General features: G+C 43.0%; 1 pseudogene across 1 annotated transcript; it reads left to right on the forward strand.

The window, feature by feature from the left end:
* Positions 1 to 20304: 20304 nt before the first annotated feature.
* Positions 20305 to 49128, forward strand: LOC307063491 (U3 small nucleolar RNA-associated protein 25 homolog; annotated as a pseudogene). The gene is made up of 12 exons: positions 20305 to 20583; positions 21701 to 21740; positions 22445 to 22676; positions 24675 to 24845; positions 27213 to 27301; positions 29003 to 29413; positions 31372 to 31591; positions 38929 to 39131; positions 40321 to 40503; positions 40640 to 40752; positions 41477 to 41722; positions 47948 to 49128. The product of its transcript is annotated as a U3 small nucleolar RNA-associated protein 25 homolog (transcript).
* Positions 49129 to 63584: the final 14456 nt, after the last annotated feature.

The following is a 63584-nucleotide window of genomic DNA, read 5'->3' on the forward strand; positions in this document are numbered from 1 at the left end:
AACTGATTTGGGGCAAAGTGGGATGGAAAACTTTTAAAGGGTAAGTAACTTTTCTATATCTGGGTCGTGGTGGTGGTTACACCTTGTATACAATTACCGAAATTAATCAAACTGTACCTTTAAATTTGGTACCTTTTAATGCAAGTAAATAATAACCTCAATAAACAAAGAGGTAAAAACAGCGCAACTGGACTTAATACTCTAGAGACAGGCAGAGTGTGCAGGGATACTTAAAAACCACAGGATAGGGCTTCCCTGGTGGCGCAGTGGTTGAGAGTCCGCCTGCCGATGCAGGGGACACGGGTTCGTGCCCCAGGTCTGGGAAGATCCCACATGCCGCGGAGCGGCTAAGCCCGTGAGCCATGGCCGCTGAGCCTGCGCGTCCGGAGCCTGGGCTCCGCAACGGGAGAGGCCACAACAGCGAGAGGCCCGCGTACCGAAAAAACAAAACAAAACAAAAACCACAGCATAAACACAGAGACACTTTGTTTCTAATAGTAACTTACAATGTCAATCATAAACCACAGAATTCACCTGAATATTTAAGGTAAAATAGGAGCCATCAAAGATAGTGTTCACTGCCTCTGCTATTAGACGAGCGTCTGTGAGAGAATTGGACCTTTGTCCAATACCATGTCACACCTATACACGTCGCACTACAACTATTCAAATCCTAGTTTTCTCCTTCTGGGGACCATCTACTCCTAATTAGATTCTGGGACCTTAGGGTGGGGGAGGGAGGCAAGGGGAGGGAGGATCAAGAAAATATGCAAAACAGCAGGTGGTGCCAGCAGGTGGCCCAGCCAAGGAACCCAGAAACAAACACACAGCTGTCTTCTGTCTCATTTCAACATAAAAAGTACAGTCACTTACGTAAACAAAAGGCTGCTTGCAAATCTCATCATACATACTAAGGCACTAACCACAGTATAACCTGGCTATGACAATAAAGTCATACAATGTTTTGTCTCCTCCCACCCTATTCCAAGTGCCCCAGCTTCCCTCCCCAGAGGCAACCAGTTTCTTGGTGTTCTTCCAGAGATCTGCTCTAAAAAGCTATACTCTTGAGCACTTGATGTGACTCTTTACTCTCTCCTGCTTTCCATGGCATTGTAGTCCTATGGACAGGTCTAGACTGTTCCCAGGTTCAGACACAACTGTGCCCTAGCTCCACCCAAGTGGTCTCATCATTGGCTCACTGAGCCCGCTTCTGAAAATATTTATATTAGCCTTTGACAACAGAAAAGGGGATGCTTTGTGAAATTTTAAAATGAGAGTTCAGAATTTAAACATATTTTTCATGCCTCCAGTGAAAGTTCTCTTGGTAAAACCCACACAAAGAAGATGCATGTGTCAACTAGTGAAGGCCCTGGGAAAATCGTAATAAAGGCAAAATTTGTTCTTCCCTTTCTTCTTCTCACGCTCAGCCCTTCCTTTTCCCTCCTGCAGGGTTTTCTTTGCCCTTTGCCCTCAAGGACTCATTATTTTCAGGGGTAAAAACAATCCAGGAAATAATCTTTTATACTAGTTTGTAAAGAGAGGCTGATGAATTAATGTTACTTGGGTATTTCAATTCGGGGAGACTCCCTAGGATAACGATCTCAAGGGGTGGGAGGGCGGTGGCTGTCCCTTAACCCAAGATGGTCAGAGTGTTCAGAAAAGTGTTAGTTTTTCTTTATTAAAAACTTTTTCTTTGGAAAATTTCAAGTATATACAAAAGTAGACAAAACAGTATAATGCACTCCCATGTTCCCATCCCTCGGCTTCAATGCAAGGCCATCTTGTTTCATTTATATGCCCACCCACTACCCCTAACTCCCGCCCCTGTATTATTTTTGAAGCAAATCCCAGACATTGTATTATCTTATCTGTAAATATTTATTTCTAAATATCTAAAAGATAAGGGTTCTTTCTTTAACATAGCTACAATGGCACTATTTCACCTAAAAAAAAGATGATAATTATTTAATATCATCATGTAACCAGTCAGTATTCAGATTTCTGATTGTCTCATAAATGTCGTCTTTTTTTTTACACTGTTAGTTGAACATGTTCTGCTGTTCTCTGTTTCTCGCGAATACATTGTGGGATTTAGAACTTTGATCAGATTTCATGATAGCTGATATTTTATACTTCCATCAGGAGGCGTACACCGTCTGGTTGCCTTTCATTTTGTGATGTTACCAGTCATTGGTAGTCAATGTCTAAATTCGTTAATTCATTAGAGGTCACATTCTAATTGTATCATGAGGTGATATTCTAATTCTATCATTTCTTCTTCACTTACTTGCTGGACTATTTCTATGAAAGCAAGCTTTTCCTTCCCCTAAATTTTGCTTACCCAGTGGTACTGTTTGTCTAGGAAAAGCAGAAGAAATGCTTAATTCTCTCCCTTCATTTACTAATTTTCAACACAAGGAGTCAATTCACTGGATCTTCTAATGTTGACCAATCAAGTTTTTTTTTTAATTTTTAGTATCATTATGAACTCATGGAATTATACAAATTGATGTGTTTTAATCCCTTGCAGATATTATGGTGTACATGATTGGAAAGAGCTTATTTGACATATAGTGATGTATTTGAAAAGACAAACTATGTCCTAATACAAACCACAGAAAGTAAACAGGAGTCTATCTGAGATTCTCAACAGAGCAGGAATGGGAAGGTGGGGAAGGAGCACAATTTGAGGATACAGATCAGATGCTGGGGAAGTTTGAGTTTTGAAACTTATGTGATAATATAAGTGGTAACAAGGGCACATGTGTTCAAGATATGTTGACAGGGAGCCATAAATAATCCAAAGGTATGGCTCTCTAATTATGAAAGCTCTGACACCTCAGCTACTGATTTGGGAAGATTCTGGGGAAGGTGTGTGTGCACCCACACATCTGTCTCCTCCTAGATGCCTCAAATCAGACAGTCTCCTCCACCACATGTATGCATACACGTCTGTATACACCCCAAAGCCATCCAGCCTCTTCCTGAGAGTGCTGGTAGAAATCAGTCTCTCGCTACCAGTATAATGAAATGAGCTTGTTTATTCATTAAAAAAATGTTCTAAACACCATGTGCCAGGTGCTGTGCTAGTAGCTGAGGCTGGGGGAAAGAATAAGATCCATTCCAGCCTCTTCAAGGAGCTCTCAGCCTCATCCAGGTATGGATAAGTATGCAGACTATTACGATACACTGTGATAAATGCTAAACTGATAGATGCTGGGTGCTAAGGAAGCAGCTCAGTCAGGGTTTTGGTGCTGCTGGGGGTTGGGGGCCGGGGAGCAGGGTCATCTGCTGCCTTTGAGCGTTTGTCAGCCTGTCACGCTCATTGAACATCGGTATTGAACTTGAGATTAATCTAGATTGTAGATTTTAGGCTGTATGAGTTGTTTCAGCTGACTTCATGAACAGCATGTGTGTGTGTTCAAGACAGGGTATGAGGGATATAGGGCAACAGGAAATTAGAGAGCTGGGTAGTCATCGGATTCCACAGTGTTTATTGTGTAAGGAGCAATGAGCTTTCTAGGTGGAGCATGTTTTAGATAACGAGATTATGTCTGAAAAGAGAAAAGCTTTGTAGTGCATTTCAATGCACTCTACATAACTTGAAAATGTAAAACACTATTATATATAGTGCCTACCCTTTCTATTCATCTGTACCCAGAAGAACTATCCATTGTCAAACCCAGAGCCTGGCATAGAGTGACCTGTAATAATTATGTTTCCTCAAGCTTATCAGAGGTTGTTTTATATTAGGCCTAGCCTAAAACTGAAATATTTTATCAGATTATATTCATCTGACTGAGAACAAGGCTAAAATGCTACACTAGAGGGGATAAAGTTTTACCTCCCTCTCTCTAGTGGAATGTTGGTGTAACTACATTCTGTTTTTCACATTTTTCTGGCAGAGGCTTAGCAGGCAAACCTTCATTCATTTATCAAACATTTTCTAAACAGTTACCGTGTTCCTGTCATAATGTTAGGCATTAATGATTTAAAAAGCTCAGACCTCAGGCTTTCCCCTTGAAAGACCTCATAGTCTAATTGGGGGAGACAAAGCAATTAACAAATAATTATGTTGTCATGGGCTAGATTAGAAGGGTGTCTACAAAGGGTTTTAGGAACCCAGAAGATAAAGAAGCTCCTCTTGCTGTGGAGGAGAGAGGAAAGGTCATGGGGAGTTGCACAGAGGATGCACTGAGTCAGGGTTTCCTGGGAAAGAAGGTTCCAGGGAGAGGGAATAGCATGAGCAAGGTGGAAAGATGTGTTTGGAGAACTGTCTGTGGACCCTGTTGCTGAGGTGGGTGGCTGGGAGTAGAGAGGTTGGAGAGACAGACAGGTGAGGATTCAGCCCACTAAAGGCCTTGCATGCCTTGCTGAGGCATTGAGGCCCAATCCCATGTAAGGTGAGGAACGCTTAAAGGATTTCAAGCAAGGGGGTTATGTGAACCGATTTGGACTTCAGCGAAATCACGGTGATGTCTGTACGGGTGACAAGGACATTAAATCTTCCTTTCCGACGCCTTCCTGGAGCAGCCGATTCGCTACTGATGCTGCCCACCTCCAAAAGACTTTGGAGACTTTTTCATGTTTTTTTTGTTTTTTGTTTTGGTACGTGGGCCTCTCACTGTTGTGGCCTCTCCCGTTGCGGAGCACAGGCTCCGGACGCGCAGGCTCAGCGGCCATGGCTCACGGGCCCAGCCGCTTCGCGGCACGTGGGATCTTCCCGGACTGGGGCACGAACCCGCGTCCCCTGTATCGGCAGGCGGACTCTCAACCACTGCACCACCAGGGAAGCCCTTTTTCATGTTTTTACCAAGGGCTTCCTCCCACTTCTCAACATTTCTTGAAGCTAGTATTTCAAGTCTCTCCTGATAGAATTATTCTCAGTTGAGACTGGAGTGAATTCACTTTGTGAAATCCACGCCATCCATGCTAGTTCCTGTGTGGGGCGTGGATACAACATGAGGGGATCATAGGGGCCAAGCTAATGGGCCCTGCTCCCCATCGCTGTTAACTGCTTCTGTTCTCCCTCCGTTCCTGTGGCTCAGAGACCCTTTTATCCATCTTGACAGATACTAAATGATCGTCTGGGTCAATGCTGCCTTAATGAGAACATTTGTGCATTCTCACAAGGTAAAGTTTCCTTCCCTGTCATTTTGATGACTGATAATGCTACTGTAAATGTATTTGGTTTTTTGAAGCTCAGAGGGTATTAATATGTTGGAGCACTATGTAAACTTAAAGAAGTCATAAACAGAATTTATTACTTTGGTATATCAAAAAAAAGTAATGTCAAGATCATTCAAATCACACATTAAATTTGAGGTTTCTATTAGACATCTAAGTGAAGAGGTCCTGGAGGCAGTCAAATATGCATGCACATCTGGGATTCAGGGGAGAGTCCAGGATGCCCAAATGGGAGTGGTCAGCATATGAATGAGACTGAATGAGATCACGACGTGTAAATACAGAGAAGGAGCCTGAGAACCGAACCCTGGGGGCTTGTAAATTTCAGGGGCTGGGGGGGCGATGAAGAAGAACCAGCAAGGTGATGGAGAAGGAGAAGCCATTTGGGGAGCAGGAAAGCTGATATCTTCTCCCATTTACTGATCAATCCGTCTCAGGAAAGGCAGGTTTACAAAGGGCTTAAGACTGAGGGTATTGGACTCAGTTGGATCTGGATTCAAATCTCCGTCACAGTAAGTACAAAATGAGTTTACACTTCATATATGCCACTGGAACTAGTATAGGACCTGGAGGGTATTTGTTCAGTAATCACTGATTGCGCATTACTGTACACTGGGCATATATTGAGTGGCAAGGGAGTTTATGAGAAAGAATAAAACAGAGGCCCTGGCCTCAGGGAGCTCAGAGTCCTGAGGGAAGGAGGAGTCCTAGAAGCCGATGATTGTCCATGACATCACAACATGGTAAATTCTTGAATGAAAGTAAGAGCCATGCACCGAGAGAACAGAGGTGGAGTGATTAATCCAGCCTGCGAAGGCCTGACTTAAATGTGATGGGTTTTTTTTTTTTAGCATTCACCTTTTACATGCCATTTTGCCCATAAAATTCATGACTTTTCTGAGCACCACCAGTTAACCTACATGACAGTTTATGAGAATGCTTTTCTTTAGGAGAAAAGAAGTGGGGGAAAAGATCCTCAGGATATAGACTACGGTCCTACATTTAAAAAAATGAAGTTAAGAATTACCATCTTGAATGAAAGTGAATCTATAATTGCCTCTTAGCTCAAATTGACAGCAGCTGCTATGTTCTCCCACTTTTGACTGTTAGCAAATCACTCCCTGGTGTGGTTCTCCCATCACAGGCTTAACTGCCCAGCCTGTTACATCTTGTGTGGGAGGCTTCAGTGATCGATCTTAATCTTTTTCCTTGGGCGCTGATTTACCTTCCATTTTGGGGGCAGCTTTTCTTATTCAGATAGTGAAGCCCCAAGAATGTCAGCCTTTCCCATATTGAACAACCATACATTTCTCATGAAGAAGATTTCCAGCATCTTCTTGTGGTTTTTATTTCTCCTTGTTTTCCTCTCTGTGCATTTATTCTGACTAGAACTAAAAATTTTAGAAATAAAGTTTGCAGCTAAAGATGTCCTTCATGAGTTTACCATAAATTCTTGCACTGAAAATTCCACAAAGGCAGATTGCAAAGCTGCTTGTAAGTCAGTGTTGAAGGCGGACTACCTTCATTCTGCAGACTTAGAACTCCTCCAGCTCTGCCTGAAGAGGGGATTGTGGAGCCAGATGAATGTTTGGATCATTGTGTCCTCCAATCCTAAAGTAACTGTACTGTAGTCTCTTTGATGGCTGGGGTGGATGACAGTGAATGTATCTGGGACAAGGCAGGAAAAGAGATGAGGGCAGCATGGGTAAGTGTTGAGCACTGTCAGCTGGGATCCAAGGAGGACATTCTCTTCAACCAGCCAGGAATATACCCAGGAACCAGTGTTTGTTCTTCCCAAAACAAAAAGACCATGAAGACTCATTAAAAGAAAATAAAATTAGACAATTGTGTAGCCCTGATTCAAAAATGAAGAAAACACTAGCTTTTTCTCTTAGAAAAGATAGTTAAGGTTTATTTCCCTTGAAGGGTATATATTATTTGAAGAATAACTGCTCTTCAAAGTTGTCCCTGTACTTCAGCCTTTAACTAAAGGGACCAAGTCTCTTTTAAAGTTGGAATCCCAACGACACTGAGTACAATGGACTGAATATTTGTGTCCCCATGCCCCATTGCCAAATTCATATGTCAAAATCCTAACCCCCAATGTGATGGTAGCAGGAGCTGGGGCCTCTGGCAAGTGATTCGGTCATGAGGGTGGAGCCCTCATGAATGGGATTAGTGCCCTTATGAAAAGGACTCCAGAGAGCAACCTCGTCTCTTCCACCATGGGAGGACACAGCAAGAAGATGGCCTTCTAAGAACTTAGAAGTTGGTCTTCACCAGGCACCAAATCTTCTTGGAATTCCCAGCCTCCATAACTGTGAGAAATAAATATCTGTTGTTTATAAGCCACCCAGTCTATGGTACTTTGTTATAGCAGCCCAAATGGACTAAGACACCAAGTTTCTCCAAGAGTAGATTAGCAAGGAGTTCAGTCTTCCTTCTGGTTTGGCCAAGTCTCTCAATGATGTTGACCCAGTCCAAAGGGTCAGTCCTGGTTACATTCATCAGCAGTCACTGCTGAAGCCTGGCTGTGCTCCAGGGGGCAAGAGCAGACATTCTCCCCAGCCCTCCCTGTGCCCTCCCAACTCCCCCCAATTTGTTATACTCAGTCTCAGGCATGCCACTAGCTCCCAGTGGTATAGCTCTTTAGGGTCCGAGTTCTTCACTTGATGAGTGCATGGCCATTTCCCTTGGCACACCCATAGTGTCAAGGCAGGTGGGTTGGAAGGAGGCTTCAGCATCAGCCTCATGCCGTTCCCAGAGCCAACTCACCCCTATGATGGGCTCCAGGCCCTAGGTCACTACTGTCTTATGGTGAAGGTCATTTCAGTGGCCTTGTCACAACTGTCTGTCATTGAGCCTTGTCAGGACCCCTCTAGTTCATCTGACATGTTCTGGTGACTCTGAATCTCAAAGAGACTAGATCTACAAAGCTCAATGTGAGCCATTATTGTTGTTGAGCATCATTTGCTGTCTAAGCATAAGTTCCTATTAAATTAAACTGAATGAAATAGGAAGGTGGGGAGGAGTTGACTCTGCCACTCGCAGATGAGTGTGTGTGTGTATGTTGTGGGGGGAGGAACAGGCTATAAAGACCTGAAAGCACATTCTACTGGGGTCCAGGACTCTAATTTTCCTTCTTGTGATTTCCTAAGAGAATCTAGGGTAGGACAATACCAAGGTGTTGAAGACAGATGTGGGGTGACAGGGAAATTTTATAACCTCTAGCCGTCATCAGAGTCAACTGTCTAAAATTCTTGAACCTTCAGCCAGTTTGGGCAGAGGCCTTGCACTGCCAGTAGTAACAACATAGAGCACTTCTGTAAGTTTTTACAATCACGTGACAGGCCAGATAAAAATCATACAGTAGGTATGCCAGGAAACCCAGAGAGAGCTGCTAAGAGCCCTGGGAATCCAGAGAGAGGCAGACATGCTTCTCTGGTCTATCACAAACATCAATTTTTCACAACCCAATTAGCAATGCTGAGTATCTCCTCTATGCTACACCTTTAGGGAATGGAATGCGCTGGCTCTTCCTGTGCAAGAGTTGATCACCTCCTTGGGGAAAGCAGAAGGATGCACTCCTAGAAATAAATAATTAAGATAACAGACTCTGGACAAGGCCCCTGGGCGTGACCTTTAGCTACCCTGGTTACCACTGTATGACCAGCTACCTTCAGAAGGAAATGCTATATACCTCCCACATGGCCACTCTACATAGCAACAACCTGATTCCTGGCATTAAGGAAGAGTTTGCTCCTAGTGGTCAGGGCGTTTGGGTTGAGAAGTGAGATGGCAGCAGCTGGCACCCCTTCTGTCCGTTGCAGAGCTAGGGTAGACCATTTATCAAAAGGCTTTACTCCAGGCTTTACCATTCATCAAGAAGGCACAGACATCTCCCAGGAGAGGGTGTCTACTGTGCCGGGAGAGCCGGGTGCCTTGTTGTAGTGAAAAACCATCTGAACAAATAAAAAGACAAGGCTAAGTCAGGGTAGGTGGGAGCAGACACGGGCGGGCAGGGACATCTACCCTCGTATTGGATTAGAAGAGGTTGGCCATCTCCTGGGAGAGTGAGGTAGGTATTTCTTACAAAAAGCAAAGTCCCCCAGTTTCCTACAGGGCTATGAGCAAAAGTGCTGTTAATTATGTTAATTACAATAACAGAGCACTTCAGTTCTCAGGAGAGCTTTTCATCTTCAAAGGGACTCCAGGATGGAGCATTACCAGTTGACATGAAAGTCTCTGGAGTTTCAGAACTGAAGTCTGAAGTCCGAGGGGCCCTAGCTGTGTGGGACAGGCAATGCCCAAGGAATTCTCTTGCTTCAGGGTGGGGAGCAGGTCAAGGCAGGGTTATGTGTCCAGAAACTGGCCCTTGCCTCCCTGAAATTGGAGAGGCAGGGGGATGGAGTGTCAGCCTCAGTCCAGTCCAACCAAGCCCTGCCCCCTATATTGGGGTTGCCAGATAAGTTCAGTTAAATTTGAATTTCAGATAAGCAAAAAGTTCACGGATGCACCAAACAATTATTTGTTGCGCGCACACACACACACACACACACACACACACACACAGCCCCTGCGCAATCAGAGGCTGGGCTTCCTACCCAGAGACTCCTACCTGAGAGCTCAGTGAGTCGGGACGCGTTCCCCCAAAGCCACAGGGAACAGGTGCTCTCCAGACCTGCCCAGACCCAGTCTCTTTCCCGCCCTCCTGTAGGAATGCGAGAAAGTCCTCCTTTCAGGGACTCAGGACTGGGCTGCTGGGCAGACAGTCCAGCCTTCCCAACTCCCTTATTTGCCTTGGATTTGGGGATGAAACAACCTCAGGGATGGAATGTCTCAAGCTTCCCTTCCCTCCCCCCTTTCCTTCTCCACACACTGATATGCACCCCACCACTCTGTAGCTTAAGGGAGAAGAAGCCCGTGGCCACCCACCCACCCTCATCACCCTGAACTACTGGAATAGAAATTCCTCTGTGACAAAACCCAGGGAGGAATGGTCCCTGGGCTGAGATGAGCTTTCTGCCTAGGCGGTGGAATCCAGGCCACCAGGACGGGTCTGGGCCTGAGCTAGAAACGCCTCTGGTTTCCCAGGCTGGGCGGGAAGGGAAGGCAAGCTGGCACTTGCCACAGCGCAGAATAGCAACTGGGAGTTGGCCATGCCTGCTCTGAAACAGCGAAACTCTTGGGGCCTCCAGACATTGAAGCACTTAGAGAGAGGTTCCCCGGCCCCTAAACCTCCAGATCCAGCCCCTGGGTTCAGTCAGTCAGGGTCAAGGACAGAGCATCTTGCCTTCTTCACGCCCCCAGGACAGACACATGGTCATGCACATTCACATCCTGGGATTTTACTTCAGGCCCGTGGGCAAGATTAACATTCCAAAGCTTGGGTTCCCCTCCATGACCTAATGCAAAGGACACAGGGGCAGGCAGATCGGGCCTGGCCCGCTTCCTACTCACCATTTACCAGCTGGTAATTTATCCATTTACCTTGGGTAAGACTCTTTTAAAGATTAAATTTAAGAAAAATCCCCCAATGGACTTGAAAATAAATCCACTAAAGGAAAATGAATGTGTGCAAGATGAACTGACTGGCCAGCAATGCAGTGCGTGGGGTTCTGGCACAGAAAGCAGTGCACTGAGCCGTGATTGTGCCTTCAAATACAAGCTTCTGGAAAGAGTCCAGAAATTGGTAAATTACTCTCAGAATTGTTGAGAGGAACAACAGCTTTCCCCTGTGAATTGTAATAGTTGGCAAAACATGCTAGTGTTTCCTTCTCTCCTTATCCTTTCTGAATAAATTGAAAGTGTATGAATATATGAATAAAATGTGACACAGTTCATGGGCATCATTCAAATCATTCCCTGCCAATTATGGGAGTCTGTTGAACACTGAACAACAAATGTTTCTTGACTGACTAAACTATTGTCTGATTTGATGAAGGGAGGAAGAGAGGAAGAAAGAGGGAAAGGAAGGAAGGATTGATTTTATGGCAACTGAGTAGATCTTAGCAGAAATCCTGACTCTGATTTTAGAAGCCTCAAACACTGATATTCTATTTCCCCAAATCCCCCTTCACTGGCTCTATTGTTTTCCCACCTGCTTTCCTTCCTTTCTTTTTTTAAAATTAATTTTTATTGGAGTAGAGTTGCTTCACAATGTTGTGTTAGTTTCTGCTGTACAGCCCCCCTCCTTTCATTTCTATGTATGCAGCAGCCATGAGCAGCTCTGCTAATAATGTTTGCAAAAGAGTGAACTAGATCAGAAAAAGCCTTGTACCCTGTACCTGGTACCCCTAGGGATTTAGTCATCCAGGATCCTGGACAGCAAGATCTGGTGGGTCCTTGTTTGGATTTGAAAGACCCAGAAGAAACTGCTACTGCTAGCAACTCAACGTTTTACAGATGTCACTGTGCTGGGGAGGGACAGGTGGTGAATGGGCTGCCTCATCTCTGACTCCTAGGTCTGAATGAGATAAGAGAGGGAAAACAGTCCCAGAGAACGGCATCAGAAGTTTCCCAGGGGGGTGAAAATCAAGTGGAGCCACACACAGGCCATCTGAGCCGTCCCCACATCCTGGATCGGGGATGGGGGTGGTGTAAGGGGCTGACGAAGAGCTGTTTCTACTCTTCTACTCTTAGTCTAACTTAATCCATCTTTCTTGCAAGACATTTTGTCTATTTCCAAGTTCAGAGATTTGAACTTGAACCTGAGTGTGGCCACTTCCCGTGTCATCTGTTGTCCTCCATGAGCCTCAGTTTCCTCAAGCGTACAATACGAATACTAATAACTCACACATACATATACATTTAGCAAACATGTATGAACACCTACTGTGTGCCAGACTCTGTGGCAAGCACTGAGAACACAGTGGAAATAAGACAAAGTCCCTGTCCTCCTGGAGCTTACTTATACTCCAGGCAGAAGCCCCCAGAGGGCAGCTCCTATGCGGGGTTTTATATACAATTAAAATTTTATACGTAATCAAAAATTTTTAAAAACTTGTTGCAAACATATAAAAAATTGGAAGATTTTATATAAAAATCTAGATTTCCCAGTGGCAAAACTGGGCCTGTCTTTCTGTACAGCAACCATCAGCCAGAACTCTGGCTGCTTCCTTTACAAGGAATGCATGCTTTCCAAGTAGACACAGTCCTCAACATTCCCGGACACTCTTACCTTGTTAAAGCTTAAACAATATTTTTGTTTACTTGTTTGTTTACCTAAAACCCTTCAATGTTCCCTCACTGTAAATAGGAGAAAGTCTAGCTCTTTGATATGACATTCCATTCAAGGCCTTCCAGATCTGTTTCCTGCCTAATGCCTCCCTATAAATGCTACACACCAGTAAACTGCAGTTTCCTGACCCTCCCATGTGGTACCTCTGAACCTGTGCAGTGCTATTTTCTTTGCCTAAAACGTCCTTTGTTTCTGTTTTTCTATCCAGATAATTAATATTGACATTTAAGGGTCATCCTAAACACCTCCCTCTCCCTTTGTGCAGGCTTCCTGTGAGGAAATGCCCAGAGGGTCACATGGTCTGGAGACCCATAAAGATGCAAATGGTCCACTTGAGACCAAAAGGGAATCAAGTGTTCTTTATCTTATGGTTGGGCCCAGGGACCTTCCAATTGGTGGCAACTTGTAAAAAGCCTCAGCTTTCCCAATAAGTGGGGACAAAATATAAACATTAAATGAAATAATGTCTGTAAGTGAAATTAGACAATACTTTTTAAAAAATTGAATGGAATTATTGATGCTGGATAAGTAGCAGCTATTATTCCCGTTGTTATTATTATTCGAAGTGGAGGCCACTTCATCAAGGATGATAGGTCAGCCGCTGCCAAGTGTGTTCGGGGAAGAAGAGTCTGTTAGGGCTACAGGGTAGCAGAATAGTAAGAGATGTGATTGGACAAACAGAAGAGGGCCAGCAAGGGGCCTTCCAACTCATCTCCCTGCTTGGCCATTTTCTCCTTTCTCTTTATTTTAAACACAGCAGCCAGAGTGATCCTGCAGAACAAGTCACCCCACGTCACTTTTCTGCTCAAAGCCCCTAGTGGCCCCCTATCTCTATCAGAGTAAAAGCTGCAGCTATTAGATCTCAGATCTCACATCCCAACCGTCTCCCCTCTCTCCTCACTCTGCCAGACACTGGGCCTCATTCTGACCTCCCTGCTCATCCTTTAAAGTGTGCTCTTACCTCAGGGCCTTTGCACTTGCCAGCCTCTCTTTCTGGACCCATATTCCCTCTGCTATCCCCAGGGTTCCCTCCTTCATTTTCTTAGATCTTTACTTGGATGTCTTCTTCTTGCTGGTTAGTCTATCTAAAATTTTACTTCTCCCTCGCCCCCTCCACTTCCTGACCTGTTGCCTTATTGCTCTTAGAACTTATCACCAACTAACATGCTTTACTTGTCGTACTTGTTTATCTTGGTTATTGTCTATCTCCCCCACTAGAATATAAGCACTATAAGAGCAGAAGTTTTTATCTGTTTCTCATGCTCACTGCTGTATCCCCAGCACCTAGAACAGAGCCTGACCCATCGTAGACATGCAATAAACATTTGTTGGATGAGTGAATCAAGTTTCTTGATTCAATAAACATTGGGAAATCACAAAATGTTTTTGACCAGAAGAGTAAACCGATCAGAGCTCACAAAGGGGCTTAGGATAGATTAGGGTAGGGGATAGGATGGGGCCACAATAGTAGAAGGATACACATGGGAAGGTTTAAACAGAGGGCTTCAGTGGGAATAAAAGAAAACAGTAGGAGGCAGTAAGTTTCATGAGGGCAGGGATTTTGTCTGGCATATAAGAGGCACTGAATAAACATTTACTGAAGGATGAATGAAGGAATGATGCTTGTGTCTCATGTGGGATGGATCCAGGGCTCTGGTTTGGGTCTGTCTTAGAAAAGATATAAATCCTTTTTGATCTTGACTCGGATGCGCTCGTGGTCAGGGCTTACACGAGATCAACACTGAACTCTTATATCTGTACGTACATCTTCCCTTTCTTCCTGGATTGGGCTAACCCTCCATGGCATTTAGTCACCTTGTAGGCCTCAGTTCAACTCAGACAAATTGGGATTCAGACTGTGGGAATTGAGGAGGGGGGTCGAGCTGTAGGTGTCTAGGAGCAGCATCCAGATCGAATGACCTGTTTGAATGCTATGCAACCAAAGTTTTAAGAGATGTGGAGAAATTAGTGTGGAAGGCAGCCCATAGTGTGGAAAATCAGTGTGCCAGTCCAGAGCCACTCAAGAGAGAGGAAATCCCTGTGGACACCATCTTTACCTTTTCTGCAGAACGATAGGTAATGGAATAGGAGGCTAATCTAGGTTGAGGTTGTGTATGTGGACACTGTTAAGAGAAAGTTCCCACAGTGGAGGGGTGGAGGGATGGAGGGTAGTTGGTCAAAGAACCTCTCATTCATGCCCTCCCTTGTCTACCCTTTAGTTAGCTACCTCTCCTCAAAGGAATTACTCACTAGGCTCTGATATCCACACTTGGACCTTGCCCCTAATACAATCAACAGAAATGAGGTGCTTCACATTCTCCCTACCCCAAGAATAAATAATACAGTGACTCATTTCTGAACTCTTCAGGTTTTAATTAAACCAATGCCTGGTGACCAGAACTGTGCCAGATCCTTGCCTAAATATGGGAGGTGCAGCAGTTGAGAAAACATACATTTGCTGCTTCACTTATTTGTTGCTTTACTTATTTCATTTAATCCTTCTGTCAGTCCTGAGAAATAGGCAGTATCCTCATGCATGAGTTGAGTAAACTGAGGCCCAGCCAGCTCACACAGCTAGGAATTGAAAGAGGGGAAATCTGAGACAACTTTTGACTAATTCCAAAGCACAGGTTGTTTTTCTGAGGACGTCAGTTCTGCCTCTATAAGTTACTTGTAGAACTAGGAATTGTTAGAACTAGAAGGTGATTGTGGGATTTGTTCAGCTCCTTCAGATAAAGGGGCTCAGGCTCAGACAGAAACGGTGACAAGCTCTGCTGTCACCAAGCACCAAAGAAAGATCTGACACCCAGGTCTCTCCTGAGTCCCAGGTGCTCTTGCTTCTTTCTTTAAAAAAAAAAAATACTTATAATAATATTTTTCTTAAATTTTATATATATCTGCTTTAAAAATTAAATAGTACTGAAAGTTTTATAATCAAAATATCAGCCCTCCCCACTCCTTATTTTTGTTAACATAATATTTCATCTCCTAATATTTCCTGTTGAAATCTTTCATCCATCTTATCTCCCTGCCTGTGCTTTTGTCCTCTCTTAACCTTGTGGGTTAAAATCTTTTTTTTTTTTATTCCTTCATTGTCATTTTACTGGAATGGCCTGGGGAGGGAGACATGATAAAACACATTTGGTCAATCAGTCTTACTGAACAGAAGTCCAGTTTTTCGTCTCACTGACACCCAATGATCCTGTATCCCCAGATAACTCATTTTTCTGAAGTCAACACATTCTCCATTGCTCGTGGAGATCGCCCTGCCCCTAGCCCTGTGCCAGGAGCTCCTGACTTACAGGAGTTCCTGTCTGGCCTGTGCCTTGCTGCCCTCAAGGACTTGACTGAGGCCTGGAGAGAATGATTTACAGGAGGAAACAAAAAGCAGATAATAGCAGTGAGAAGCCCTCCCATCCACACAGCACTTGTCCAATTTCAGAGAGCTTTCATATCCACGATCTCATATCATAGCCATAGAAAATCAAAGGATAGGTAGTTTGGTGCTGACCAAAGTCAAAATCAGGACACTGCTCTGTCCCAACAGGGAAACATATTTGAAATCAGGACTATGAACCCTCACGCTCATGGTGCTTGTAACTTCTTGTTTGGCTCTTTTATCTGCAGGTCCAGTGACAACTTTCTTTGCCAGGGGAGATGGAAGTGGGCTGTTAGATTGGTGCTGAAGGGAAGAAGTTTGGAGGGAGGGCCCCAGGTGGGCAGTGTACTTCCAAGGGAGTTACTGAGCCTTCTTTTTCCTCCTCCTCCTCTTATACAGGTCCAAGTTTGGAATAAAGAAAGCTGCTTCTCTGAGAACACTTACCAGTGCTCAGCTTGGTCCAAGGATAAGAAGAGAGTCAGAAACAAGTAATTCTGAACACGTTAGTGGAGAATTCTCCTAAAGTCCAAAGCCAAAGTCTGTTTCATTGTCTGGGTTGGAAAGTGAGATAGATTCATTTATGGATTTCTGCCAGCACTCTCAGGAAGAGGCTGGATGGCTTTGGGGTGTATACAGACGTGTATGCATACATGTGGTGGAGGAGACTGTCTGATTTGAGGCATCTAGGAGGAGACAGATGTGTGGGTGCACACACACCTTCCCCAGAATCTTCCCAAATCAGTAGCTGAGGTGTCGGAGCTTTCATAATTAGAGAGTCATACCTTTGGATTATTTATGGCTCCCTGTCAACATATCTTGAACACATGTGCCCTTGTTACCACTTATATTATCACATAAATTTCAAAACTCAAACTTCCCCAGCATCTGATCTGTATCCTCAAATTGTGCTCCTTCCCCACCTTCCCATTCCTGCTCTGTTGAGAATCTCAGATAGACTCCTGTTTACTTTCTGTGGTTTGTATTAGGACATAGTTTGTCTTTTCAAATACATCACTATATGTCAAATAAGCTCTTTCCAATCATGTACACCATAATATCTGCAAGGGATTAAAACACATCAATTTGTATAATTCCATGAGTTCATAATGATACTAAAAATTAAAAAAAAAAACTTGATTGGTCAACATTAGAAGATCCAGTGAATTGACTCCTTGTGTTGAAAATTAGTAAATGAAGGGAGAGAATCAAGCATTTCTTCTGCTTTTCCTAGACAAACAGTACCATTGTGTAAGCAAAATTTAGGGGAAGGAAAAGCTTGCTTTCATAGAAATAGTCCAGCAAGTAAGTGAAGAAGAAATGATAGAATTAGAATATCACCTCATGATACAATTAGAATGTGGCCTCTAATGAATTCACGAATTTAGACATTGACTACCAATGACTGGTAACATCACAAAATGAAAGGCAACCAGACGGTGTACGCCTCCTGATGGAAGTATAAAATATCAGCTATAACGAGATCTGATCAAAGTTCTAAATCCCAGGGCTTCCCTGGTGGCGCAGTGGTTGAGAGTCCGCCTGCCGATGCAGGGGACACGGGTTCGTGCCCCGGTCTGGGAAGATCCCACATGCCGCGGAGCGGCTAGGCCCGTGAGCCATGGCTGCTGGGCCTGCGCGTCCAGAGCCTGTGCTCCGCAACGGGAGAGGCCACAGCAGTGAGAAGCCCACGTAATGCAAAAAAAAAAAAAAAAAAAAGTTCTAAATCCCACAATGTATTCGCGAGAAACACAGAGAACAGCAGAACATGTTCAACTAACAGTGTAAAAAAAAAAAAAGATGACATTTATGAGACAATCAGAAATCTGAATACTGACTGGTTACATGATGATATTAAATAATTGTTATCATCTTTTTTTTAGGTGAAATAGTGCCATTGTAGCTATGTTAAAGAAAGAACCCTTATCTTTTAGATATTTAGAAATAAATATTTACAGATAAGATAATACAATGTCTGGGATTTGCTTCAAAAATAATACAGGGGCGGGAGTTAGGGGTAGTGGGTGGGCATATAAATGAAACAAGATGGCCTTGCATTGAAGCCAAGGGATGGGAACATGGGAGTGCATTATACTGTTTTGTCTACTTTTGTATATACTTGAAATTTTCCAAAGAAAAAGTTTTTAATAAAGAAAAACTAACACTTTTCTGAACACTCTGACCATCTTGTCTTAAGGGACAGCCACTGCCCTCCCACCCCTTGAGATCGTTATCCTAGGGAGTCTCCCCGAATTGAAATACCCAAGTAACATTAATTCATCAGCCTCTCTTTACAAACTAGTATAAAAGATTATTTCCTGGATTGTTTTTACCCCTGAAAATACTGAGTCCCTAAGGGCAAAGGGCAAAGAAAACCCTGCAGGAGGGAAAAGGAAGGGGTGAGCGTGGGAAGAAGAAAGGGAAGAACAAATTTTGCCTTTATTACGATTTTCCCAGGGCCTTCACTAGTTGGCACATGCATCTTCTTTGTGTGGGTTTTACTAAGAGAACTTTCACTGGAGGCATGAAAAATATGTTTAAATTCTGAACTCTCATTTTAAAATTTCACAAAGCATCCCCTTTTCTGTTGTCAAAGGCTAATATAAATATTTTCAGAAGCGGGCTCAGTGAGCCAATGATGAGACCACTTGGGTGGAGCTAGGGCACAGTTGTGTCTGAACCTGGGAACAGTCTAGACCTGTCCATAGGACTACAATGCCATGGAAAGCAGGAGAGAGTAAAGAGTCACATCAAGTGCTCAAGAGTATAGCTTTTTAGAGCAGATCTCTGGAAGAACACCAAGAAACTGGTTGCCTCTGGGGAGGGAAGCTGGGGCACATGGAATAGGGTGGGAGGAGACGAAACATTGTGTGACTTTATTGTCATAGCCAGGTTATACTGTGGTTAGTGCCTTAGTATGTATGATGAGATTTGCAAGCAGCCTTTTGTTTACGTAAGTGACTGTACTTTTTATGCTGAAATGAGACAGAAGACAGCTGTGTGTTTGTTTCTGGGTTCCTTGGCTGGGCCACCTGCTGGCACCACCTGCTGTTTTGCATATTTTCTTGATCCTCCCTCCCCTTGCCTCCCTCCCCCACCCTAAGGTCCCAGAATCTAATTAGGAGTAGATGGTCCCCAGAAGGAGAAAACTAGGATTTGAATAGTTGTAGTGCGACGTGTATAGGTGTGACATGGTATTGGACAAAGGTCCAATTCTCTCACAGACGCTCGTCTAATAGCAGAGGCAGTGAACACTATCTTTGATGGCTCCTATTTTACCTTAAATATTCAGGTGAATTCTGTGGTTTATGATTGACATTGTAAGTTACTATTAGAAACAAAGTGTCTCTGTGTTTATGCTGTGGTTTTTGTTTTGTTTTGTTTTTTCGGTACGCGGGCCTCTCGCTGTTGTGGCCTCTCCCGTTGCGGAGCCCAGGCTCCGGACGCGCAGGCTCAGCGGCCATGGCTCACGGGCTTAGCCGCTCCGCGGCATGTGGGATCTTCCCAGACCGGGGCATGAACCCGTGTCCCTGCATCGGCAGGCGGACTCTCAACCACTGCGCCACCAGGGAAGCCCTATCCTGTGGTTTTTAAGTATCCCTGCACACTCTGCCTGTCTCTAGAGTATTAAGTCCAGTTGCGCTGTTTTTACCTCTTTGTTTATTGAGGTTATTATTTACTTGCATTAAAAGGTACCGAATTTAAAGGTACAGTTTGATTAATTTCGGTAATTGTATACAAGGTGTAACCACCACCACGACCCAGATATAGAAAAGTTACTTACCCTTTAAAAGTTTTCCATCCCACTTTGCCCCAAATCAGTTTTGAGACACTTGATTGAGTTTTACTGCTTTCTCTAACATCGACTCTCCGGGTGATTTAGGAAAGTCACTTTACCTCTCTGGATGTGTTTTTGCTTTTATAACATGAAAAATGCCAGAACAGATTTGTTACCAAGGGCCCTTGCAATCCTTTCAGAAAATGAGGGGGTAGGGTAAGGGCGGGCATCTCAGCCTTGCGTCCCCATTCTTCACATGGCACACGCATGGGGCAGATCCTAGTGGGAAAAGCCTGTGGTCGCATCAGAGAGAATTAGGTTTCCATCTCCTCTCTTGTTAGTGTGTATGTAACCTTTTGTAAGCATCAGCTTTCTCATCTCCAATATCAGGCTTATTAACAAGGCCTATTTGTTTACTGTTGTTGTGAGGATGAATTGAGATGCACCGGCAGCCTTAAATGTTAGTTGGTATTTGTATTATGGCATAATATAAAGGCACTGCATTCAACCATCTCAGTCACTACACGTTTATGCAGGCTGATTCTCACAGCCAAAACAGACGCACAAAGTACACCCACCCATTTACCCACCTGGGGAAGCCCGAAGCCTCCCTGCCTGCCTGCCTGCCTTCCTTACGGGGCTCAGAGAAAAGCTGCGCATGCGTGCACGTGCTTCCAAAGAGCCTCGCTAGGGGGCAGAATGGGAAACAGGAAGTTCTAACGCCTGTCGTACAAGCGCGACGTAAAGCGGGTCTGCTTTATGGCACCCTGCTTCCGCCGTAAAGCGCCGTTGGCAAGCCCGCGTGAGTGGGTTGACGAGACTACTTCCGGGGGCAAAACGCGATTCTTGGAGGTTTGGCTGACTTGCTGTCTTCCCCATGGGCAAACGCGGGAGCCGGAGCCGGAGCCGGAGCCGGAGCCAGAGCCAGCTGCTCAGCTCCCTAACTAAAAAGCAGAAGCAGCATCTAAGGGATTTCGGCGAGGAGCATCCCTTCTATGACACGTATGGAGAGGCAAGGCTGGGACCGGCGCTGCCGGCGTCCTTTCCCGGTGGGAGCCCGCGTGTCCCCGCGTTTGGTCCGCCGGTGCCCCGGGGGTAGTGACAGGGCAGCTCCCGCCGCGTCCCACGCTGCCCCGGCGCCGGCCTAGCTCGCCCGGGGATCCTGGCGGCTTCCCGCCTGAGATGGGGTTCTTCACCGGTCTTCCTACCCTTTGTTGAGCCTGTAGTTTTATGCTAGACGGCACGCCTCCTGTGTGGCGACTGGGCAGAGATTTTATAAGCTTGTTTTCGTTCTGTATGTTTTTAAAGAATTGCTTGGGGGCTTCCCTGGTGGCGCAGTGGTTAAGAATCCGCCTGGCAACGGAGGGGACAGGGGTTCGAGCCCTGGTCCGGGAAGATCCCACATGCCGCGGTGCAAGTAAGCCCGTGCGCCACAACTATTGAGCCTGCAGTCTAGAGCCCGCGAGCCACAACAGCTGAGCCAGGGTGGTGCAACTACTGATGCCCGCGAGCCTAGAGCCCCTGCTCCGCAACAAGAGAAGCCACCGCTCGCCGCAACTAGAGAAAGCCCGGGCGCAGCAACGAAGACCCATAGCAGGCAAAAATAAATAAATAAGTTAAAAAAAAATAAGAAAAGAATTGCTTGGGACCCTCGACATCACCTATGTATTCAGTGACCATGAGGAAACGAATGTTTGGGTAGTTGTGGGTTCCTCTATAAGTGTCCAGACTCTCAGTTATGATCTTAGTGCTCATCCCACCCCTTTGGGCTGCTTTATCAACAGTTAGCGGGATAGCCTACTTAAGAAATTTGCTAGAAAAGGTGAACCCCGACGGCTTTTATTTGCCAAAATTTCCCATCTTTTGGATGAGAGCCTGTTACTGTGTGACTGTAGTATTTGTCATGTGGTCTTGTTAGACTTTTTCATTCGTCTATTATTATCTATTTGGCATATCCTTACAAAACCTGTCCAAATGCATATGGAGTTTTTACTTGACAATAGATATAATGTATTTATAACGGTATAGTCTGCCATGTTCATTTAAAGTTGTATCATTAGACTTTTCCTAATTGCTACATACTAGTAGTTAAAGTTTAACATTGCCTGTTTCTTCTCAGGGTTTCCAGAAAGGAAGCAAAACCACAGACTTGTCAACTGGTAATGCTTTATACCTTCTTTATGATAGTAGATTCTGGACTGTTACTTTTAAGATTATATATGGTAATAAAGTTTGGCTACATTTCCACTCTTTTTGATTTTAGATGTAAGCTATATTTTAGTAATATTGCTTAGTTTTAAGTGCAGGTGTCTGTTAAAATGCCATTGTGATAACTAATATAGTATAAAGTATGAAACTGTCCTGAGAGATTAGCCTGTTAGAACCTGTTAAGGAGGCTTACCAGAGGGCTCTTGGTGAATCCTAAGAGGGAATGTCATGTTTACTTAACATAAAATAGAGTGCAAAATCATCAAAGGTCTTATTTCATTACCCCAGACTCAGAAATAAAGTACACTTTTTTGTTGTAAGTTTTCCTGTTGCTCCTTTAAAGGTGCCAAGTGTCTGACACATAGGTTAGATCGCCTTATAACCTAAAGCTCCATGTGTTTAGTTTGCTGTCTTCCCATGTGGTACATTAGCAGTTCAAAGAAGAGGAAGAGCTTCTAGAATCATAGCTAGATTAGCTGTTTTAAACAAATTTGGTGCTAGATTTGGTTGAATAGATGAGATTGCATATTTGCAGAAAAGCTAGTTTTTATTTAGAAAAGTCTGAACTTGGTTCCACTGTGGGCCTGATGATAGTCGTGGGGTAGCAACAAGAACAATATAATTTTTGTTTTTAAAATCCCCATTTTCCTTTTAGTCAGAGGGTTTAGATACTTCAAGTTCTGAAAGTGAAGCATAGAGTGAACCAGAACAAGTTTCTGGTTACAACAGACTACTTGCCACGTTAAAGGATGTTTCCAAGGAAGATGAGGAGGAGGAAGAGGAAGAAGACAGTGTTATATATGAGGCAGAAATGAATCTTGAAGACGGCGATAGTGACATCGTTGTGGAGGAAGAGACGGCAGTAGAGTCTACTGACATGCAGAAGAGTAAGTGTCTTTGATGTGGGTTTATCATCTTTGCAGGGACCACAGACAGATTGCCCCAGGGGCAGGGTGCCTTGTACCATAGAGCTGGGTGAAAGCACATGGATTCAAAGCAGAGATTCTTAACATTGTTGGGCTCTGTGATATCTTCAAGAATCTGATGAAAACACAGGAAGGACCCTCTGGCCATAAAAATGCAGAAATGACATTTTTGCTTATGATTTCCAGGATTTCATCAATCCTACTTCAAATTCCCCTGATTGAGAGGAAAGGGAACATAATTCTGTTTTTGTAATGGTCTCAATTTATGAAAGAGATTATTGTTCCTGCCTTAGAGGAACCAAGTTTAGTGGAAGATAGACATAAAATATACAAAACTTTTCAAGCATCAAATCTGAATGGAACCGATAAATATAAGGTGTTAAAGAGGTGCAAAGTGGTCACATGCTGCCAGGGTGCATGAGGGGAGGCTTCAGAGAAGAGCTGGGATTGAAAGCTTAAAGGAACTCTGTCTCACTCGGACATCTAGGTGACTAGTTTTTTAAAAATTATTATTAATTAATTTATTTCTGGCTGCATTGTGTCTTTGTTGCGGTGCGCCGGCTTCTCACTGTGGTGGCTTCTCTTGTTGTGGAGCATGGGCTCTAGGCACGTGGGCTTCAGTAGTTGTGGCACATGGGCTCAGTAGTTGTGGCTCACGGGCTCTAGAGCACAGGCTCTGTAGTTGTGGCGCACGGGCTTAGTTGCTCTGCGGCATGTGGGATCTTCCCAGACTAGGGCTTGAAACCACGTCCCCTGCATTAGCAGGCGAGTTCTTAACCACTGTGCCACCAGGGAAGTCCCCATAGGTGACTTTTTAATTTAACTTTAAAATCAACTTGATTGCAGTATGAATTACATTCAACAAGGTGTACCCATTTTAAGTATGTAATTTGATAAGTTTTGACAAATGTGTCTGTCTATATTATCATCGCCAAAGTCAAGATACAGAACACTTCCAATACCTGCAAAAAGTTCCTTCTTGTCCTTTTACAGTCAGTTTCCCAGGCCTGGCATCAGGCAACCACTGACATGCTTTCTTTCACTATGTATTAGTGTTTCCTATTCTAGAAATTCATATGAATGGAAGCACACAATAAGTACCCTTTTGCATGTGGCTTCTTTGGCTCCTCATGTTGTTGTGACTCATCCGTGTAGTTCATATGAGTAATTCATTTCTTTTTATTACTGGAATAGTAGTCCATTGTCTGAATATATCTGGGTAACTTTTTATATTCTATTATCTTAATGCCTATTTGCCTTACTGTGTTTTTTTCTATACTTTAAGGTGTCACACACCATTCTTAGTGTTTTCATTCATCACTTGTACTCGGATAAAAAAATCGTTGCCTCAGACTTAGGGACTTTTTTGATTTTGTTGGTTTTCCAGTTTTCTTTCATGTTTTAGGTTTTTAAAAATGAAAAGTCTGGTTTTTTAAATTATAAAAGTAATATATATTTCCTGTAAAAATTTAAGAGGGTGATATAGTTAACATATATCTCCTCCACCCTGGGATGAACACCTTTAACATTTTATAGAACCTTCCAGACTACTTTTTTATGGATATATGAGTGAATATATATTTGTGTGTATGTGCATAATGGCCTCATATATTTCTGTAAGTTACTTTTTTCTTTAATGATATAACGTGTGTAACTGGGTTCACATTAGCTTAATCACATAGTATTCCATTGTAAATAATATGTGGTAATTTAATTAGTACCCCTTCGATAGAAATGACGAAATCATTTTTTCTAGTTATTTGTTATATCAACGCTGATTTGAACATCTTTACAGGTACTAGGTCAGCAGTCAAGCTCAGTTTTGAGACTTATGTCTTCTACCTGAATTTGCTTAAAAGTAAATGATAGCCTAAGGAATTAGATTTCATTTGTCAACAGAAGTGTAATTATATTTATGAGTAGTAAATAATTTCACAAAATGTTTTATCAAAACTGCAGATGCGGCCTTACCTGCTGACCCTAAGGGAAAAGATGGGCACGGGCCACCTGGCACAGCAGAGGAATCCCCAGAGGAGTTTACAGATGCAAAACATGAGTCACTCTTCAGCCTAGGAACCAACTTTCTCGAAGAGGAAAGAGGAGGCAACTGTTCTCTGAAAGCATCACAAGGTCAGAGCACAGCTCATGTTGTTTGAATTCAGCTGGTGCTTAGTATGGGTGGTTGTGGTCTAATACCTGTTAAATCTCTTGTTATTGGAATGAGCAGTAATAGAAACAGATAGTTTAGCAGCTAGATGTAGAGCTGGAAAGAAATGCTTCTCCGAGATCTTTTGTGTTTTTCAGGGTTAGGCAGTGTTGCGAGTGGGCGCGGCTGTTCATGAGGACAAACAGTTGAACAATGATAGCAGGGAAGGCCAGTTCCTCAAAGCTCACGATCCACAGCTGGGGTCAGGGGAAGACTTCTGATTTTTTTCCCCAAGCAGGGAAGGGAGAGAAAGAGGAGAAAAGTACTTTGCATTTTTCTCTCTATCCTTCACTTGCTCTTCCTTACTGGAGCAGTAATTTTACAGATTTGTGAGACCCGGCAGTGGCTAATCTGATTGGTCCTTATTACTAGGAAGCACCTCAGAAGCCAGAAAGCTCCACCCTGTCTCCCCAGTCTCTCTCTTTATTTTTGGCTGCATTGGGTCTTTGTGGCAGTGCGTGGTCTTCTCACGGTGGTGGCTTCTCTTGTTGTGGAGCGCAGGCTCTAGGCACACGGGCTTCAGCAGTTGTGACACGCAGGCTCAGCAGTTGTGACACATGGGCTCAGTAGTTGTGGCTCGCTGGCTCTAGAGCTCAGGCTCTGTAGTTGTGGCGCATGGGCTTAGTTGCTCCGCGGCACTGGCAGGTGGATTCTTTTTTTTTTTTTTTTTTTTTTGCGGTACGCGGGCCTCCCACTGTTGTGGCCTCTTCCGTTGCGGAGCACAGGCTCTGGACACCCAGGCTCAGTGGCCATGGCTCACAGGCCCAGCCGCTCCACGGCATGTGGGATCTTCCCGGACCAGGGCACGAACCCGTGTCCCCTGCATCGGCAGGCGGACTCTCAACCACTGCGCCACCAGGGAAGCCCGGCAGGCGGATTCTTAACCACTGTGCCACTGGGAAAGTCCCCATAGGCGACTTTTTAATTTAACTTTAAAATCAACTTTATTGAGGTATGAATTACATTCAACAAGGTGTACCCATTTTAAGTATATAATTCGATAAGTTTTGACAAATGTGTATATTTATATTGTCATCGCCAAAGTCAAGATACAGAACACTGGGCCATGCCTCTGTCCCCATGACTGTTACTTAGACAAGCCTGTGGTAGGCTGAGGCAGGGCTCTGCTGTCTCTCAGGTCCTGTGTCTTAGCCTGTGCCTGGGTGGGCAAGTCAGGTTGGTCTCATTCTGTGTCCTGACTGCCTTTTTTGGTCCCAGTGCCATTCTTCAACCAGCTGTGCCACTGAAGTTGAAATTTTAATCCTCATTTGGTTCTGTTAGCTATTCTAGACAAGAGGAAGAAGTAGCAGGTAGAATTTGGGCAAAAACCACGTTCTGAACTCAAAAAACGTTAAAAAAAAAAAACCCTGGAGGAAACATTAGGAGGCTTGACTATCCTAAAGTTTCTCTGGTTGTTTGGTCTGTACTGATATATTATCACCTAGAATTCTTATTTCCTATTGTTCACCTTTATCTTAGGTCTTAATATAAGGTGCACTGCATTTGAAGTTTTACTACCTGGGTCCCTGAATGGGTCATTTAACTTTGCTTCTTACATGAGTGGGGCTGGAAGAGAAGGTTGGGTGGCCAGTGCAGAGCACTGACCCTGCCATTTTGATCATTTGTTCACCTCAGTTGAGTGTTGAGCATTTATATTTGTCTTCCAGTGCAGGTTAAATCAGACATGGAACCTGCCCTCAGGGATCTTGCAGTCTAGTTAGGTGAGGTAGGACATGCACATATATGTGTTGGTGTGGATAACTGAGGGCAGGGTGGGGCGCTTGAGAGAAAGTGATGACTGTCTATAGGGGACCAGAGATGGCTTCTTTGGAGCCAGAACTGTGCCTGACACAGTAGGCTCTTGGGAAATAGTTACTTACTGTGAGTCAGGGGGTAACATTCAACGGATACTATTTGGATATATAGAAATGCGGTGAACAAGAGGATAGAATTTTCAGTTAAAGGAAGGAAAGCCACAGTGGCAGAAGAATTTGAGAGCCACGTAATTCAAAAATTACATTAGAGAGGTAGGTTAGAGGTGTATGTTGAATTTCAGTCCAAGAAGTTTCTTCAAAGGTTTTTGAGGTGGGGAATAACGTGATTAAAGAAATGCTTTAGGGAGATGAACCTGTCAGAAACTTTTAAGCTCTGGACTGGGATAAATGATGGGGAAAGTTGATGGGGAAAAAGATGAGTTAACATCATGAAAACAGGATGTCATTCACAGGGGAAGACTGGAAAATCCCTGTCATTTGCCCTAAGTGTTCTAATATTCTTTATTTCTGAATTAGATCCATTTGCACAACATGTAAACAAAGAACTGAAAGAAAAAGAAATCCAGGCTGTTGCCACAAATCCCAAAACTACCCACCAGCTAAAAGTAAGCATTGTTCCATCATCACAGTTACAAATGGAGAAAAGCAGTGGTCTTGGGTTTTAGTGGTCTCCCTGAATGTATGATACACACCCGTGGCAGATGGCTTGATAGGGAGCAAGATAGAGGAAGACTGGAAGAGCCCAGTAAGGCACAGGCATAGCTAGAAAAGGCACTGGGAAGCTGGAAGGTGGGGACCAATAAGATAAGAATGCTTTGGAGACAGGTACACCAGGGTTTAGACCAACGTCTGCAAGGGGCTATCTCATGACCTAAGGCAAGTTAATCTACCTTTTTAATCTTCACTGTTCTCATCTGTTAGAGGGGGACAGTAATGCCTGCATCAAAATAAAGTAATTTAGTTTACTGGAAGACATGTACGAAGTGTTCAGTCAGACAGTAGCTACTGCTGTTCATTTGTTTGAAATATCTGAGATAAGTTCACACCTAAATTATTCAGTATGGAGCAGTTTTTGCTTCTTTTTTCGGTGATTTTTTTTTTCACCACTGATGCTATTCATAAGAATTGGTCATCCTTGTTTCATTGAAATTTTTATTGAGATAATAATTATAGATGCAGTTGTAAGAAATAATACAAAGGTATCCCATGTGCCCTTTGCCCGGTTTCCCCCAATGGTAGCATCTTACAAAACTGTAGTACAATATCACAAGTAGGAAATTTCCACTGATACAACCTACCTGTCTTATTCAGATTTCCTCACTTTTGCTCCTGCTCCTTTGTGTTATTTAGTTCTCTACTGTTTTATCACGTGTAGGTTGCCCTGGCCACCACCACAGTCAACATACAGAGCATTTCCAGCACCATAAAGATCCCTCCTCTTCCCTGGTGCCATTTTATAACCACACCCACCTCCCTTCCCCCATTCCTAACCCTTGGTAACCACTAATCTGTTCTCCATTTCTATAATTTTGTTATTTCAAAAGCGTTATATAAATAAAATCATACAGGTTGGCTTTTTTCACGCAGCATAATTCCTTGGAGATTCATCCCAGTTGTTGGCATATATCAATAGTTAATTCTTTTTTATTGCAGAGGTCATCCTTTCTTTATTGCTAAGATCAGCAGTTTGTTACAGTGCAAAAATTCCCAAACTGGTATTCCACAAAATACTATTCTTTTTGATTCTAATATATGTCTCCAAAAAAAAAAAAATCCAAAACAACAACAAAAACCTTGTTCCACGTCCAAGTAAATTTGGAAAACTCTGGGTCAAACGAAGTGGAACGGAGTCCTTGTTACAGGACTCAGCAGAACCTTTAGTGTCCGATCTGCATGTGACTCTCCCTGAGGGGGATTAGGTTTTGTGGTGGTTACCGAAGTTATTTGACCGTTGGGCCCCCTTTTCTTTTGTCTAGAGTAAATTTTGACTTCCTACAGTGTGGTCCACAGGACAGTTTGTGACCCACTGATCTAGTGAAGAGCTCACAAGGTTTCTAAAGTCAGAAACCTTGGGCTCTAACCCTTAGCTCTGTTCGCCTCTGTTTGTCTGAATCCTATAAGCTCTGAACCTCAGCATTTCCTAAACTGCAAGAAGAGCATTATAGTGTTTAGCTTGTAAGGTTGTTGTGAGGATAAAGTGAGAGGATCTGTAAGTTGTGAAAGGCCTTGGTAAATTATAAAGCACTATATGAATGTAAGGTACTATAATTCATTTCTAACTTAGTTCTTGATCATTTCTCCCACAGTGGCCCATCCTGGGCCAGCTTGTCTTTTCATCCAGGTTTTAACAGTTGGAAACCTTTAAACCCCCAAAGGACATTGACTTAAAGTCACTTCATCTCCAGAAGCCTCTGGAATCCACCTGGATCAAGACCAACAGCCAGTTCCTCTCTGGTCCCCCAAATTCAAGTAGCCCCTTCACACCCCTCCAGAAAGAGCTCTTCTTAATTATGAATTCTTACCGGGACCTGTTCTACCCAGAAAGGACTGCCCTGAAGAAAGGGGAAGAGATTCGCCACGTGTACTGCCTGCATGTGATAAATCACGTTCTCAAAGCCAATGCCCAGGTGCTTGCCAACAACAGCAGATGCCGAAGCCAGAAACTTGGGTTGGGTGATGATGATGACTTCAGGGACCAAGGGCTAACGAGGCCCAAGGTGAGTGGCAGCAGCAGAACTTTGCCCTCAAGGAGGCTGTAAGGCTCTAACATATGGGTCCTGGCACTTAGCAGGTTCTCAGATGTTTTAATGATTGGAATAATGAATGAGTCCAAGAATGAGCATATTAGATGGGCCAGGTAATGTCACAGCAGTGCTGCAGACAGCTCAGTGGACTGTCTCTAATAGCAGATCTAACTGGAAACTGGAGTAGGAGGTACCTCCATGATAATTCTCTCCTTAAAGCTAAACCCTGATCCTACATAAGTAACACTCCACTATAAATCTCTTCTTTGTGATTGTCAGAGCTGGATGGGACCTTAAGGAGCCTTTTATTCAATCCCTACATATTACACCTGTGGACAGAGACCCAGATTCGTAGAGGACCTTGCTAAAGAGAACCAGGGAAAAAGTAGCAGAGACAGGACTAGAACCAAGGATTCTCTTCACTAAGCCACATAAATATGTAAACCTTGGAAAACAAAATCCCTGTTTTTGCATTGTATCCTTATTACTGCTTAAAGTGATGATTACATTTATGTGGCTCATAAGCCTAAGCTCCAGTGGATTGGGAGCTTACATCGTTTAATTCTGTCTACATTTTTCATGATGTGCTGGAGCTAGATACTGTGCCACCCATACCCCCTTACCCCTTAGCCTCTGTGTCTATATTGAAGAAGCCTCATCTTCTTAGATTCTTCCCATTGGGCTTAATAGGATTTTAGGATTTTGATACTGATATGGCTCTTAGAGATTTCTTAGTCCAACCCTCTTGTTTGATAGTTGGGGAAACCAAAGCCTAGACACTTACTTAGTGTGACAGCCGGGACAGTAACTTGGCCCTCTTCAAAACTGATCCATCATCCCTGCACTGTACCAAACTGAATCACTACACCCCTCTGGCTGTGCTGGTTGCCTTTCTGAGAAACTATCTCAGAATCTTGAACATCAGGATAATAAGATTATCTGTTTCCATTTAGAATTGCAAAATAGAATATGAGGTAGATTACCCATGAATCACATTCAGAATTTGGTGAATTGCCTGATCTGACTGGGGTTATATCCATTGATTGTATTGTTTACACAAGAGTAGTTAGAAGGTAATCATTTGTTAAGCATCTTCTGTTTTTTTTCCTCAACAGTTAAAATTAAGCACTTTTGGAAATGTTTGGAAAACTGAATCCTATATTTCCCATTGAAATATCATCTTATTTCAGAAATCCTTTATCATCATTTCTGAAAAATGTACTAGGAAATGTACTAGAAAAGTAATGATGCTTTAGTCCTTTCCTTACTAACTTTATTCTCTACTTAATACATCTAATTCATTTGTTCAGCATATTCCTTGGGTCTTACGGATCAAAATACTGAACTAAGTTCTGTGGGAGACAGAAATGAGTAAAATTTCTTGTCCTCAAAGAGCTTTGTGTGTTTATGCCCTTGGGTTTTTGCTAATGGACACCTCTGTTAACGGCATTGACTTACCTCAAAAAGTATTTCTGGGCTTCCCTGGTGGCGCAGTGGTTGAGAGTCCGCCTGCCGATGCAGGGGACACGGGTTCGTGCCCCTGTCCGGGAAGATCCCACATGCCGCGGAGCGGCTGGGACCGTGAGCCATGGCCGCTGAGCCTGCGCGTCCGGAGCCTGTGCTCCGCAGCGGGAGAGGCCACAACAGTGAGAGGCCCACGTACTGCAAAAAAAATTTCTACATTCTGCTTAAGAATTGCGCCCCCCACCCCAAGGAGCCATGAGATTGAAGTCCATAGGACATGGTGCTGTGGGTCGGAAAGATGCTCAGCCTTCAGTACTGAGTCAGGTCCTGTGTAAAGGGGGTGACACGGATGTGGTCCTTGGCCAGGGGCTGTGGAACGGAGGGCTCCTTAGGTCCCCAGCAGGCTCACCTCGAGCTGTCCTTCCTTCCCCGTGCCCCTCCAAGGCTGCCCATCACTCCCTCCACAGGTGCTGATAGTGGTGCCATTCCGGGAAGCTGCTTTGCGGGTGGTACAGCTCTTCATCAGTCTTCTTGAGGGCGACAGCAAGAAGAAAATAATTGTAAGCAACAAAAAGAGGTTTAATGGAGAGTATGGCTCAGATCCCAAGGAGAGACCACCCAACCTGAAGAGGCCTGAGGATTATGAAGCTGTATTTGTCGGCAACATCGATGACCACTTCAGGACTGGTAATTCCTCCTTGTCAAAACTGAGACCCTGAGGGACCTGAGGTGTGAGGTGCACATAGCTGGAAGCTAGAAGCCTGGAATTAGGCATTCTTTCAGAGGGTCACTGTCTCAGCCTCCTAGCAGAACCAGGACGCATTTGAGACCACTCGTCTGCCAGGGGAGAGTCTTGCCTTGGCTAATGGGGTACATACTTGGCTAATGGGATGGAGTGTCTGTGAAGGCATGTATGAAAGGCACCTGCATGTTTATAACAAATGTCTCAGCATGCCTATAGCTGGTAGCTCACAGTCAATGCTACAGGGCTTCTTCGGGGAGTTGGAGGTGATGGGGCTGGGTGGGTCAGCCTGGGGAAGATGAATAAACTAGAGCATCTGTACGTAATGGACTTCCCTCCTGCCTGCCATGTGGAGTGCCCACACCTGAATTATCTCCACTCTGGACTTACTGACTCCCCCCCAGCTTTGCACATTTTTGCTTGTTTGTCATTCAGCTCCCATGTACTTGGTTGCTTGTTCATTGAAAAAGTTCCTGGAAAATATTTATTAGTCACGTATGCCCATTTACCACTTATTAAGCATCTACTATGTGCCAGGCACTGTTAAGCTGGAGATATGGAATTAAAAGTTACTGTTAAGCAAGTCCAGCCTTAAGACAAATCAGACAGTATGGGATGAGATGTGTTACGGTTAGAGGATAGTGGGTGTTCTAGTTAAAGTATTTAAAGCAAATATCCTTACTCAAAATGGGCTCAGGACTGTTAGGGAAGGCCTTCTGTTGGAGGTACCATCCATACTAAGTTGAAACCTGAGTCAGATTTAGCCAGGTACAAAGTGGAGCGATGAGAGTGGAAGAAAAAGTTTCAGACAGGAAACGGCAAGTGTGGAGGCATCAGGGTGAATAAACCGGCATGACTTAGGATTCAGAGGCTTTAGCATGGCTGGAGTGTGCAGTGCAAGGGGATTAGAGCTTATGGTTAGTTTTAAACATATGCAGGCGGCCAACAAGGAGCTGATAAATCAGTCTTTTGTTTAATTGATATATAATTGACATATTAGTTTCAGGTGTACAACATAGTGATTCAATGTCTATATACCTTACAAACTTATCACAACAATAAGTAAAGTTACCGTTTGTCACCATACAAAGTTAATGCAGTATTATTGACTGTATTCCCCATGGCATACATTGGATCCCTGTGACCTGTTCACTTTATAACTGGAAGTTTTATACCTCCTGATCTCCCCCATCCATTTTGCCCACCCTCCAACCCTGCCCTCCCTGCTGGCAACCACCAGTCTGTTCTCTGTATCCGTCTGGTTTTTTGTTTTTTAGATTCCACATATAAGTGAAATCACATGCTGTTGATATTTGTCTTTGTCTGACTTATTTCACTTACTGTGATACCCTCAAGGTCTATCCTTGTTGTCGCAGGTGGCAAGATTTCATTCATTTATGGCTCAGTAATATTCCATTGTGTGTGTGTGTGTGTGTGTGTGTGTGTGTGTGTGTACACACCACATCTTTATCCATTCATCATCTGTGGACACTTAGGCTGCTTCCATATTCCATATTTTGGCTATTATAAATGTTGCATTGAACGTAGGAGTGCATATATCTTTTTGAATTAGTGGGGTTTTTTCTTTGGATAAACACCCAGAAGTTGAATTGCTCAATTGTATGGTGATTCTATTTTTAATTTTTGAAGAACATCCATACTGTTTTCCATAGTGGCCGCACCAATTTACATTTCCACTAACAATGCACACGGGTTCCCTTTTCTCCACATCTTTGCCAGCATTTGTTATTTCTTGTCTTTTGGATAAGACCTATTCTGACAGGTTTGAGGTGATATCTCATTGTGGTTTTTTTTCTCTCTGTGCTTTGGTTAATAGCAACTTATAATACATGGTGGCTGTAAGAATTTATAACTCCAAAATCACAGCCTATCATTTTATATTATTTCATTTTGATCACAGCACTTACTAGCCACCTGATACATTCTTCTTTTTTTTTTTTTTAATTGGAGTAGGTATAGTTGATTTACAATGTTGTGCTCATTTCTGCTGTACGGCAGTGACTCAGTTATACACATATATACATCCTTTTTTATATTCTTTTGCATTATGGCATATCCCAGGAGATTGGATATAGTTCCCTGTGCTATACAGTAGGACCTTGTTGTTTACCCATTCTAAAGGTAATAGTTTGCATCAACTAACCCCAGACTCTCAATCCATCCCTTTCCCCACCCCTGACCTTGGCAACCACAGGTCTGTGAGTCTGTTTCTGTTTTGTAGATAGGTTCATTTGTGCCATATTTTAGATTTCATATATACGTGATATCATATGGTATTTGTCTTTCTCTTTCTGACAGACTCCTCTTAGTATGATAATCTGTAGTTGCATCCATGTTGCTGCCAAATGGCATTATTTTGTTCATGTTTATGACTGAGTAGTATTCCATTGTATATATGTATCACATCTTTATCCATTCATCTGTCAATGGACATTTAGGTTGTTTCCACGTCTTGGCTATTGTGAATAGTGCTGCTATGAACATAGGGGTGCATGTATCTTTTTGAATTATAGTTTTGTCCAGATATATGCCCAGGAGTGGGATTGCTGGATCATATGGTAATTATATTTTTAGTTTTCCAAGGAAACTCCATACTGCTTTCCATAGTGACTGCACCAACTTACATTCCCACCAACAGTGTAGGAGGGTTCCCTTCTCTCCACACCCTCTCCAGCATTTGTTATTTGTAGACTTTTTAATGATGGCCATTCTGACCAGTGTGAGATGGTACCTCATTGTAGTTTTGATTTCTCATTGTGATTTTGATTTGCATTTTCCTGATGATGAGTGATGTTGAGCATCTCTACATTTGACTGTTGGCTATCAGTACGACTTCTTTGGAAAAATGTCTATTCAGGTCCTCTTTTTTTTTTTTTGCTGTACGTGGGCCTGTCACTGTTGTGGCCTCTCCCATTGCGGAGCGCAGGCTCCGGACGCGCAGGCTCAGCGGCCATGGCTCACGGGCCTAGCCGCTCCACGGCACGTGGGATCTTTCCGGACCAGGGCACGAACCCATATCCCCTGCATCGGCAGGCGGACTCTTAACCACTGCGCCACCAGGGAAGCCCTGTTTGGGGTTTTTTGATAATGAGTTACATGAGTTCTTTATATATTTTGGATCTTAACCCCTTACTAGATTTGCAAATATCCTCTCCCATTCAGTAGATTGCCTTTTTGTTTCATTGATGGTTTCCATCGCTGTGCACAAGCTTTTTAGTTTGATGTAGTCCCATTTGTTTATTTTTGGTTTCATTGCCCTTGCCTGTGGAGTCAGATCCAAAAAAATATTGCTAAGACTGTTGTCAGGGAAGTTACTGCCTATGTTTTCTTCTGGGAGTTCTGTGGTTTTCAGGTCTTATGTTCAAGTCTTTAATCCATTTTGAGTTGATTTTTGTAGATGGTGTAAGCTAGTGGTCCAGTTTCATTCTTTTGCATGTAGCTGTCTAGTTTTCCCATCACCATTTGTTGATGAGACTGTCTTTTCTGCATTGTATATTCTTGTCTCCTTTGTCATAGATTAATTGACCATATAAATATGGATTTCTTTCTGGGCTCTCTGTTCTGTTGATCTGTGTCTGTTTTTGTGCTATTACCGTACAATTTTGATTACTGTAGACTTGTAGTGTAGTTTAAAATCAGGGAGTGTTATACCTTCAGCTTTGTTCTTCTTTCTCATAATCAGTTTGGCTATTCAGGATCCTTTGCAACTCTGTACAAATTTTAGGATTATTCTAGTTTTATGAAAAATGTCATGGGTATTTTGATAAGGATTGCATTAAATCTGTAGATTTCTTTGGGTAGTATGGACTTTGTTTTTGAATTTTCTTTCTTTCTTTATACAGCAGGTTCTTATTAGTTATCCATTTAATACATATTAGTATATACATGTCAGTCCCAATCTCCCAATTCATCACACCCCCACCCCCACCCCCACTTTCCCCCCTTGGTGTCCAGTATGGACATTTTAACAGTACTAAGTCTTCCAATCTATGAGCATGGTGTATTTTTTCATGCTTCTGTCATCTTTAATTTCTTTCATCAATACCTTGTAGTTTTCCAAGTACAAGTTTTTTACCTTCTTGGTTAGATTTTTTTCTAGGTAGTTTATTCTTTTTGATGCTATTGTAAATGGATTGTTTTCTTAATTTCTCTTTCTAATAGTTCATTATTAATGTATATAAACACAACAGATTTTTGTTAACTTTGTATCCTGCAACATTACTAAATTTATTTATTAGTTCTGACAGTTTTTCGGTGGAGTCTTTAGGGTTTTCTCCATAAAGTATCATGTCATCTGCAAATAGTCAGTTTTACTTCCTCCTTTCCAATTTGGTTATCTTTTATTTCTTTTTCTTGCCTAGTTGCTGTGGCTAGGATTTCCAATACTATGTTGAATAAAAGTGGCAGAAGTCTGCATCCTTGTCTTGTTCCTGATTTTAGAGGAAATGCTTTCAGCTTTTCACCACTGAATATGATGTTAGCTGTGGGTTTATCGTATATGCCTTTGTTATGTTGAGATACGTTCCCTCTATACCCACTTTGTCAACCCATCCTTGCATCCCTGGAATAAATTCTACTTGATTATAGTGTATGGTCCTTTTAATGTATTGTTGGATTCAGTTTGCTAATAATTTGTCAAGGATTTTTGCATCTGTGTTTATCAGGCATAGTAGCCTGTACATTTCTTTTTTTGTGGTGTTTCAGTATCAGGGTTATGCTGGCCTCATAAAATGAGTTTGGAAGTGTTTCCGCCTCTTCAGTTTTTTGAAATATGTTTGAGAAGGATAGGTATTAAATCTTCTTTAAGTATTTCGTAGAATTTATCATGAAGCTCTCTGGTCCTGGTCTTTTGTTTTGGGGGAGCTTTTTGATTACTGATTCAATCACATTACTAGTAATTGATCTATTCACATTTTCTGTTTCTTCATGATTCAGTTTTAGAAGATTGTGTGTTTCTAGGAATTTATGTATTTCTTCTAGGTTATCTGACTTGTTGGTGTATAATTGTTTGTAGTAGTCTCTTATGATACTTTGTATTTCTATAGTGTCAGTTATAGCTTCTCTTTCATTTCTGATTTTATTTGGGCCCCTTCTCTTTTTTTCTTATTGAGTCTGACTAAAGGTTTGTTAATTTTGTTTATCTTTTCACAGAACCAGCTCTTAGTTTCATTGATCTTTTTTTTTTGTCTCCATTTCATTTATTCAGTATTTCTCATCTGACTTCTATTATTTCCTTCCTTCTTTGTTGGAAGTTTTTTCCTTTCAGCATATTTGAACATATCATGCCATCTCCTTCTGGACCACAAAGTTTCTGATGAAAAATCAGCTGATATTCTTATGGGGATTCCCTTGTCTGTAATTAGTTGTTTTTCTCTTGCTGCTTAAGATTCCCTCTTTACCTTTGACTTTTAACATATTAATTATAATGTGTCTTGGTATGAATCTCCTTGGGTTCATTTTGTTTGGGACTCTTGGTTCTTGCTGGACCTGAATGTCTGTTTCCTTCACCAGGTTAGGGACATTTTTAGCCATTATTTCTTCAGATAAGTTTTCTGCCCCTTTCTTTCTCTGTCCTCCTTCTGGGACCCCTATAATGTGGATGTTAGTGCCCCTTTCTCTCTTCTTCTGCGACCCCTTAACACCGATGATAGTACACTTGATGTTGTCCCACAGTTCCCTTAAACTGTCCTCATATTTTAAAAATATTTTTTCTCTTTGCTGTTCTGTTGGGGTGATTTCTACTACCTTGTCTGCCAGGTCACTGATCTGTTCTTTTCTACCATCTAGTCTGCTGTTGATTCCCTCTAGTGTATTTTTCAGTTCAATTATTATAATCTTCAGCTGTGTGAGTTCTGTTTAGAACTTTCTTATATTCTGTCTCTTTCTTGAGTTTCTCACTGTGTTCGTTCATTCATCTCCCAAGTTTGGTGAGCATCTTTAGGACTATGACTTTGAATTCTTTATCAGATAAATCACTTACATCTGTTTCATTAAATATTTTTTCTGGGGTTTTATCTTCTTCCTTCATTTGGAACATGTTCCTCTGCTTCCTCATTTTGCTTGACTCTCCGTGTTTGTTTCTGTGTATTATGCAAAACAGTTACTGCCCCGTCTTGAAGGAGTGGCCCTGTGTGGGAGATGAACTGTATTTTTAACTTTTTCCTAGTTCTTGGTCGTCTTATAAACTCTGTTTGTTTCACTCCCATGGAGTCTAGAAATGCAGTCCCACCCCCATCTGCCTGAGCTTGGTGCTCAAGGAGTGTCCCCTGTGTGGGCTACATGCGATTGTTGCCTCAGGTCGTGTCCCGCGAGTGGCATGAGATGGGGTAGGCGTGGCTGCTCGTTGTCCATGTTTGTCAGTGCTGCACACAGGCAGTGCAGGGCCGTGGGGTAGGGGGTACTCACCCACCACCACTGTTAGCAACTTAGAGTGAGAGTGCAAAAAAGTGGCACCCACCAGTGCCATCAAGGTAGAGGGAATTTGTAAAAATGGCATCTGCCAGCATTCTGTCCCCAGAGAGAGTCCCAGCCAACTTCTGCCCCTCTGGTAGATGCTTTAAGATTAGCAAGTGAATCTCCTTCACATATGATCTGGGCTCTTTACAGACTGCTACTTGTTGCTTAGGAAAGAGATGTGGGCAGGAAATATAAATTTTTGTGATGATAATGTTAAAGCCATAATTAGTGAATATATTTATCCAAAGCTTTATGTAGAGTGAAAGAGAACTTGTGGGTGAATCCAGGGATTTGTTGAAGAGCTCTTTGAATATGGAAAAATAGATAAGGACCAGGTCAGTAATAGAAGTAAGTGTTAAAGTGATAGAAACCACCAGTAAGGAAAAGAACATTTCAAGGAGGGTGTGCTTATGCATTCGTGACAAGAAACACTAAAGTGCCATTGAATTGGTAACTGAGAGCTGTTGGTGACCTTGGCAAGAGTCATTTCAGTGGTGTCCTGAGACTCAGAGGCAGATTGCAGTACATTAAGGAGTGAGTGGGAGATTTTAAAGTAGAGATAATTTTTTGGAAGGTTTGCCAGTGAAGGAAAAGAAGAGGGTGGGAGCTAGAAGGGACCGTAGATGCAAAGGAGGGATGATGATGATGACGATGATGATTTTAATAATTAAAGCAGTTTGAGCACAATTACATGCAAAGGGGAAGATGTGGAAGGTACAAGGGGAGGCTGCAGTTTGAGAGGGTGGAAGCTAATGGCTTGGTGGTGACTCATGAACTGATGTGTGCTTGGCTGTTTTGTGTATAGGGGTAGCAATACTGCAGAGAAGCATCCGACTTTATGCCCCCTTCTATTCGTCAGACATCCTCATTGCCTCCCCTCTGGGCTTGAGGACCATCATTGGTGGAGAAGGAGAGAAGAAGAGAGATTTTGACTTTCTGTCTTCTATTGAGCTTCTCATCATTGATCAAGCTGACATTTACCTGATGCAGAACTGGGAGCATGTCTTGGTAATGCTGGTCATTAACATTTAGAGACAAGAAGCTCAGTGGTTTGAGTCTGAAATGGTTATTAAAGTCCAGATTAAAACTCAGCTTGGAAATGGAAATATTCCACATTTTCCAATTTGAAAACGGGAAATGTTGTCCCCTCTTCTACCCACAAGTTGGTCAGTAAAGTATCCAGAAAGATAAAAATTCTTGTCAACATTTTCAAATCTCCAGAAAAGATTTCTTCCCCTTAAAAGTTGCTTCTAGTAATAGACCAGTTTAGTGTGGTTGGTTGGTTGGTTGGTTGGTTGGTTGGTTGGTTGGTTGATTGAAATCCCTCCTCACCAGGAATGTTTTTATCTAAAATAGTTCCTCCTATTTATGCTCGTTCTCTTTTGTTTGGTCTTCAGTGGAGATGGAAAACATTGCTCATGATTTCTTAATTTGTGATGTTTTACAGAGAAACGTAAGATGTTTTTGTCCCCCTACTGTAATTTGTACTATGATTTTTTTTCTCCCTCTCAACATACTCTGCAATGTTTTGGGGTTTAGGATTGTGCTTTGGAACAATCCTCATCACAGAACTATAGGTTTATTTTTATAAGGCATGTGAGAATTTACCTTTTCTACAACCCCAGGACTTGGAGTAAGTTTGGGACAGATAAAGGGGAGTACTTATTTATAAAGTAGGGAATAAACTTATAGTACTTGTGACCCTTCAATATACATTACAAGGTAAAAATATGATTAAAATAGGAAAGGCACGTCGATGGTTGAGTCATCTTTATTTTGAGCAAAAGGCACATGTAGTCACTCAGGGAATTTTCTAACGTTTTGGGAACCAAGTCATGGAAGGACAGCAGCTCTGTTTTCCATGTCATTTCCCTTCTTGTCCAAGTCTGGAACTGAGTGGCTTATAGAGTGACCAGAGTGGCATTTCAGAATTTCCTTTAAAAGAAATATTCTGTATAGGTAGCATCTTGATCCTTTTTGAAAGATCCACAAGGTGGCCAGTTTGAGCTTTTCTTCTTGTTCGCTTGACTATGGGCAAGTCACTCACCCATCTGAGCCTGTTTTCTTGTTGTAATTTGGGAGATGATAGTATCTACTTCATGGGGTTAAATAAGATGATGGGCTTATAGAAAGGTTAGCAACGCCCAACAGGTTAAGTGTTCAATAAGTATTAATGGAGTATTATTTCTGCTCAAAGCATTTGATGAACCACATGAACCTACTGCCCTTGGACTCACATGGGGTGGACTTTTCTCGAGTGCGCATGTGGAACCCCAATAATTGGTCCAGGTACTATCGTCAGACGCTGCTGTTTGGGGTCCTGCAGGATGCCCAGATCAACTCTGTGTTCAACAAGTACTGCGTCAATGTGCAAGGCCAGGTGGGTTCTCTCCTTCTTTCTCTGAATTTTCATGAAGTATTGTGTATTGTTTGGGTCATGAGGCAGAAGGAGAGGACAGCATTTGGTCAACAATGGGGATAGCTCACTTCCTAATGTTCTCACTGACTCCTGGCAGGTGGCTGTGAGGAATGTCCCGATGACAGGCTGCATCAGTCATGTCCTGGTGCAGCTCCCACATGTCTTCCAGAGGATGGAACCTGAAAACCTAGCTTCAGTGATTGATGCCAGGTACCCTCCCCTGTCCCATTGGATCCCTGGGGGGTCACAGAGAGGGATTTTACTTGGGCGTTCAAATTTAGAATTGTATTCCGTGTTGGCTTTCTTAGTTACCATTTATGAAATGAAATGAGATAATTGAATCCAATCATGCCATTGACAGAGGAGGACACTGAAGGCCAGAGAAATGGTGTGTTGTCCTAGTTCCAATAGTGTCAGGGTTAGTAAATCAAGGGTACTTTCCCCTCGACTGTGGCATTTTAAAATTACATTAATTTTTTAATGCCTCATGTCAACAACTTAATTCTAAGCCCTTCAGGGCAACAACTGTTTTTCTAATTCTCTCTGTAATTTCCCCCTGTCTTCTCATTGTGTTTAGTCAGGGGACCCATGGTAGCAGAATGGTGCTTAACACATGGTAGGTGTTCAGTAATTATTTGTTGACTGACTGATTGACAACTGAATGAATGAATGATACAGTTACGTACTTCCTAGAATAATTCTCTGGGATATACAAGCATCACATCTATTCTTTATGATGAATAGTGTTGGCACTTACTTTTTGATGTGCTTAACAAGTTTTATCCCTATATAATCTCTTTGCAATGAGGTAGGCCAAATTGGCCTCTTAGGGGAGGTAGAAGGAGATTGTGACTTGCCCAGGGTCATGCAGTTGGCAGTGACACTATGGCTCACCTCTAGACCACTGACTCTGCCCTTTGCCTTTCCAAATCAGGTTTAACTTTTTCGTCAACAAGATTTTGCCTCAGTATCGTGATGCAGTCATGTCTCACACGCTTATCTATGTCCCCTCCTACTTTGACTTTGTGCGTCTCCGAAATTACTTCAAGAAGGAGGAACTGAACTTCACTCATATCTGCGAGTACACCCAGAAGTCTGGTGTCTCCAGGGCCAGACACTTCTTCCTTCAAGGAGAGAAGCAGTTCCTGCTCCTCACAGAGCACTTCCATTTCTACAAAAGGTAAAGTAGGGCCAGGTTTCAAGTGTCCTCTCTGGAGGGTCTGCTTCCAAGTGCATGGTGGGCTTTGCTGTGTTATAAGGTCCTCCCTTGCTTCACCTCCTGCAGACAAGCCAGAGTTTGGGGGGCTGGACAGACTTTTCTTGATTGGTTGGTTGGATTTCTTTCAAAATGGGCATTGTTGGAAAAGGTGGTAGAAACGAATGAGTGACTACAGCATAACCTGTATATAGATCTGGAGTGGGTCCATACTTAGGGTACCTCCTGTAGCTGTGGGTATACCCCTCAAGAAGGATATTACAGAGTTGAGCAGCTCTCAACTGAATACAGGAAAGGGAGGAACCTGTCGTAGAAGCACAGATGAAACACTGGGGACTGTGTGGTCTGTGGAGATGGAAGTTGAGTACAGGGTCAGTGTTCAGAAAGCTCTCATTTGTCCTGAGGCAGTGCACACACACTTCTGCACCAAGGAGAACCAGGACTAAGGGGCTCCTTGAAGTTTAGGAGAAGCAAAAGGTGAGGGGCTTAGAGGTGAGTATTTAAGGGCTTCAGGGTTTGCTTCTTGCTGGCATCATCATTTGCTTTGTTCCAGTGAGTTGTTGTTTTCATTCATGTTGGAAATGGTATTTTGGGGGAGTTTGCACTCAGCAGGTCTAAAGAGCCCTTAGTTTTCCAAAAGCTTGATACATCAAAGCAAGTCCTTTAAATGAAGTGGATGGATTGGAAAACTTCCCAGCGTGATTGTCTGTAGCAAGTGTGAACTAAGCTGGGATGAAGACTGCTCTCAAGTAGCAGCTTTTCAAGGAGAGGGCATGATGTCAAAGGAGCCCTTTCTCTTAAGTAGGCAGGACAGTCTTCTGTCTTACACTGTTCATTTATTGACCAAACTGTTTTGTCCCCAAAGTCACTATAAAGACAAACCGAACACGTGCCATTAGCTTTGTACCCTGGACCAGGTTAGTGGGTGTTTAAGTTGAATGGAGATAATCTGCAACTGCCAATTATCTCAAGGTTCCCAGCTATAGATTTTTTTTGCTTGAGAGGTCACCAAGGTGATGATGGGTATTTTGATCTGCAGTGTCTTTGTGATTTGATTTTTTCATTTGACCTTGGGAAAAGTACATGTATTTTACACTTTAGTATCCAGCTTTAAAATTCTGTATTTATATTCTCTATGGAAGTAGGCCGTGTTAGACATATTACAGTTCATTTGTGAGCTAGCAAAAAACTTTCAACCTGAGGATTTGTTTTCTTTGGGGAGATGAAACCAGTAGAATCTTAGGATGGGATGGGCATTTGGTCATGATGGCCCTCCTGAGGGGAGGACAGTTCACAGTTCTTTCTCTGAGCATTATCAGTGGGTTAGCACAGGAAGGATTCTTAAGCAGGGGGCAATCAGAAACTCTGGAGGTAGGATTTCTGGAGGTGGGAAACGCTAGTGGGGTGTTTCTGAGTGCTCCCTGCCTCAGGGAGAACCCCAGTTATAGAAGTAACAGACCTCGTCTTTATAGACTGTATGCAGGAGCCAGCCTTGCAAGTCAGTTGTGGTTGCCTCATTTATCTTTAACAGTTGTCAGGTAACATAGACATCGGGAATGTCCTTAGTTTTAGGTCCTGTCACAGTGTTACGCCATATTTGTAGGGGTCACCGAAGACCCAAAGCACATACAGGAGAGGAGGAAGGCAGGGGAAGAGGTGCAGAAGGTCATGGGAATTGTTACTAACTGCCCCTCTGGAGAGGTTCTGGTCACGTGCTCTTATTTCCAGGAGATGCCTAGTCTCTACTGTGCACGAATTGGTACTAAGAGAGATTTTCTTGGGTTTTAAATATAATACCTATTGGAATTGGTTTTGTTGTTTTATTTTGCTTTAAAAATACTCTCATTATAAGAGTATTACACAATTATTGTAGAGAACCTAGAAAATCTAGGTTAAAAAAATGGGATCACCTATCATCTTACTGATATAAATACCCATTTTGGTGTATTTCTTTCCTGTCTCTTTGATGTAAAAAACATGTGCACGTGCACACACACACAGACACAGGCATTTTAAAAAGGACACCAACATTGGGATCACAGTGTACGCATTTGGATTTTTTTTCTTTTATCTTGAATGTTTCATGTGCTTATTGAAAAAAAGCTTAAATAAGTTAGCATTTTGGTATATACTTGTATGTTATGGATGTATTTTTAAGTTAATATATATATATAGTTCTACTATATCCTGCCCCCGCTCCAACTTTTTATTTGGGAAGATTTCATTTCAAAAGACATTGTAAGACTATCCCAGTGAACATCTCTAACTCCTTCCACTTAGGCTTCACCAGCTGTTAGCATTTTGCCACATTCTCATGCACCCACATTCTCTGTCTCTCCTTCTCTCTTTCCACTCACATCTCTTATTTTTTCTTCTTGAACCATTTGAGAGTAGATTATGGGAGGCTTCATGACACTTAACTCCTAAATCTTTCAGCCTGTAGAGCTTAAAAACAACATTCTTTTATCTAACCACAACACCATTAACATACCACTTGACATTACTGCAGTAATACCATCTAATATTTAGTCTGTATGCAAATTTTCCTAGTTGTTCCCAAAATGACTATTACAGCTGTTTCTCACCACCCCCCCCACCCCAATCCAGGATTTAGTTAAGAATCCTACATTGCACTTGTGTGACATGTTTCTTTAGTCTATTTTAGCAGTTCTCAAGCAGGAGCAGTTTTGCTCCCCAAGGGACATTTGGAAATATCTGGAGACATTTTTGGTTGGTACAGTTGGAGGGTTATTCTAGTGGTCTAGTGGTTCAAGCGGGTCAAGGCCTGGGTGCTGCTAGACGTCCTACAGTGCACAGGACAGCCCTTACAACAAAGAATTACCTGGCTTAAAATGGCAGTAGTGCCAGGGTTAAGAAACGCTGATCTAGAATAATTCTCTTCCTTTGTTTCTTGCTGTGATACTGATATTTTTTGAAGAGTCCAGTCCAGTTTCCTGTAGAATGTCCCACATCTGGATTTGGCTGTTTTCTTATTATTTAGATCAGTGTTCCCAAACTTTGCTACATATTAGAATCCCCTTGGGGAGCTTTTAAAAATCTGAATGCCCTGGTCATACCCCAGTATCAATTAAATCATGGTGTTTGGGGATGGGGACCAATTACAGGTATTTTTAAAAAACAAATAGGTGATTGAGTGAGCATCAGAGTTCGGGGACCAAAGATTTAAACATTATTTTAGTAAGAATTCTACATAGAGGATATTGTGTACTTCCCCCTGCATCTCCTCAAGAGGCCCAGGGTGTCAGTTTGTCCCATTTTTGGTGATACTAAATGTAATCACTTGGTCAAGGTGTAGGTCTGCTAAATCTTTACATTGTAAAAATACCTTTTCTGTGTAATTATAAGTAACCTTTAAGGTGTGTATAGCATCCTTTTTAATGGTTGCATAGTGTTACATTGTATGGGTATATAATTAACCCAGTTTCCTTTTAATGGGCATATTGATTTGTTGTTTTCTGTTATTATATACAATAATGCCAAGAGCATCCATATGCATAGTTGATGGCATAGTTGCCTAGGCATTTCCTTAGGATAAATTTGGAAAGGAAAACTTATTTGTTCAAAAGCTGTACCCAGTTTAAAATTTGCTGTGTGTTGCCACTCCCATCTTCTCCCCTCCCCGGTGAAATACACACACAATAATTTATACTCCATTAGCCTGTTTCTGTAAATTCTGTAAATATTTCTGTAAATTCTCCTTTTCTCCAGTGACTTGATAGTCAAAATGATACCTCATGGTTTTAATGTCTTTTTCTTGCTTTTCTGTGTTTTTTGTAATTGTCAGTTGAATGTAGTGCCTGAGTAAGTAGTTGGCCTGGACGCCTCTTCTGTCAGGCCACTAGCGTGGCAGTTGTGAATCTAGTGAGGATTTGGTTGTTACCGTCGTTGCCTTCTATTTACCACAAACTGCCAGTTCCTCCAGCAGACAGTGGCCCACTGTGGGGCCCAGTGCTGGAGGGCCTTGTCTCAGTGTCCTGCTCCCCTCTCAGCTTTCACCGTGCCCTGCACCCCTGTGCCGAGGGAGAGCCTCTCCCACGCTCCGGCCCCTCCCCCAGCAGCAGGCTGCTCCTGCTCGCTCCTCCCCTAAGGCTTGATGTGGGGCAGTTGTCCTCCTCCTGGTCCAGCTCAGATGCAGGCAGGTTCTGTCCGTCCTGGGCTTTGGAGCTGGCGCTTTCTCAGGGCTCCTGCACCACCCTCCATGGTGGCCAGCCTCTGCCTTGTTCTACGAGGGGTCTTGGTGGGAAAGAGTTCCCTGCTTCTCTGCAGTGGTGGCAAACATCTGCTTACATCAGTGCAGGATCTTGGGCTGAACAGGCTTCATGCCCTTTCCCCTTTGCCCAGACTGCTCTTTTTACTGGATGTAAGTCCTGTGGTGGGGAGGGATGGGGTGAGGGGTTAATGCTCCTCCCTTAGGGCACACAGTTTTGCTGCTTCTGACTTCCCCCCTGGCAGTTGACCTTTGCCCCTCTCACTGGCTTCAGGCTTTAGCTTCATATACAACATGGCTCTGGGAAGAGAGTGAGTTTTCATGTCTGCACCACCATCGGGGTCTCTCAGGTCTTCTGCCTTGCGTCCAGTCTTTCCAGGGCTCCCAGTGGAGACCTTTGGAAAAGCCCTCATGACTGTGAAGTAAAGGAGTGTCCGGGAATCCCAGGGATTCTGAACTGTCATGCAAGCCCATAATTGCCCTTTAAGAACTTGTTAACAAGTGTAGCTTTTTTCTTCCTACCCACTTTCTTAGCAGCTGCCCTCTTCCCCACTGTGCTCTGCCAAAGGTGAAGTGGTTCATATGTCCTGTCTTTCTTCAGACCGTCCTGTCTTTCTTCAGACCATCTTGTCACTCTTTGGAATTCAGTCAGTGATGGGCTGAAGCTGGCTCATACCAGCTCTTAAGGTATGGTTGCACATCTCTTCCCAGTTCCAAGTTCAGCAACATGACACTGGTAGCTTGAAATGGAGTATTTACACCACAGAAATTGGCAAATGCTTCAAATCAGCACCTATCCTCCCCCACTGAGAATCAGTTGTTAAACACACACCAGGGCACCGTTGAATCAGTTCACTTGGTTGCCCTGTGACATCAGCTGTCTAGGCTCAGGAAAAGGAACACTGTTGTAGATTATCTTTTTCTTGTTAGCATGGGAGCAGTATTCTCTTGAGTTTTCTACATACTAAGCAGAAATGGAACTCTGTGTTTGTTTTGATAACTACTGAGGCAGAACTGTGTTTTTTCAACATCATTAGCCATTAAAGTTCCTTTATGGAAAGAGGATGTGGAAAGCTGATCCAAGTAATGGACTGCAGTTATATTTTGGGAGAGGAGGGTCTCCAGAGAGATCAGGATGAGCCAAGGATAAAAAGACAAGGAAAACTTACCGTCCATGAATAAAATAAAATTCCCGAGGGAGTCTGACATCAGCCCTGTATGAGAGTCTTAACAGGAAAAATCAGAAACTTGTCAACGTATAAAATCTTTGGTCATGGAGCCCAAGAGGGAATGATTGATCTCAACCCGAACCGTAAGGCGCGTCCCTAGGGTCTGCACCCCCCCCCACACACACACCATGCAGCCCTGTGCAGCAGGGAAAGAAGCGAGGAAGCTGTTGAAATTAATTGCCTTCCCATAATGCCTAATGGGTCCTCGGGCAGGATTTTGTAAATGGGTGAACTTGGGACATCTGCCATGGAGTTAACATGTCTACAGAATGACAAGAAAAGACTAGTGGGAGCGCATTTACAGTTTATGCTGTTTATTTTATGTACTGGGTCTGGTCTGACCTCATCTCCATTACAGAACACTGTTTTGCCTGATTATAATTAGGATAATGTTAAATTGGAAATGCCTGCTTTTCAAATTTTCTATGACAGATTTCTAATCCTTGTCTACTATTCTTCCCCACCCTACCTCAGTCTGCTCAGATTAGGCTCAAGAAGTGCAAATTCATTTTATCATTATCTTAAGCCAAACATTAGGAATTCAAATACACTGTCACAAAAAATGAGCCCCTCCAGCTCAAATTAGAGTAACTTTTGGTCTGTGTGTTATTTGTGCCATGGTCTTTCTCCTTGCATGAAACAGCGAGAGTGACTATGTCCCTGTAAAACTCTTCGGTGGCTTTTCCATAGAATTTCTCATGTAGACATAGCCTCTCTTTCTCCTTCTAACAGATACACAATAAAAGGCATCAGGAACCTAATTTTCTATGAACTGCCAACATATCCCCACTTCTACAGTGAAGTCTGTAACATGCTGCAAGCCACCACCAGAGGAGAGGAAGCTGCCTGGACCTGCACTGTCCCCTACTCCAAGTACGATGCCCAGAGGCTGTCTGCTGTGGTCGGGGTGGAGCGGGCTGCACAGATGCTGCAGTCCAAGAAGAACGTCCACCTCTTCATTACTGGAGAGAGATGAGAATTGGTTGGACAGGAAATGGTGTTTGGTGTGATATGTCATGCTTGATTCTGTGTCTCCTGGACCTGATTCTGATCACTTACACAAAGAAGGGCTGCAACAAGGAAGGAGCACCAGGCAGGTTCTTAGCAGATACTTCTTTCTTTTCAGACCATATATACCTGAAAAGTTCCGTGTAAACCAGATTTTGGTAAAACCCATCTTTCAGAGGTCAGGGGAGAGCTCATGGAACTCTGAGAAGTTGATAGAAGGAATCTTCTACTTGTGAATTTTTTTGTACGCCATAAATTCTTTTGTTGTGATTTCACCTCTAATTTATTACACTGGGTAAATTCTTTCAGATTTGCCTGTTTCTATTTGACACCTTCTTAAAGTGAGGCATGCATTTCTTTGCTTGTGAGAACTGGTTATGAGAAATTGGAATACTTCTTGCTGTTGAATATCATCTTAGTTTTGGATCGCAAAGGTTTTGCAAAACTGTTATTTTTCCCCAGCCAAACTTTTTTAAACCTTAAATATTCTATTTTAATTCAACCTAGAAGAGCACATTCGTTCACTGATCTTTTTTTAACTCCTAAATGTTTTAATGAAAATATATACTTAAAAATCACATTATATAAAATAACATTAATTTCTACCTTATTTCAAGAAATAATTTTATGAAATTCTTGATGTCGCAAATTCATCGTCAACATCACTGTCTTCATTGCTATAGTCATTTTTTAAGTCATATAACATAAAAAGGAAAAGAAGTTACACTTTTAAAAACATTTTTAGGGAGTTCCCTGGCGGTCCAGTGGTTTGGGCTCGGCGCTTTCACTGCCGAGGCCCAGTTTCAGTTCCTGGTCAGGGAACAAAGATCCTGCAAGCTGCACAGCGTGGCAAAAAAAAAAAAAAAAAAAAAAAAAAAAAATTGAACTATTCTCGGACAGAAAAATTACCAATTCAGAACCTGAATCATCTGAAAATAAATTGCCAAGTTGCTGGGCCTGTCACTCCTAAAAATCACTCCTGAATTTAGTATGTATTTCATGTAAACAAGGACATTTTTCTATGTAACCTCAAAACAACTGTCAAATCAGGAAATTGCCACTAATCCTTGGGCCCCATTCAGATTTTGCCAAATGTCCCAATAATAACCTTTATAGCAAAAGGATGCAGTTCAGAGTTACATACTGCTTTGAGTTGTCATGTCTCTGTAGTGGCCTTTATTCTGAATGGTACCCCAGCTTTTTCTTGACCTAGACACTTTATTTTTTTAATTTTTAAATTAAAAAAATTTTTTTTAACATCTTTATTGGAGTATAATGGCTTTACAATGGTGTTTCTGCTTTATAACAAAGTGAATCAGCTATACATATATCCCCATATCTCCTCCCTCTTACGTCTCCCTCCCACCTTCCCTATCCCACCCCTCTAGGTGGTCACAAAGCACCGAGCTGATCTCCCTGTGCTATGCAGCTGCTTCCCACTAGCTATCTATTTTACACTTGGTAGTGTATTATAAATCCATGGTACTCTCTCACTTCGTCCCAGCTTATCCTTCCCCCTCCCCGTGTCCTCAAGTCCATTCTCTACGTCTCCGTCTACCTAGCCTGCCCCTAGGTTCTTCAGAACCTTTTTTTTTTTCAGATTCCATATATATGCATTAGCATATGGTATTTTTCTCTTTCTGACTTACTTCACTCTGTATGACAGTCTCTATGTCCATCCACCTCACTACAAATAATTCAATTTCATTTCTTTTTATGGCTGAGTAATGGACGTTGACACTTTAGAAGATTACAGGCCAGTTACTTTGGATGGTGTTTCCTGTCAGATTAGGTTAGGTTAGGTTTAGTTTATGCATCTTTGGCAGGAGCAGCATAGAAGCAATGCTGCGTCTTCCTCGCTGCATCTCTTCAAGCGGTGCATGATTTCCACCTGTCCCATCATTATGACACTAACTGACCACTTGTTTAAGGTGGTGCTTGCCAGACTTTTCCACTATAGAATCACTCATTCCCCCTTTATTAATTTATATTAATATTACAAGTATGGATTCTTCAGTTTTTATTCAGTGGGTTGTAATTGGTTATTATCGTTATTCCTTTAGATGCTTAAATGGTCTCAGATATGGCCAGCAGGAACACCTTCAAGCTGGCTCCTGTGTCTTCTTGACACATCCCCCTTTAACTTGGGCATTTCTTTATTTTCTGACACTATAAGACATTCCAAGTTTGTCTTGTACTTTCCCTATTCCAGCCCTGCTTTCTTTAGTGGAAAATTATCTTAAAGCAAAGATTTGAGTGCTAAGTGTACCCAGTACTGTTGTGGAGCCACTGGTCCCAGGCCATCTCAGTGGTCAGAGTTTGGGAATATCTGCATGTGTGTGTATGTATACACATACCTATGTGCCCATGACATCTAAATTTATTTCTGTATCCATATATTGAAAACCATGAATTTACACCTTACCTCCAATTTCAGACTAACAACACAGGGTTCCTTTTGTTTTCTCCCTTTCCAAACTTGTAACTCCCTTGTCAGATAGACATGTGGCTCCCATTAGGCTCAGTGGAACAACCCATATTGGTACAGATTTTCTTCCTCTTGGACATGCTTAAAATTGCTCATCAAAAAAAAAAAAAAAAAAAGGGCTTCCCTGGTGGCGCAGTGGTTGAGAATCTGCCTGCTAATGCAGGGGACATGGGTTCGAGCCCTGGTCTGGGAAGATCCCACATGCCGTGGAGCAACTAGGCCCGTGAGCCACAACTACTGAGCCTGCGCGTCTGGAGCCTGTGCTCCGCAACAAGAGAGGTCGCGACAGTGAGAGGCCTGCGCACCGCGATGAAGAGTGGCCCTCACTTGCCACAACTAGAGAAAGCCCTCGCACAGAAACGAAGGCCCAACACAGCCAAAAATAAATAAATAAACAAATGTGGGGTTAAAAAAAAAAAAAAAAGAATATGTTAAAAAAAAAAAAAGTGAAATCACTTTTGGGGTACTTTTCCTGCTAGATATTTAAATAGGCATTTTTATTTGTCTCTCAACATGGAGAGTAGAACTATTCATTCCATATATAGATGGGTTCCTAAAGTTTTGCAAATTTATAGGCTTAAGCCAGCCAAACTCATGGTACAAAGAACATTTTCTTAAATATATATTTTTAAAATGGAGTATAGTTGATTTACAATGTTGCATTAGTTTCAGGTGTACAGCAAAGCAAATCAGTTATACATGTATCCACTCTACAAAGAATTGTCTTATCCATAGAGTGCCCTGTGGTTATTGGCATATTTGTGCTGTGTTTACCATAGAGCCTGTGTATTATGAGAAAAGAAATGAGTTATTTGCCTAGTTCAGAGATATGAGGAAGAAGGGACTCTGATTACCCCCATCTTCTATTTCCATATTCTTTTCCCTGTGAATTGTAGCTAATTCATGGCTTTCATTATCACTATTCACAAGACTCTCAAATCTCCATCTTCTCTGGACCTCCACTCACATGTGAGCCTGGATTTCAAGTCTATGTATAGCCCCAGAAATACATGTTTTTTTTAAGCATCCCTACTGATTTTAATGCTAGCTTGTAGCCAGCTAACTGCTTCTCGCCTACAGAGAACACTGAGGGTTTCAAGTGCGAACCAAGCAGTATTGCTTCTGTTCCTGGCTCAGCACCTGGGAAAGAAGGTAAGCTTCAGCAGTGGCGCCGGCTCCTGAGTTGATTGCAAAGAGTTGACTTTTTGGAGTGGTTTCATCAAAAGCATGCCTTAACGTCAGGTCTCTCACACAAAATAAGGGAGAGAAGAGGGTCTACTGGACCACGGATAATAACACCTGAGCTGGAATTATACACAGTCTTGATATTTCTTAGCAAGGCTCATCTTCAGCAAGCAAGTACCTATATAGTGCTGGTAGAAAACAGACAAAGGAATGGTCCCAATCCTGGGAAGAGGTAGAATTTTAAGGTAGGAAGAGGAACTTAACCAGAAAGTAAGAGTTTTAAACTTTTTTTTTCTTCCCATAGTAATAACAACTTAGCACTTTTCTCTTTGAGGGGAAAAAAGCTTTGAGTCATGAATGCTTTCTGCAGCTGGCTGCACCATATGCAGTATTCAAAAGACAAGAACTAGCTAATCATAGAGAACCAGCGGCAGCTTAACAGCCCTCTGCTGGCTTCCAAAGGGCTTATAATTGAGTGCAGATGGTCCCGGCAGGATGGGTATGAATCCCTGCTGACTCGGGCCAAGGGGGGCTCATGAAGCCTCCCAGCCCTGATTGTGCCCTCGTGGGAGCCACTGAGGAAGGAGGGGAGGCAGGTGGTGTGAGAGCCTGCTGGCTGCCTCCTGCCCAGCCTTCCCTTGGCTGTGTGGACAGATCTTGAGGCTGCAGAGTGTAGCCAGGCAGTATTGTTGGCCTCAGGCTGTACTGCCAAGTCCTAACGGCTACAGAGGACAAAAATGGGATCACAAGTCCTGAAGTCCAAAGGCTCTGCCTATTCTTTCTTCTTGTCTCTGCAGGAACCAGCATAGAGATTGTGCTTCAAGGTTGACGCCTGGCCATTTGGTGACAGTGCGGAGTGAGCGCTAAGACGTGTCTGGCTTTGTGCCATCACTTCCGTCATCTCCAATCCAACTGGATCTATAAGAATGAGGGAGGACATATGTCTCCTCATAGGGTTTATGGAAACTGATGGTGGCAGAAAAATAACTGGCAAGAAAACAGACTTCAATTCTCTGAAAGTTGGCGACCACCTGTTTTTCATTTCTTCAGGTGTATTTCAAAGCAAAACTAGGAAATGGGTCCAGATCCCCAGTTTGGTAGCAACTTAGAGGTCTTGTGGTCCAATCTGCTGCTTGACCCCTGAGTCGCCTATAGGTTGTCTCTGAGAGGGAGATCAGCTCAGTGCGTCGTGACCACCTAGAGGGGTGGGAGGGAGAAGCAAGAGGGAGGGGATATGGGGATATATGTATATGTATAGCTAATTCACTTTGTCATACAGCAGAAACTAACACAACATTGTAAAGCAATTGTACTCCAATAAAGATGTTAAAAATAAAAACAGGACTATCATACAGAGTGAAGTAAGTCAGAAAGAGAAAAACAAATACATATTAACATATGTGGAATCTAGAAAAATGGTATAGATGATCTTATGTGCAAAGCAGAAATAGAGACACGGATGTAGAGAACAAATGTATGGTTCCAAGGGAGAAGGGGTGGTGGTGGGATGAATTGGGAGATTGGGATTGACATATATACACTATTTTTTAAATACTTTTTTTAACATCTTTATTGGAGTATAATTGCTTTACAATGGTGTGTTAGTTTCTGCTGTATAACAAAGTGAATCAGCTGTACGTATACATATATCCCCATAGCTCCTCCCTCTTGCGTCTCCCTCCCACCCTCCCTATCCCACCCCTCTAGGTGGTCTCGAAGCACCGAGCTGATGTCCCTGTGCTATGCGGCTGCTTCCCACTAGCTATCTGTTTTACACTTGGTAGTGCATATATGTCCATGCCACTCTCTCACTTCATCCCAGCTTACCCTTCCCCCCCACCATGTCCTCAAGTCCATTCTCTATGCCTGTGTCTTTATTCCTGTCCTGCCCCTAGGTTCTTCAGAACCATTTAAAAAAAATTTTTTTTCTAGATTCCATATATATGTGTTAGCATACGGTATTTGTTTTTCTCTTTCTGACTTACTTCACTCTGTATGACAGTCTCTAGGTCCATCCACCTCACTACAAATAACTCAATTTCGTTTCTTTTTATGGCTGAGTAATATTCCATTGGACATATATACACTATTAATACTATGTATAAAATAGATAACTAATGAGAACATACTGTATAGCACAAGGAACTCTACTCATTGCTGTGTGGTGACCTAAATGGGAAGAAAATCCAAAAAAGGAGATATATGTACATGTATAGCCGATTCACTTTGCTCTACAGCAGATACTAACACAACATTGTAAAGCAACTATATGCCAATAAAAATTCATTAAAAAAAATAACAGGATCTGAACCCAGGTAGTATGATTCCCCCAAACCCACATTGTTTTTCACTAGTTGATGCTTCTCTAAAACAAAAACAAAAAAGCAGTCAATAGATTGTAGCTATTATTATTACTACCCCTTTAAAAGGAGAGATCTGAAATTGTTGAACTCTTAAAAAGACAGAGGATTATAATGCTTTCTTGGTGGTGGTAGCGTTGTTATAAACAAACACTAAGTTGTTTTGTATGCCATGCTTCTGGATTGTATGACATTCTAAAGGGCGGTCTAGGCTTCTGAGAAGCTTAATGCCTCATATAGCAGATGATTATTGAAGGCATATTTTTAACTTGTTTGCTGCTCTGTTTATCCTTGGTCCATCGAGCTTTACCCAGGGAAATTAAATTCTTAATATCAGGCCAAATAAAAATTAAGAAGATACCTTTTCTTGAAACATGCACCTACACGGAAAAGCAGCATAACAGTGTTTAAAATCATGGACACTGAAGCAAGGCTTCAGGCCTGGGTTCAGATCTTTGCTTTGCTACTTTCTAGTGATTTTTATGAAATTCCTTAAACTCTCTGTGTCTCAGTAGCCACATCTGTAAAATGGGCTTATGGTAATAGTAATACCTGTCTCTAGAGTTGTTATAATAATTAAGTTACTTAATCCATGCAGGGTACTTAGAACTGCTTGGCACATAGTCACTGCTCAGTCAGTCTGAACTAGTATTACATACAGACCTTCCGTCCCACAGCACAAAGCTAAAAGAAAACAAAGGAAAGTCGTGGGGCATCAACTTCTGTTTTGGGTGATTCTTGTCTATAAGCCTTATTCTTTTTAAGTGAGTGAAAAAGAAATTTTGAGAGAGAGGGCTTCAGAAAATAGCTGTGGGGATTTTACTCAGCAAATTCCAGGGCTTAAGGACAAGGAAGTGTGACATTTTAATGAGTTATAAACACCAGGTGGTGCTGTAAACAAGTTCAGTAACAGGCTCTTCACCTCCCCTCTGGCTGCCTCTGGGCTGCCACTGCCCTGTGCCCTCTTGAGCTGAAGAGACCCAGAAACCCAAGCCTCTTTTTTTTCTTCTTCTTCTTTTTGAAACAATTCCAACACATAGGAAATGTGAAAATTCAAAGACAGTTACAAAAACTTGTGGTATAATTTAATTGTTTATAAGTTAACCCCTTTTAAAAATGAGTCCACAAATAACATGTTTATTTCAGGAAACAGTTTGTATAGAGCAGTGTACATTATGTTTTAAGAAATGGAAAATCACTACTAGGTGCAATCCATAATTAAACTCACAGATAACTGTTAAAAATTAACATTTTAAACACCCCAAATTATAATAACTTGATGAATAACTTCCTTTGGGAATCCAACCAAATTTGTACGTATGAGGCCCAAGTCAAATGGTCCCCTGCTTCCCCTTCACCAAGCTCTGGCTACACCTTTTGTGCAGAGAAAAGACTGGGCACATGACTTGGAATTCTGGTTGCTTGTCTGAACCTTCATTATAGGGGGGGTCAGAGTTTTCCTCATAGAGAAAACTGCTGGGTACTTTCCTAGCCTCTTATCCACCCACCTCTTCCAGGCCTGGCTTGTCACTCACTACCTTCTTGAGACTATCCATTTCCATACCTGCCCCAGAGCAGATGCCCTCCTAACACTTCCTCCCTCTTTGGTCCTCCTCTTGGGAATAGTATTTCCCAGACCTAAAGATAGCAGGAGGCCATGGGGAAAGAGAAGTAAGTTAATATTTATTGAACACCTACTATGGGCCAGGAACTGTCCTGGGTGCTTCATCTGCATCATCTCATATAACAACCGCAAACCTAGTATCTGTCACCATTTTTTTTCATGTGGGGGAAACATGCTTGGAGAAATTAGATATCTAAGGCTTCCAAAGTTAAACAGCTAGTTAGTGGCCAATGCTGCATGTTTTTTCTGTCATCCCCATGAGATTGAGAAGGAGGTCAGGACTAGCGGCTCAGATGGCGATGAATCTGCAGGGGATTCTTTCAGTCTGTGGCCACGTCTGCTCCATTTTATTAAACCCAGCAACTCTTAAGCATGAACTCTTCTCTCTGACTCCCTTGCCACGGCTTTACTTAGTTCAGGCCTTTGTTAGCCTCTTCCTGTGGTACAGTCCAGACTTTGGAACCTGCTAGCTTAGGCTTCAATGCCAGCTTTACCTTTTACTGGGTGTGTGACCTTTGTCAAGTTGCTTGCCTTTGTCTTACCTCAGTTTCCTTATTTGTAAGACGGAGATAATGACATCTTTCTTAGGAAGGAGAATTGTGAGGTTGAAATGAAACCACATAAGTACTTATAGATCTCATCAAATCCCGTTCTCTCCCTTTTGCTTGGACTGCCTACTGATTCATCCATGCTACAAATATGTACTGTGCACCCACCATGTGCCAGGAATTCTTTTGGGCACATAGGATAGACCTGCTTCCTGCACTTGGAGAATTAGAGTGCATGGGGGAGACAGAAAATAAACAACGAGAAGCTAGATAAAAATATAATTTCAGATGGTGCTAAATGCTGGAAGAAAATAGAGCAAGGTCAATGGATAGAGATCTTTGGCTATCTTGTTTCCTCTGCACAGAATGCCCTGTCGCCACTGTGGAACTCTTACCTTTCAAGACCCCCTTCAAATGATCCCCTGCCCCCGTCTACGGCCATACCACCCTGAACGCGCCCGATCTCGTCTGATCTCGGAAGCTAAGCAGGGTCGGGCCCGGTTAGTACTTGGATGGGAGACCGCCTGGGAATACCGGGTGCCATAGGCATTTTGCCTCCCGCTGCGGCTCCGCCTTCTCCTTTAGTCGCCCTTGGCGGTGGCCGCCAGCTCCGCCCCCCCGACGGGCACCGCTGCAGGCCCCACCTCCTCCGGCCCCTCCCACCACAGCGCGCCAGAGGGGGCGCTCTATGCGGCCAGAAGGCGGCCCTGAAAGGCGGCCGCACCCCAGACGCTCCCGGGGTGGCTGGCCCGGACTCAGACTCCGCCGCGGGCCCGGGTGCCGTCCGTGCGGCCCGCGAGCCCCTCGACCTGCACCTGGCCGCCCCCTCCGGCGCCCTGCCCCGGCGCCGCCACCTGTCCGCCGGTGTGGCTCTCCACAGCTCCCTCCGGATAAAGGCCCCCCTCCGCCGTTTCGCCATGGCCGGGGGCGGGAGTGGGAGCGCGGGACGGGGCCTCTTCCCCGGGCCTGCGGGCCACCAGGGCGGGAGGTAGGTGTAGACGGTTGCAGGTGTAGACGGTTCGACAGAACCACTTTCTAGGCTCTTGTAGCCAAGTCATGGCCACGAGTCAGACTGCATCCTGGCTATCCTGCAGGGCACAGAGCTCAGTAAAGGTATCCAACCCTTCTACAGCAATGTCAGTCGGCTCTCCGGCCTTGGCAAGTTAAGGACCCGGCTTCCATACCCTGTCCCACATGAATGTACAGCCCCGCCTGTTCCCTACAGATAAATACACACAAGATAAATGCAGCCCTCATGCCCTCTCCCCATCCTGTCCCTGCAGAAGGTGGTGGCAGAAATGAACCGCCCGGGCATGATGGTGGACTTGGCCCATGTCTCGGATGCTGTGGCACGGCGAGCCCTACAAGTGTCACAGGCACCTGTCATCTTCTCCCACTCAGCTGCCCGGGGTATGTGCAAGAACACTCGCAATGTTCCTGATGATATCCTGCAGCTTCTGGTGAGAGACTGCCCTGGCCCTCAAACCTAAAGCAAGAGATTCAAACCAGGAGCCCTTGAACCTGAGCCTCTTCTCCCTCCATTTCCTCAAACGCCAGGTTAAATATCTTCTGCCCCCAAAACCCACGGTCCACAGCCCCTGAACTCTTCAGCCCTAGGTGGGGGTCTAGGTGGTAAGATGCTCCTCCAAACCCGGAAACCCAGGGCCAACACACCACCCAGACCACGGCTGCGGCTCCTCCATTCACACAAACCCAGAGAGGAGACGACTCTGACCTCAAAGCCAGGGCTGAACACCTTCCTCACAGGGGCCGAGAGAGTGAACAGGCAGCTGGCTGTGCTGGGGGCCAAGCTGACTGTCCACGGGTCCGCCCCTGCAGAAGAAGAACGGTGGCATCGTGATGGTGCCCTTGTCCGAGCGGGTGCTGCAGTGCAACCCGTTAGCCAACGTGTCTACTGTGGCAGGCGAGCCTCACCCTGGGCTCTCTGAAAACTCGGATTTGGAGCTGAAGCTGGGTCCAAATTTAGGGAGGACTTCAGAAGAGCCCCAGTGGTTTGACCCACCTATTGGCAACAGGTACAGCACCCAAAAACCCAAGAATGGACAGTACACAGCACCTTGGTGCCATGTGGAACTGGGGCCACAGAATCAAAACTGCGATACGGATGGGTATCAGGGAGGCTGTCAGACACTGCTTTATGTCAAACACATAAAGAAAATATCCACTATCAGAACCGTTGTCTGACTGACTTTTTTTCACATCTTTCTGACAAAATTCGTGAAGTTGTGAGTACCACAAGCGTCATTACACTTCTGTTCAAGATGTACTCTCTGGCTCACAATCATTGTTTAGCTTCTGTATATTGCAGTGTACATGAAGGTCTGTATTAGTCTGGTTGGGCTGTTATAGTGAAATACTATAGACTGAATGACTTAAACAGCAGAAATTTATTTTCTCACAGTGCTGGACGGTGGAAGTCCAAGATTAAGGTATTGAATACCATAAGAATTGGTTTCTGGTGAGAACAATCTTCCTGGCTTGCTGATGGCTGTCTTCTTGCAGTGTCCTCACACGGCCTTTCCTCTACGAGCAGAGGGAGAGAGATCTCTGGAATCTATTCCCCTTCTTATAAGGACACCATCAGTCCCTGTCAGATTATTACCCCACCCTTATGACTTCAGTTAACTTCAGTTACCTCCCTAAAGGACCTATCTCCTATCTTCTACAGTCAAATTAGGAGGGGCCTCAACATATAATTTTTGGGGGGACACAATTCAGTCCATAACAACAACTTAAGATAGCTTTCTCTGATTTTCAGTCTTTCACTAATACCTCCCTCTTTGTCTATGAATTATTCAAGTTTCCTTAAATTTTTTTTTTAATTTTCTTAAATTATCCCTTCCCTTTAAATGCTGTCTTCACTTCTTAATGGGCATCTCTTGCAAATGAAGGCACCTTTCCTCACAATATATTGATTACTCTCCCCACTGTAACACAGCGTCTTCTCCCATGACTTTCCTGAAATGGTTCCACTTTTGTTCATAAAAGTTTAGTCATCCAATCAGATGGTTTATTTTCAGTTCCCATAGCATTTTGCCTTTGGGAAACAACTGACTCCATTAAATGGTGCTTCTTTGAAAACTACCTTCCTTTATGTTTTATAGCAATCTTAGGATTTCTGTTGGCATACCACCTAGCTTCTTTCTCATCATTCTTTTTATGTTTATTTTTCAGTTGTTTCTCTCCTCACTCCTTAGCGTTAGATACTACAGACAGTTGGCCTTCTTCTCATCTCTTATATACTCTGTCTCTTACTCCAGCAGCTTTGTTTACCATTTAATATATTATCTGCCAGGCGCCTTCCATCTGTTACCAGCATCTCTACCTCTGCCTTTGTCATTTCAGCCTTCGCTATGCTCTCTGAGCTCTCACAGGCAGATCTACTGAACACAGGAATCTCAGTGGAAAATACGAGTACGTTGTTTCTCTACTGAGTAAAGCCCTTACAGATCACATGGTCCTGATCCATCTTGCAGCCACGTCATCTGGACTATTTGACCTCCCATGTCACAATAGCAGAGGACCAGACAAGAGGGACACTGGCTCCTAATGACCTCAGCTCAGAAGTGATACACTTGATTCTGCTTCTTTGCCACTGGCCACAATGAATCAAAGGAAAACAGTTGAACTACAAAGGAGGATGAAAAATGTAGATAAGCACATAGGATATTTGATGAGCGCTATCTCGAGGTGACATCACCTCCCATCAAACTTTTATTTCACAGAGAAAACACAGACTATAAAGCAAAAACACCCCGAACTAACTTTTTCTCTTTACGTCCAAGAATAGCTTTTCGACATAGTTTATAAATACCTATTCTCACTTCCTCAGTACCTTCCATTCATTTTCCCACCTCATTGGGATTGTTAAGGTTTTCCTCTTTAGCGATTTTATTTTGGCTCCCTCCCATTAAAAATTACTCTTGCTTGATGCCAAGTAATTCTCTAGTTACCTTTTCTCTCCTCCTAATTTCACAGTGCAGTTTATCAAAAATTGTATTTATTCTCATTGTCTGTATTTTCTTATCTTTATGTACCTCGTGACTCACACAATTTTGCTCTTTTCTTCTTACTTATCTGCACTGGAATTGCATTCACCAACATTTAATTTGTGATTAAATTGAGTGAATGTTGTTTGGTCATTCTGTCACCTTTCAGCAATATTTGATTTTGTTGATCAAACTTGTCATCTCAGAAAAATCTTTCACCTTAACAACAGTAGCATCTTAACCTGCTACTTCTTCCTCCTGCCTCTGGACATCCTTATCTCTTTCATTGGGCACTCTCACTTTGCCCTCTGCCAAGAGATGTGTATTTCTCAGAAGCTCTCTTCTGCCCTTGATAGATGGTCTCATCTACTCTTGTGATTCCAGCCACCATATATATCACAGATCTTGACCTAAAACTTACATATCTCTCTCCTGAGTCTCTTACAAACTTAACTAATTGCCAACTGAACAACTCTGCCCAAATATAACACGGACACTTAAAATTAATTATGTGATGTTACTGAACGATTAATTTTACCTTCAATACTTACTTCCACTATTCATCTCTCTACATCATTTATACCACCACTATTTGTACACTTGTCCAAGTTGGATACTGGGGGAACACTGAAGACTCTGGACTCTGACAACCCTCAGAATGGGAGAAAATAGTTGCAAACGAAGCAACTGACAAGGGATTCATCTCCAAAAAATATAAACATAAATAAATTTGTAAACTATATAAGCAACTCATGCAGATCAATATCAAAAAAAACAACCCAATGAAACAATGGACGGAAGACCTAAATAGACACTTCTCCGAAGATGGCCAACAAACACATGAAAAGATGCTCCACATCACGAATTATGAGAGAAATGCAAATCAACACTACAAGGAGGTATCACCTCACACCGGTCAGAATGGCCATCATCAAAAAATCTACAAACAATAAATGCTGGAGAGGATGTGGAGAAAACAGAACCCTCCTACACTGTTGGTGGGAGTGTAAATTGGTACAGCCACTAGGGAGAGCAGTATGGAGGTTCCTTAAAAAAACTACAAATAGAACTACCATATGACCCAGCAATCCCACTACTGGGCCTATACCCTGAGAAAACCATAATTCAAAAGGAGTCATGTACCAAAATGTTCATTGCAGCTCTATTTACAATAGCCAGGAGATGGAAACAACCTCAGTGTCCATCGTCGGATGAATGGATAAAGAAGATGTGGCACACATATACAGTGGAATATTACTCAGCCATAAAAAGAAACGAAATTGAGCTATTTGTAATGAGGTGGATGGACCTAGAGTCTGTCATACAGAGTAAAGGAAGTCAGAAAGAGAAAGACAAATACCGTATGCTAACACACACACACACACACACACACATATATATATATATATATATATATATATATATATATATATATATATGGAATTTAAGAAAAAAAATGTCATGAAGAACCTAGGGGTAAGACAGGAATAAAGACACAGACCTACTAGAGAATGGACTTGAGGATATGGGGAGGGCGAAGGGTACGCCATGACAAAGTGAGAGAGTGGCATGGACATATATACACTACCAAACGTAAAATAGATAGCTAGTGGGAAGCAGCCGCATAGCACAGAGAGATCAGCTCGGTGCTTTGTGACCACCTAGAGGGGTGGGATAGGGAGGGTAGGAGGGAGGGAGACGCAAGAGGGAAGAGATATGGGAACTTATGTATAACTGATTCACTTTGGTATAAAGCAGAAACTAACACACCATTGTAAAGCCATTATACTCCAATAAAGATGTTTAAAAAAAAAGAACACTTGTTTTTTCTTTTGTTTTGTTTTTTGTTTTTTTGTTTTTTACCTTCTAAATTTTAGTTCCTGCCCCCAAACATCCATTAAGCCCCCAGGAGAAGGGAAAGGGGATGTGACTAGCAATAGAGAGAAACTTTCTTCACAACAATGGCCATGGCAAGCTTAGGCACTTTTGGTGAAATCTCTCTGGGAAGTACTGGCAGAGGAATAAAAGGCAAACTGACACAGAAGTATTGCCTGGTGTGCATTTCCAGGCTCTGCCTTCTTTCTCATGACTTGGCGGCAGGTGGAGGAAGAGGAGAAAAGGTTAAACTTTTGTATCAACCGGCAGAATAAGCTTATAACATCCTCTCACTATCTCTGCATAGGTTCTAGTCTCTGCAGCACTACATAAGCTTTGCCCAAAGTAATGAACAGTTGAAAGTCAAATGTAATACTTCACCAAACAACTTAAAAATGCTTGCACACTGGAAAGGATTCAGTTGCAGAGAACACAAATGGACCCAGAGCAACTTTTGCCAAAAGAGAATATTGTGCTAAATGTACAGCCATAGCTCTTTTCCATATGAAGAAACAGTCAGAAGGATAAAAGAACTGGGTCAAAATCACACATGTAAGTAGGACAGAATCTGGTCTGTCTGTCATAAGGGTTGTGTTATTTAACCACCAGGCTGGCTTTTCCCAAACCTCATTCATGGATAGAGTAACTATACACCTCTGTTTGCCTTGAATATTCCGTTTATACGTATGCCTGCTGCAGTTTTTAATATTGCCCACTTTGACTCCCCAAAGCAACTGAGAACACACAATAATTTGGTCCCTCTATCCATGGACCACTGTGGTGGGACTGCCCAGGAAGCTTAAAAGTGCAGCCTCCCGAGCCCTACTCCAGATCTGGATAAGTTTTCTTAGGGTTGGCTCAAGAATCCAGGTACAAGTCTTTTTCAGTGCTTTTGTGAGTCTCTCGCTCTCGTAAGTTAATAAAACCATTTATTCCGCCTTCCCCAGATGCCCAGCCAGGTCCTGTTAAGGTAGGAGTCCCCCCGCCACATCACAGGGATGCTCCCAGTCAAGTAATCTCTGGACCGTGGAGAATCTGAATGGTCTCATGCTGGCCCAGCTGCCATGACAAACCTCCTCCAGAGCATTCCCCTTCACAGTTTACATTCTACCACTCCCAAAGGCAGTCCGCTCCAATGAGGCCTGACTTCGTCTGTCCTAACGTGTACCCGCTGATTCAAGCAGTTTAGGAAGAGAAGGTGCTGTGCTTCTCAACCACGGTGGCCCAACCTCTAAAATGGTAGTCGAAGCAGTCTCTACCTCCTGGGAACA

Source organism: Hyperoodon ampullatus (genome assembly GCF_949752795.1).
Source record: "Hyperoodon ampullatus genome assembly, chromosome: 2".
NCBI lineage: Eukaryota > Metazoa > Chordata > Mammalia > Artiodactyla > Ziphiidae > Hyperoodon > Hyperoodon ampullatus.